At 38.4% G+C, this 71,071-nt stretch overlaps 5 protein-coding genes and 1 non-coding gene across 8 annotated transcripts; 3 read left to right on the forward strand and 3 right to left on the reverse strand.

Annotated features, from left to right (window-relative positions):
- Positions 1 to 6,537: 6,537 nt before the first annotated feature.
- On the forward strand, positions 6,538 to 8,934 carry LOC138874487 (DNA polymerase delta subunit 3-like). The gene is made up of 3 exons (XM_070152946.1): positions 6,538 to 6,706; positions 8,262 to 8,409; positions 8,460 to 8,934. The coding sequence occupies exons 1-3, from the start codon at positions 6,538 to 6,540 to the stop codon at positions 8,932 to 8,934; spliced, it is 792 nt and encodes a 263-aa protein (XP_070009047.1).
- A 2,131-nt stretch (positions 8,935 to 11,065) lies between these two features.
- On the reverse strand, positions 11,066 to 11,172 carry LOC138876608 (small nucleolar RNA R71). The gene has a single exon (XR_011401953.1). It is a non-coding gene; the product is annotated as a small nucleolar RNA R71 (small nucleolar RNA).
- A 13,209-nt stretch (positions 11,173 to 24,381) lies between these two features.
- LOC104249081 (multiple organellar RNA editing factor 8, chloroplastic/mitochondrial-like) lies at positions 24,382 to 27,822 on the forward strand. Its single transcript, XM_009805459.2, has 4 exons — positions 24,382 to 24,842; positions 25,833 to 25,930; positions 26,052 to 26,117; positions 26,992 to 27,822. Exons 1-4 carry the CDS (start codon positions 24,460 to 24,462, stop codon positions 27,636 to 27,638), a joined length of 1,194 nt encoding a protein of 397 aa, XP_009803761.1. The 5' UTR covers positions 24,382 to 24,459; the 3' UTR covers positions 27,639 to 27,822.
- A 1,942-nt stretch (positions 27,823 to 29,764) lies between these two features.
- Positions 29,765 to 34,063, forward strand: LOC104249082 (malate dehydrogenase, mitochondrial). 2 transcript variants are annotated; one of them, XM_009805460.2, is made up of 7 exons: positions 29,765 to 30,132; positions 31,242 to 31,415; positions 31,531 to 31,699; positions 31,809 to 31,870; positions 31,968 to 32,089; positions 32,626 to 32,743; positions 33,601 to 34,063. In XM_009805460.2, exons 1-7 carry the CDS (start codon positions 29,878 to 29,880, stop codon positions 33,739 to 33,741), a joined length of 1,041 nt encoding a protein of 346 aa, XP_009803762.1. In that variant the 5' UTR covers positions 29,765 to 29,877; the 3' UTR covers positions 33,742 to 34,063. The 2 variants fall into 2 exon arrangements, with proteins under 2 accessions (XP_009803762.1, XP_070009467.1); XM_070153366.1 differs by having other exon boundaries at positions 29,820 to 30,132; positions 30,808 to 31,415.
- A 656-nt stretch (positions 34,064 to 34,719) lies between these two features.
- Positions 34,720 to 40,411, reverse strand: LOC104249083 (transcription factor GTE4-like). 2 transcript variants are annotated; one of them, XM_009805462.2, is made up of 5 exons: positions 38,266 to 40,411; positions 38,109 to 38,154; positions 37,903 to 38,019; positions 37,675 to 37,749; positions 34,720 to 35,276 (listed from the first exon to the last, which is right to left on the reverse strand). In XM_009805462.2, exons 1-4 carry the CDS (start codon positions 40,108 to 40,110, stop codon positions 37,700 to 37,702), a joined length of 2,058 nt encoding a protein of 685 aa, XP_009803764.1. In that variant the 5' UTR covers positions 40,111 to 40,411; the 3' UTR covers positions 34,720 to 35,276; positions 37,675 to 37,699. The 2 variants fall into 2 exon arrangements, with proteins under 2 accessions (XP_009803764.1, XP_009803765.1); XM_009805463.2 differs by having other exon boundaries at positions 35,123 to 35,268.
- Positions 40,412 to 63,437: 23,026 nt separating this feature from the next.
- Positions 63,438 to 64,390, reverse strand: LOC104249084 (uncharacterized). The gene is made up of 2 exons (XM_009805464.2): positions 64,106 to 64,390; positions 63,438 to 63,908 (listed from the first exon to the last, which is right to left on the reverse strand). Exons 1-2 carry the CDS (start codon positions 64,388 to 64,390, stop codon positions 63,438 to 63,440), a joined length of 756 nt encoding a protein of 251 aa, XP_009803766.2.
- Between the last annotated feature and the right edge of the window lie 6,681 nt (positions 64,391 to 71,071).

A 71,071-nucleotide genomic window follows, 5' to 3' on the forward strand; every position in this document is an offset into this window, starting at 1 on the left:
CTAAACTGAACTTTTTCCATTCAGTCAGCATTAGGGTTTTAAACCCTAAACTGAACTTTTTCCATTTAGTTAGCATTAGGGTTTTGAACCCTAAACTGAAATCTTTTCCTTCAGTCAGCATTAGGGTTTTAAACCCTAAACTGAACTCTTTTCCCTTTAGTCAGCATTGGGGTTTTAAACCCTAAACTGAATTTTTCCCATTTAGTCAGCATTAGGGTTTTAAACCCTAAACTGAACTCTTTCCTTTAGTCAGCATTAGGGTTTTAAACCCTAAACTGAACTTTCCTTTAGTCAGCATTAGGGTTTTAAACCCTAAACTGAACTTTTTCCATATAGTCAGCATTAGGGTTTTAAACCCTAAACTGAACTCTTTCCATTTAGTCAGCATTAGGGTTTTAAACCCTAAACTGAACTCTTTCCATTTAGTCAGCATTAGGGTTTTAAACCCTAAACTGAACTCTTTCCATTTAGTCAGCATTAGGGTTTTAAACCCTAAACTGAGCTCTTTCCATTTAGTCAGCATTAGGGTTTTAAACCCTAAACTGAACTTTTTCCATTTAGTCAGCATTAGGGTTTTAAACCCTAAACTGAACTCTTCCATTTAGTCAGCATTAGGGTTTTAAACCCTAAACTGAACTCTTTCCTTTAGTCAGCATTAGGGTTTTAAACCCTAAACTGAATTTTGCCATTCAGTCAGCATTAGGGTTTTAAACCCTAAACTAAACTCTTTCCTTTAGTCAGCATTAGGGCCCCAACCCTAAACTGAACTTTTCCCCAGTTGGTCAGCATTAGAGTTTCAACTCTAAACTGAGCTTCTCCCCAGCTAGTCGTCATTAGGGCTCCAACCCTGAACTGAACTATTTCCATTCCGCCAGCCTTAGGGCTCCGACCGTAAACTGTGCATTCATATTTTGTGGCCGTATCGTTGATCTAATCCCGGAATTGGCATTTTGGAAACTGAAATTTTCCAATTCCTTCATCAATTCTATGAACCTCGTGGCAAATAACTCACGAAATTTTCCTAGTGAAACTGGGGCAGAAAATTTCGTTCGCTTGTTTTTCCCCGCAGGTCTAACCTCGAGGCGCATGGATTGAGACGACCCACGAGATGAGTTTCAACCCAGAATAAAAAGGGGGAAGAAGAAGAAGATGTCCCGAGATACCGGAGAAAATGGAAGGCGGATCGCTCCAAGACTTGATCAAGGTCCCGAACTCTACCAATCACGTCTCACTCAGTATCCCAGAGATAAACAAGCACCTACAACTCGCAAGCATCAAGATTCGGATCGATGTCTCCAAGCAAAATCAGCTAAGACCCAAGATCAAGTCGCAAAAGAATCATAGATAGGAATCTTGTAACTAGCAGTTGACATGCATATAAGTATTTAGTTCAGTTTCAATTTTTCTTTGGTTGTAATAAGGCAGTCAGTAAAGCAACAATGACAACAGCAACAGCAATAACAGCAAGCATTGCAATCCCATGGTAATCCCAGCAGCCAAAATTTCCCGAACTACATTGACCTGATTCCTGTTTAGCCCAGGATATGTAGGAAATCTTCGAAGCAAAGATTCGGTCAAATCTTTCAAAAAAAATGCTTCACACAGAGTAGTCCAATAGGCAAAAGTCGCTCATATCCGCTCACGTTATCTTTGCACGAAAACTCTTCGCGTTTCCGAACAAAGAGGGGCAGCTGTGAGCACGTGATTTTTGTTTTCGCGACAATCACTCCAAAAGAAACGAAAATAATAGCAATTGATCTTGCTGTACAATTTTTGGATTTTCACGTGGCATTTTGTTAATTATCTATGATTTTTGCCCATTTTTATTTTTTTTTATTAAAACAAAAAAAATATGTCGTGTGTAATTGAACCGTATTCCGGTTATTAAAAGGAAAAATCGCGAAAAATGCATCTTTCAATTTTGTCATTAAGTGGTGCTATTTTAATTGTGTGTTAATATTGTTTAATGTTTTTATAGCATTATTTGGCATTTTAAATAGGAGATTAAAAAGAAAAAAAGGGGAAAGGAAAAAGGATCCCCGGATTGGGCCAGTTTGAACCAAATAAAATAGGCCCAAAACCAAGATAACCCAATCCAGGATCCCTATTTTACCCTGTCCAATTGAGTTGGCCACATAACCGTCCAAACGATGTCGTTGAGCCACTATTGATCTGGGCCGTTAATCTCAAAATGATCAACGGCCAAGATCACATCCCCCGTACCCACGAACAAACCCGACCCGTTCAACCTTGGTCCACCCAGCCCCGTGTATTTGAAACGACGCCGTTTCCCTTTAGTACATAGATCACAGCCGTTGATCACTAGTAATCCAACGGCCAACATCCATTACTCACCCTCGAATATAAACCCTTCCCCTTTCACCCCGCGCCTAAACCAAACCCCTCCCCTGCCTTAGGTCGTCCCCTTCACAGACCCCAAACCACGGAACCCTAGCCACCCCCCTTTCCCCTCACCAAAAACCCGGCGGCATGGACGCCGGTGACACCCACCGTAACACCCTAGGACCACTTTATTGCCCTGAACATGGATCTGTTTTCCTTTTGCTTCGAATCAGTCCCTAGGTTCTCGAATCTTCATTTGAAGATTCGAGCCGAACTTTGACCTACACCAAACCACACCATATTCACACCAGACAGTCTTCTGACCTCCCTCGTGACCAAACCATGCTTGGTTTGGTCCAAATCTAACCAGGGAAGCATAAATTCCAAATCTGCCTCTAGAAACCCCGAGCCTGGTCTGGGTCCGTTTAAGCCAAGTGATTAGGGTCTAATGGACCTTAATCGAAGTGTTCTCAGTTGAGAACACTTCGATTAAAGTCCGTTCAACCCTAAGAAAGATCAATTCAAATCCGAGCTAGGGTTTGCTGATTTTTCAAGATTTCAGGTATTTGTGTTTTCCTTTTTATCAGTTCATGAGTTTTGCTGTAGTTAGACGTTTGTTTATTGCCCCAAAATGTTTAGTTGATTTTATTTTTTGAATTATTTGTCGACTGTGTCCTGTCCGCCTTGCCTGAACCTCTGTGTTTGATCGAGTCTTTCTTCTATTCACTGATAATGTGTATATGTGTATGTGTTGTGCAATCAATTGAACTTTAAATTTGACTGATTAATTGATTCCCCAGTACACTTTTTGCATAGTCAGTACAATTCGAATCATGTGTTTGATACTGTTAGATGTCTGATCATGGTTTTCGATTGTACATGTTATAATTAGTATAGTCGAGTCGATATATGTCGTCGATTAATTTCAGTTGTTCGAATGGTAACAATTTGATCTATTGCCTGCTGGAACTTTGTTTGAATCAAAGTAAGAATCAAGTATGGCTACTTATAGTTGCTGTATTTGAATCTGAAAATGAAAAAGATTGGATTGTTAGCTGCAATCTGAATTGGTGGCATGTGCATTTGTGCACAACATGTGCATAAAGGCCCTTTTGAGATGAAGAATAACTTGACAGCATGTGCTGTCAGGTTATATTCCTGCTGCCCATGTCTGCTTTTAGTTTAATAAGGTGATTAAAAGGGTTTGTCAGGGAATATCATGGGAGGGTTTATACTTAAATAGTTGAGTGGAAACTGAAAAGAGGACAGACCACATGGTGGGGAAGGTTTCTGATTACTTAACAGGCTGTGAATAGTTTGAGTTTAGGATATAAAAGGAAGCAGAACTTCCATTAAAGGGGGGATTTTTTTTCAGAGAATAGAGAGATAGAGAGATAAAAAGAAGGAAGGCATACACATTGAGGGGTTTTCTGGATTTTTAAATACGCATATAGAGAGAGATAGATACAGATAGAAAGGAAGCAAGAAATAAAAACAGATAGGAAATCAGAAACTGTTTTTTTCTGTTTGTTTGTTGGGATTTCATTTGTTGTCAATCTGATTAGGCAGTATTGCTTCTTCTAAGTTTAACTAAGATTACTGGTAGTGTTGTTGCATTGGTTTACCTCGGAATTGGATTGTCTGGAGTTCTGTTTCTACTGCACTGTTTGCTGTTATCATTTGGCTACTTTCCCGTCGGCTATAGTTCCATTCTTGCACTAGAACCTGTTCTGCTGTGTTGCTTTGATTGCTGTTGCTATGTTGTTCCTGCTGCTGATTTCCCTATCTTCTTCCTCTTCTCCTTTGCATTTTCAGTATTTCCAGGTACACATTTCGAGTCTCACATTGGTGTAGCTGATTGTAACAATGAAAAGCAAGAATTGAAAGATCTGAAGGAGTTATAATCATCTGCTGTTTTACTTACTGCCTTTTCATAAATGTTGTTAAGTTGTGTAAGTTTTAGTTTGTAGTTCAATAGAGAAGTACATCAGTAAGTTTTGTATTTGATTGAAGCTTATACTGATCTAAACCACAATATGCGATTCGTTTAATGGTATATAAGATGCAACTACAATTCATGGAATATGCAACCATTAGTATAGTTTTTAATTCAAACTCGTTCTTCAGCATGTTTTGAATATATAGTGCGGACGGTTCCTTTTAATCTCGCCAAAATACAATACAGTTTTTAGACTCTCGAGTTGCAATTTCATTAGGCATGTTTAAGATAAGTTTTTGAATACCATAGGTAGTATCCTTTAATAAGGAATTCTATTAATCCTGTTTAAATGAGTTAATTTAGATTTAGCTTAAGGAGTGTTCGGAGTAAGCGTAGCATTTCATTAAGCTCGTATGTAATTCCTTTTATTAAATTAAAAGCATGTTCTATGAGATACAGCATTCTTCACCTTGTAATCAGGTAATTAATAAGAGGCCAGGATTAGCTAAGCAAGCCATTTAATCAACATACATTTTTCATTCTTTTATTGTTAGAGACGAACATAATAGAAATGTAGTCACTTTAGGATATCCCTTCTAAAATAATGAGATGAGCCTCGCCAAATAAAAGTGCAATTGCGGGGCCCTCAATAATTAATCATAACAAATGCTTAGAATTTGGGATGGACCGTTCAGTAAATTTCACTGCCTTCCCCAAAGATAATAACGCGTTAGACTCTTTAGGCGCGACTTAATTAAATTACATTCTTAAATTCGGGTGCGCATTTATGTGACCCAAATTCAAATCTCAACGGAGTCGAAATGTGTTAACAACTACGGGTGCATTGATTGTGACGTGGTTCGAGATGCATTTTCACGACGTTGCAATTCTATAAAAATAAATGATAATAATAAAAGCGGTTTAAACTTAATAAAAGCACATAAGTCACAACATGTATTTAAATCAGATATTTAGCCATTATAACAATTTAAGCGACCGTGCTAGAACCACGGGATTCGAGGGTGCCTAACACCTTCCCTCGGGTCAACAGAATTCCTTACTTAGAATTTCTGGTTCGCAGACTTCATTTGGAAAAGTCGAAAATTTCCTCGATTTGGGATTCAAGATAAACCGGTGACTTGGGACACCAAAAACCAAACCTTTCCCAAGTGGCGACTCTGAATTAAATAAATAATCCCATTTCGAATATTGTCACTTAAATTGGAAAAACTCACATCGTGCATCTAACCCTTTGGGGGCGGGGGCGCAAAAAGGAGGTGTGACACCATTGAGAACATAATTATTGATCCAACCTCTGGAGTTGAAACTAGATCACAATTAAAGAATCTGTGTGCTTTTGATGCTTTCCTATCTCTTATGAACCTAAAAATGTTGTTGAGGCTTTGCAGGATGCAGATTGGGTAAATACAATACAAGATGAACTCAATCAGTTTGAGAGAAGTCAAGTTTGGCATCTAGTTCCAAGACCCAAGGACAGATCAGTAATTGGCACAAAATGGGTCTTTAGAAACAAACTTGATGAAGATGGAATAGTAACAAGAAACAAGGCAAGACTTGTGGTCCAAGGTTACAACCAAGAGGAGGGTATAGATTATGATGAGACTTTTGCTCTAGTTGCAAGACTGGAGGCAATAAGGCTCCTCATAGCCTTTGCAGCACATATGGAATTCACTCTTCATCAAATGGATGTCAAAAGTGCTTTTCTAAATGGCTACCTAAAAGAAGAAATGTTTGTTAAACAACCTCCAGGGTTTGAGAGCAAGGAATGTCCTGAACATGTGTACAAATTAGACAAGGCTCTCTATGGACTCAAGTAGGCTCCTAGAGCATGGTATGAACGATTGTCCAAATTCCTGCTTGAACATGGCTACAAAAGAGGTAAAATTGACAATACTCTATTCTTGAGGGAAAAAGGTAAGGATCTTCTTGTGGTACAAATATATGTTGATGACATAATTTTTGGGGCAACCACTGACAAACTAAGTAAGGACTTTGCCAAATTAATGGGAAGTGAGTTTGAAATGAGTATGATGGGTGAGCTTAACTTATTTTTAGGCTTACAGATCAAACAAAACCCAAATGGAACCATGATCCATTAGTAGAAATATGCAAAAGAGTTGATCAAAAAGTTTAAAATGAATGAATCAAAGGAAATAGACACCCCCATTGCAACTGCCACTAAATTAGACATAGATGAACCTGGTTCATCTGTTGATCAGAAGTTGTATAGGGGTATGATTGGTTCACTTTTGTATCTTACTGCCAGCAGACCTGACATAGTTTTCAGTATAGGGCTTTGTGCTAGTTTTCAGGCTAATCTAAAGGAATCTTACTTAACTGTTGTCAAGAGGATACTGAGATATTTGAAAGGCACTACTGATATGTGTCTTTGGTACCCTAAAGGTAGTAATTTCAATCTAGTAGGGTATGCTGATGCTGATTATGCAGGTTTCCTTATAGATAGGAAGAGCACCTCAGGTATGACTCATTTTCTTGGTTCATGTCTTGTATCATGGGCTACTAAAAAGCAAAATTCAGTGGCATTATCCACCGCTGAGGCTGAATATGTTGTTGCTGCCTCTTGTTGTGCTCAATTATTGTGGATCAAACAACAACCGATAGATTTTGGCATTGAAGTTGGTTGCATTCCTATCTTTTGTGATAACACTAGTGCTATAAGTATGAAAAAGAACCCTGTTCATCATAAGAGGACTAAGCACATAGATGTTAGACACCACTTCTTAAGAGATAACTATGAGAAAGGATTGATCTTCATAGAATTCTGTGCTACTGATAAACAAATTACTGACATCTTCACTAAAGCACTGAGTAGAGAAAACGTTGAGAGGAACAGGTTGGAATTAGGGATGATTAAGATTACCTAATAGGACCAGCTTAGAATGCACAATGAAAAAACTGGAAAAAAAATTGAAAAAATGAAAAAAAAAATTGGCTAGGAAATCTGAACTTGTATAAATATCTAGATTAATTTTTAATCAGCTTCATACTGTAATTAGTATACTCCTATGACATGTGTTAATATGACTCATTGATCTCTTACTAAATTTTCTCTATTATTGTAAATTGAGGCATGGTCAAGAGAATTCTAAATGAAGAACCTGGTTCATCAGTATGGGTTCATCTAAAAGCTAAGGTATGTTTTCTATACTCTGCACAATTAGAAATATAAATATTTAAACCATGAGCAGAAGTCCTACAATTGTTCAACTCCTTAAAAAATTCTATCCATTAGTTTTGAACCAGTTCCCTCGGCCTTAGAACTCTAAACCACAAAAATTGCATAAAATCTAGCGAAGCCTAACCGTTCATTCAAACCTGAAATTTCACATTGATTAGACCTCTAATTGACCACTGCTAAGGCTACCGTTATACATTAAATGTGTATTTATTTTTAAATACACATCATTACCTCCTGCCATCTCTATAATTCTAAACTGTCAAAAATCCCTCTTCACTTCCACTTGCTTTCTTCTCCAAAATTCTAACTCACCAATTCTCCCAAGAAACCAGCGATCGTGACAAACCCACAAGACAATCCTGGAACTCCTCCACCACCAACTCCCTCTAATTCATCTACCCCTTCTCCACCTAGTACATCTCCAAAACCCAGGCTGAGAAGGGTGAAAATGCTTTCTCGAAAAATAGTAGCGTCTGGGGTTCTCTCAAAGAATTTAAATGAGAAATTAAAGGCAAGTCAGGTCCAAGACTCTGACTCCAACTCTGATTCTGAGTCATACAAATCGGCTAGTGAGCGAGAAGGACCTAGGTCTTCTGACTCTGAAAAAACTCAAAAATCCCCTTCTAAGGTAAGTTCTTCTGAAAATGTAGAAACTAGGTTTGTTCTCGTTGGGCCTGTCAGGGATGTTGAATTACCTGAGTAACGAAGGAGTGGAGGTAAAAAGAAATCTGAAAAAAAAAAAGAGAAATGGTGAATAAGGTAAAGAGAGGGGAAATGGGAAAAGAGTGTTTGATCATTCACCCACTACTGATTTATCTGTGCCTACTATCTGTGGGGTTGAACAAGAAAATGTAGAAGAGAGTGGCAAGAAGTCAGGGGGAAGTGGTTCTGGTAAAGCTGCTGAAGGGTTAGTTAATCTAAGCACACAAGGAGATGAACCTGGTTCATCTACTGAAGAGAAGCAGACCTATTGAAAAAGATTGGGGCAAGTTATGATCCAAATAAACGAAGAACTCCCACACCAAAAGTCCCCAGTGCTCCTAAACCCTCCAAGAAAAGAAAGGCTTCATCCCCAACAACTACTGAAATTTCATTGCCAAAGGGAAGAACTACAAGAAGCAGGGTGAAACAGAGTGAGAGTGATCTCCAGAAGGCTCTAGCTGAGAGTAAGAAGAAAAAGATGGCTAAAGGAAAAGGGAAGGTCGTAGAGTCCTCAGAGGCTGTGGAAGTTGAGGAGATGGAACAGGTCCATCAGGAGGAAGTTCCAACAGTGGAGGTTCAGACCCCCAAGCCCAAAAAGCCCAAGACTTCTTCCAAGAAGTCTTCCTCTATGTCTGAGGTTGCTGAACCTTCATTAGCCAAGAGGACAAGGTCTGCAGTGAAAAGTAAACAAGTACGAATTTCTAAAGATGAGGAATGGAGTGGAGAATAAGAAGAAGATGAGTCTAATGGTGAATAAGACAAGCTTGCCATGTTTGGAAAAAGAAAGATTTTGAAGGGTAGATTGCTGAAAGACCTGGTAGAACCATGAATGACGAGACTGGTGGATGCCTTAGCTGCTCGGGGGTGGAAGGACATGGTCCTTCAGATGGATGGTAGGCTAGCCAGGAATGAGATCATTGAGTTCATGGCAAATGTAGAGGTTAAGGATGGCAAGGTTAGCAGCCTGGTGAAAGGAGTTCAAGTGTCCTTTGATGCAAAAAAAAACTAGGAAAGATCCTTGATACACCCTCTGAAGGGTTTGATGACTATACAAGGCAAAGGTGGCCTTGTCTGGACTCCCTTCCTACTGCCTTTGACATTACAAGGAGGTTCTGTGATTCTGAAGATGTGAATGAGGCCAGGGTTGTTCATAAGAGTGAAATGAGGCCACAGCACAAAGTCTTGTTTGAATTTGTCAACAAGTGCCTATTGCCCAGGCAGGAGAGAAGGCATATTGCAAACTATATGGACCTAGTTCATATGTCATCATCAAAAAGGGGGAATTTGTTGGCCCAAGAACAGGTGAAGTTTTGAAGATTGACAAAAGAACTCAGACATGGACCAGGTCCATCTTGTGAAGGACCATGTCCATCTTGTGAAGCACAATCATGATCAACCTATGTATGTGAGATGCACGTGAAAGAGATAAATCTAACTGATTGAGAAGCAATATCTCCTGATCTGATAGAAAAGGTTGCATATTGGATAAGGAGAGAAAGACTCCTTACATGAAGAGAACACAATATAGGAAGAAGATAGTGTTAGAGTTTGAAATCACCTTGAACTCTTCTACGATAGAAGAGTATCATTTGAATCCCAGTCAATCTCTAATTACTAACCCATTAAATATTAGTGTTGTTCTCTTTTACAAGCAATGCACATAAGCAGAGTTAAAATTAAATTGAGAGAAAAAAGCAAGGTGATTTTGTAAGCAATTTATGTGTGATTTGAGTGTGCAATCCTGAAGCTACTTGAACGAGATAGAAGAACCAGTTCCATGTGTCTATCTTTTATTCTAGTTCAATTGTAGTAGGTGATTTTACATTGTACCTTTCAACTTTCATAGAAGCAATTGTATTAGGTACCTAGAGTGTTCAAGTTAGAGTTAACTTGAAGTTGTCGCAACAGTTAAGGATGTGTGCCACAACGGGATTAGAATTAATCCTTAGGTTTACTAAGAGTTTTTGCAAATGTTATTTTGGCTCAGTGATTTTAGTGGAAGTTTGGGAAAATCCTATTGAGTAGTAGGTTGTGGATTTTTTACCTTTTGATCTAGGTGTTTTCCACGTAAAAATCATTGTGTTCTTTATTTTCTTTACTTATTATTCTGTAAACAGTAGTAGTTGGAACACATAGAAGAACCAGGTCCTTCTATAGTTCAGTTAAGCAAAAATTGGGTACCACACAAATCACCCCCCCCCCTCTTGTGTGGTATTGACGTTTAAAACATCAAAATTGATCATTGAAATTCTAATGTTTGTAGTCTTGGTTGTTATAAGTGCATGCTTAGAAACTCCTCAAGAACTGGTGAATTATTTAAAGCATTATCAGATCTTGAGAATGTTTTCAAGGTATTGAATCGTGCAAACAGGAAAAGCAAACAACAATAGAACTCATCCGAAAAAATCGAAACAGACATAGAAGACGATCATCTAAATAACAGAAACAACGTGGATGACCAAAACGATCAGGGTGTGGTACCTCTTATGCCAGAAGTAGCACTATATGATTGGGCACAACCTACCGCTGACAACTTAACAACTGCCATTGTAGTTTCTTAGATACAAGTAGATTCATTCCAGATCAGAAATAACATGCTACATTTGTTGCAGAACAAGGGATTGTTCTCTAGGTCATACGTTGAAGATCTTCAGCAGCATCTGAAGAATTTCCTGTCAATCTATGTCACGCAGAGGCAACATAACGTGACACCGGAAGCAATACGACTGTTGTTGTTTCCATTATCAATGACGGGAGAAGCTCAGACTTGGCTTAATTCACTCCCCATAAACTCTATCACTACTTGGGAGGAATTAGTCATGCAATTTGTGAACAAATTTCACCCACCCAACAAGACTGCTCAACAAATTGATGAGATATTGAGCTTCAGACAGAAACCAATAGAGACGTTACAAGAAACGTAGGAGAGATTCAAGGGTCTATTGGTTACATGTCCACATCATGGTATTCCGGAGCAAATATTGGGGCAGAGATTTTACATTGGTTTGGCAGATAGCTTGAAAGACAATGTTGATACTTCAATAGGTGGAGCATTTTTTAGCAAAACATTCAGAGAAAGCAAGATCCTACTTGACAAGATGGCACAAAACTCAAGATGGATGACAAGAAATGCTCCAATCACTCATGTGGTTCACTCAGTGGTGTTAGACCCGACTAACTCCATAGCTAAAAATATGGCCACTCTACTGACACAAATGAGCATCCTCACCAAAATGGTTGATGAGTCAGGCCAGAAGTAGCAGGTACACATAGTTGATGCAACTAATGGGGGTTTATGTACATCATGCATTAATAAACCATATGTCTGCTCGTGGAGTGCTGAAGGTGATAACCAACAATATCAGGAGAACATGAATTATGTGGCCAACTACAGGGGACAAAGACCAAGTGGTTAGAATTGGGGTCAGCAGAATCAACAATATAGACCAGCTTAGCAGCAGTACAATAACAACAATAACATTGGGGCTATGCGACTACAGGGTCAAGTGGTGCCTTACCGAAGGCAACAGGGTTACAACCAGCAAAATCAGCAGCATGCTTATCAACAACCTCAACAACAACAAACTATGAGACACGAAGATGGGTTTGCTAAACTTGAGGGAATGATGCAACAAGTGATTGGGTCCACTGGAAAACTAACTAACAGAGTAGACTCATATGAATCGGCGATAAAAAATATTGAGATCCAATTAGGACAGATTTCTATGGCCTAAATAATCATCCCCACGGGACGTTACCTATAGACATATAAATCAATCTAGGGCTCAAAGCAGCTTATGGCAGTGAGTCTCCGAAATGGTAGAGACCTAGATCTGGAGCAAGAAATTGCTCGCGAAAACAGACCGACTAAGACATTGGTTCTAGTACCCATTGAGATAGATGATTCAGTAGGGTTAACTGAGGCAATGGTATAAAATGCGCAAGAGAACGCTAACACAGAAAAAGAGGTTGTGAAAGAGACTGAGGTTGCACCGGAACCGATAGTAGAAGTAGTGCCCTAACAAGAAAAAAAATCAAATCACAGGGAAGAAATGACCTCTAGCACCATTCCCACAGAGATTGGCCAAGTATCAGAAAGATGAGCAGTACAAGAAATTCTTGAAGATGTTGAAGCAAATTCAGGTAAACATTCCATTGGTTGATGCTTTAAAGGAGATGCCTGGTTATGCAAAAATGATGAAGGACTTGATGTCCCGCAAGTTCGACTTTCAAGACTTTCCCACGGTTACACTGACTCAGACCTGCAATATTGTTGTGACGAGACCCATAGCTGAGAAGCTGTCTAACCCGGGGAGTTTCACAATCCCATGCACGATAGGAAACTATGCATTTGCTAAGTTACTATGTGATCTGGGGGAAAGAATAAACCTTATGCCTCTAGCTATCTACAAAAGGCTAGGCATTGGGAGAGCTAGACCCGCGTCCATATTACTACAGCTGGCTAACCAGACAGTGAAAAGGCCCTCTAGCATTCTTGATGATGTATTAGTATAGGTTGGGAAGTTTGTGTTCACAGCAGATTTTGTTATTCTAGACTGTCAGGTTGACGAGGAAATTCCCATAATTTTGGGAAGACCATTCTTAGACACTAGGAGAGCTTTAATGGATTGTGAAACTGGAGAGCTCAAAATGAGATTAAAAGATGAAGAGATAGCATTCAACGTGCAAAAATCTATGCGAAGACCAAGTGAATTTGCTTATTGCTCTCTAATAGATGCGGTGGATGTAGTTTTGGAGTAGGAAGATGAGACATTGAACACTAAAGACCCTCTAACAGCCTGTCTCATAAACTTAGATGAAGCTAATGGTGAAGACTTGGCAGAGTGGGTACTTGCTCTTGAAGGCCAAGGTTTTTGGAGAAGGGAGCTCGAATTTGAGCCTTTGCACTTAGAGGAAAGAAAAATTCCTCCAGCTAAGCCATCGGTAGAAAAGCTACCAAAGTTGGAACTGAAGCCACTGCCATCTCATCTCAGTATGCATTCTTAGAACCTAACTCAACTTTATCTGTTATTATTTCATCTAGTTTGTTAGATGTGCAGGCAGAACAGCTTTTGCAGGTACTGATAGAGTGCAAGACTGCAATTGGGTGGACCATTGCAGACATTAAGGGGATCATCCTGGCCTTCTGTATGCATAATATTTTACTAGAGGATGGGCACAAACCTTCCACAGAACATCAAAGAAGGTTGAACCCCAACATGAAAGAAGTGGTGAAGAAAAAAGTGATTAAGTGGTTAGATACGGGAAACATATTCCCCATCTCTAGCAGCAACTAGGTTAGCACAGTTCATTGTGTGCCAAAAGGGGGAGGTATGACGGTAGTGAATAATGAGAAGAACGAATTGATATTTACACGAACAGTCACAGGTTGGCGAATATGTATAGATTATAGGAAGTTGAACTTGGCTACCAGGAAAGACCATTTCCCACTGCCATTCATTGATCAGATGCTAGATAGATTGGCAAGGTGGTCCCATTTTTGCTTTCTGGATGGCTACTCGGGGTATAATCAGATATATATTGCCCTGGAGGACAGAGAGAAAACATCATTCACCTGCTCTTATGGAATCTATGCTTTTCGGAAAATGACGTTTGGGCTATGCAACGCACCTGCCATATTCCAAAGGTGCATGATGGCCATCTTCACGGATATGGTAGAGGAAATAATGGAGGTTTTCATGGATGACTTCTTAGGGGTGGGGAATTCATTCGATGACTGTCTTATAAACTTGAGAAGATTATTGAAGAGGTGTATCGAGATGAATCTAGTACTAAATTGGGAAAAGTGTCATTTCATGGTACAAGAAGGTATAGTCTTGGGGCACCTAGTGTCAAGTAAAGGCATTGAGGTATATCGTGCAAAAGTTGACGTGATAGAAAAGCTTCCACCACCCATTTCCGTTAAAGCAATTAGAAGTTTCCTTGGCCACGTAGGTTTCTATAGGAGATTTATAAAAGATTTTTCCAAAATTGCTAACCCCTTGTGCAAATTGCTTGAAAAAGATCACCCTTTTGTGTTTTCTGATGACTACAGGGTAGCATTTAAGGAACTGAAGAAGAGACTGGTAACAACACCTATCATAGTTGCCCCTCACTGGGAGCAAATATTTGAGCTGATATGTGATGCAAGTGACTATGTTGTGGGAGCAATTTTTGGGCAACGAAAAGATAAAATCATGCATCCAATATACTATGCAAGTAGAACGCTGAGTGGAGCCCAGCTGAATTACACTGTGACCGAGAAGGAGATGCTGGCAGTGGTGTTCGCATTTGACAAATTCTGGTCATACCTGATAGGCTCGAAGGTAATTGTTTATACTGACCATGCTGCCCTCAGGTACTTAATCGAGAAGAAAGAGTCAAAACCGTGTCTGATTTGATGGGTGCTACTGCTGCAAGAATTTGATTTGGAGATCTGTGACCGAAAAGGAATGGAGAACCAAGTAGTTGATCATTTGTCTAGACTGGAAGGAGCTGAGAAGAAGGTTGAGATAGAAGAGATTTTGGATACTTTCCTAGATGAACAACTATTAGCCACAAGTCTTGAGGAAACGCCATGGTATGCAGATGTTGCAAACTACCTGGCGAGCGGTATTATTCCTTATGACCTTTCCTCTGTCCAAAAGAAAAAGTTCTTTCGTGATTCCCGTATGTATTATTGCGATGAACCTTATCTGTTCAGGATTTGTATTGATAACATGATCCGGAAATGTATCCCCGAGATAGACGAGTCTTCTATTTTGCAGGCATGTCATGCGTCACCATATGGTGGGCACTTCGGGTGAGTAAGGACAATTGCGAAAGTCTTGGAGCCGTGCTTCTACGGACCAACATTGTTCAAAGATGCACATTTATGGATAAAGGGTTGTGATGAATGCCAACGAACCGGGAATATTTCCTGCATACATGATATGCCCATGAACCCAATTTAGGAGGTAGAAGTGTTTAATGTATGGGGCATAGATTTCATAGGGCCTTTCGTCAGCTCATATGGCAACAAATATATACTCGTCGTTGTGGACTACGTGTCCAAATGGGTGGAAGTTGCAGCACTCCCTACAAATGATGCAAAGGGGGTAATTAGTTTTTTGAAAAAGAACATATTCACCCGATTTGGCACTCCAAGGGCAATAATCAGTGACGGAGGCACTCACTTTTGTAATCGAGCCTTCGCGAAGTTGTTAGAGAGGTATGATGTATGCCACAAGGTGGCCACCCTATATCATCCACAAATAAGCGGGCAAGTGGAAGTCTCGAACAGAGAAATAAAGAGTGTGTTGACTAATACTGTGAATGCTACTAGAACAGATTGGGCGAGAAAGTTAGATGATGCACTCTAGGCTTATCGAACCGCTTTCAAAACTCCAATTGGAATGTCGCCATACAAGATGGTGTTTGGGAAGGCATGCCATTTACCAGTGGAGTTGGAGCATAGATCTTGGTGGGTGTTGAGAGAGTTGAATTTCGATATTGAAGTTGCGGGAACAAGTAGAGTCACAGAGTTGCACGAGCTTGATGAGTTTCACTATCACGCTTTTGAGAGCACAAGATTATACAATGAGAGAATGAAGATGATACATGATAAAAATATTATTGAGTGGAGTTTTAAACCCGGAGATACGGTATTGCTATACAACTCAATACTGAAGCTATTTCCGGGCAAATTAAACTCACAATGGTCAGGGCCTTTTCGTGTGGTTGAAATTCTCCCCACGGGTGCCGTAAATATTTCTGCGGAAAATGACTCTCGCATATTCTGAGTCAATGGGCACAGGTTGAAACATTATGTGGGCATGAATGATGCAAAGTGTTAGTAACCCATTTGATCGAGCCTCCGATGTTGAGCGTACCTTAGATGCGCTTACTTGTATCGTGCCGCGATGTTAAATCAGGCTCTGCATGGGAAGCAACCCATTTCGTAGTTGATTTGTAGTGTAGTTAGAATTTTTTTTTTCTTTTTGTTTTTAGATACTAACAAGTTTGCAGGTGAGTTTGGGCAGGTACAAGCATGAATTGGACATAAAATAAGTACATAATATAGTCGGGGTGCAACCCGTAATCTAAATACCAAAAATGAGTCGAACTCTATGAAAAATGGCTTAGCGCGTCGTATGGGGTGCCATGCCATGCGCTGCACCAGTCCAGATTGTTATGAGCACAAAATAAAAGCACAGGCTTTGATAAAATAAACTAACGCGCCGCGTTGGGCGCCGCACCCTACGACGCAGCAGTGCAAAATTAAAAAATAAATAAATAAAATAAAATATTTTTTCGTTTAGTTTCTTTTAACCAGCGACCCGTTCAGCACCCCCCCCCCCTCCTTCTCCTTTCTCCTTCATTCTGTCATGCCCCCGCCCTTCCCCCCAATTCCCCTACTCTTTTTTTTCTTCTCAAATTCCTTTCCCAAACACACCTCCCACCCCTTCCATTCATTTTCAAGGTAAGTGTTCCTCTCCTCTCATCTCTTTTCTTTGAGTAATTTATTGTAGTTAAGTAGTATTAGCCTATTTTGAACTAAACCCTAGGTAGTAGTAGTTGTGCTCATTTGTTTCAATTTCTTTGCTTATTTTGGCCTAAATTGGTGCTTAACTTGTGGGGTTTCCATTATGCTTATAATTGTGGAAGATTTTTAATATGTCTTGGTGCTTATAGAATAGTTTGATGGTAAAGTTGGGTGGAGGTGCCTTTATGGCCAAAAATAGGTGGAGTATTTGGAGCACTTTGTGCCCTTGTTACATTGTGGTGGTTGTAGGATGGTTGATTGGTATGTGTGTGAACTAATCTTAGAAGAATTAAAGTTGAAATCATGAGGTAATTTTGGTGAATATCATGTGCTTGATTAAATGCCTCAATGACATAGAACGTAATTGTAGCTTATTGGAGGATAGTTGTATGAGATAATGTGGTGCTAGATGCTAATTGGAATGTTTGATTCATGTTATGTGCTTGTGTAGTGTGGTATTGTAATTTCTGAAGTTTGTTAGTAGTGCATTAGTGTAGTTTTTTTTCTCTCTTCTTAGTTACTAGATTAGCTTCTTAATTTTGTATTTTAAGCTAGTATAGTCCGTGGTTTTTGTAGTTGTACTATTATGTTGGTGGTTGGGTGGGTTTTTGATTGCTTTTGGCGTACTTCCAATGGGGTAGTCTTAGTCCCTGATATACATTTTACTTGTGAACATGCCAATAACATAAGTGTGGGGTGGTTATCCCGTTTAGTCTTGTTTTGGTTTACGTGTTGTGGCTAATATTGTTCGTCTTGTGCAGGTACAATGTTTCGCCGCCCAAGTAAACGCTCTAACACGGGTTCTTTCGAGGTTGCTTCTAGTAGCCATCGTGGTAGGAGATAGGCACCTCCCCCCGCCCCAGAGGAAGAGGAGCGCATTGACCCTGATGCGGATGAGGTGCCAGCGTGCAAATATGGTATACGGGTTGTCCAGTCCATGTTCGACGCTGGTTCCAGACATTTATCCCGGCGGTGACCCTAGAGCCTGAGGTTGCTATTGACGATGGGACGTTGGCCCACAAATATAGTGAGATATACAATAATATTTGGGCTTTGGGTTTTGACAATCTATTCCACCCAGGTGATGCGGTGAATGTGACCCTAGCCAAAGAATTTTATGCTAACTGGCAACCTGAGGCCAGCTTGGATGTTGTGTACGAAGTGCAAGTATGGGGTAAAGTGATTCCATTCTCCTCCCAGGTGATCAATCGAATTATGGGCTTCACAGAGCATTCCCACAAGCTCTTTCAGAGGTTTCTCCGTCGGCCAGACTATCTGGCTATCCGCTGACTGCTATGTGGCGCTGACTCTTCTGCCGCATGGGCACGAGATGCGAATGAGTTCCACAAGGACATGAAGAAGGGAACATTCCAGCGGCCAGCCAGGGTTGTTTTGTGGTTGATTAATGCCAAAATCATGCCCACTCAAAGTGACACTGATGTCCCACGACTAAAAGTGTGCTTGATCTATGCCTTGTTGACACGGATGTGGTTCGATCTTGGAAAACTCATGCCGGAGCATATGGCTAGAGTACGGCCACTTGGGGCCTGCCGTCTATATTAACCGAGTATGATCACTCGATTGTTGCGAGCGCACCATATAGAAGAGGAGTTTCACTATGATTGGACTATTTTAGTGACTTATCCTATCAAGGCCTATGATGTTACGTTGGTGATAGACCCCCTGCTACTGTTGTTAATTCGGACCAGAGGTAGGTCAGCGTTGAGGAGACGCTACAGCTATTGTTTGCTGACTTGAGCCTTCGTGTTGCTCGGGGGGAGATCGACTTGGAGGAGTTACAACAAGATTACCCCCTTTCTGCTATTACTCAGCAGTGGTTGGGGTTGGCGAGAGGAGGACAGCTGCCACCAGATGAGGATGTGAACTCCATTCCCTCCGATGATGAGGAGTATTTGCGCACCTTCGAGGGTGCTGATGATTAAGCCTTGGACCTCAGGGAGTTACCTTTTCTCTCTTGATTTTACTGTTTTGCATTGGGGACAATGCAATCTCTTAAGTGTGGGTTGAGGTGCTCCTATTTGATTATATTTGTATTTTTTTTATTTGTCAGTTGGTTTTGTTTGATTTTTTTCTTGCTTTTGTAGATACTATGGTCTGTAAATGATAATTCTAAATTCTATCGACCTATAATAATTAGTAATTAAGTGTTCAGTTCGACTTTTCCCGATGGTGGATTTTGTCAACTGGTTTCTTGAGGGATATGAGTCGAAAGGAAAAAAAAAAGAAAAAAATTATATATATGTGAAAATCCAAAAATATGTCTTTTATTTTAGTATTTGTTTAGATAGTGTAACAATTCCTCCTTGAGAGTGGTAAGTGCCTTAGTTGTGACACCTAGACTCAATTGTTGACTCTTAAATAAGTGCCTTAAATTTTATGATTATAACTGTGCTTAACTGCTTTGACTAGAGTGTCTTGATGAGTCCAATCCTGAGTGAGTTATGTGCCATGTGTGTAAGATTTTGTGTTATTCTGTGTGTTGTATTTAATGCCTAGAACTTGCCTCGTATGTTTGCAAAGCGAAATAGTAGTTTTATTCAGTTTTGGAAGTGATATAGGTGTTTCCTTGTTGAGCCATATATATATATATATTACCCGCCTAACTGTTATGTATCATAGTTAACCCCTTTGAGCCTGCAATCTTGTTCTTTGGCAACCAAATTACAAGCCTTACCCAATTGTTTGAATTGACCATATATTTGAACCTTTTCACCTCTCATGGGCACTTGAATTGTAAAACCTTGAAAAGGTTAAAGTGTGGGGTGGTTGGTTTGGCTTTTGAGTGGAGCTAATGAAATAAGGAGAAAAGTGCACTGTTTTGGAAAAGTAAGAGCCACTAGAATTGAAAAAATATATATATAGTTATATTGCTGTGAAAAATATTCTTTGATAGTGATGACTCACGATATAATAAAGCTTAAAAAGAAGTATGGGGTAATATATATTGAGGTGAAGAAAGAGTTTTGGTTTGACATAAGGATGGGCTTGAGTGTTTAAGTATATGTATCAAAGTGCTTAAGGGAGGTGTAGTCACTCATATCCAAATATATCCTACTCGACCCGCAGCCTACATTACAACCAATTAAAGTCCTACTTGATCCCAGACTGAATGAGCTCGATTAGTAGAGTAATACACTACGGGCAAGCCTATGGTGCATCATTTGTGGCATATGAATATTATTTCTGAGAGTGAGTGAATTCTTTCTATCTTTAGTTCCTAAGCATCTTAAATTTTATTTTATGGACCTACTCTCTTTTGTTGTGTGAGGGCACTTGGTTCATGAAGGAAAGGTAATGTCATTGACCTCTATGTTAGAGTGAATGGGCGAGTTGTGAATAATGCAGGGTACTTTTGAGTCGAATCTTGAGGGTCGGATGTTATGATAAGGTGCTCAGTCTACTTTAATTATTCTTGGCATGGTGTATCAGGGAGGTTGTTTGATGAAAGGTTATCCATAGGTGAAGTGTAGCTTAAATGCTCGAGGACGAGCAATGGTTTAAGTGTGGGGTGTTGATGTTAGTCTAGAAACCCATGTTTTAGCCGTAGTATTACATTCCAATTATTACATTTTCACGTGTGCTTAAGCTCAAATAATAGTGAATTACACTTAGTACGTGTTTTATGCCTTGCAGGAAGTGATCCCGAATTCAAAAGTTAATTTGGAGCTAAATCAATCAATCTAGAGCTTTGAAGTCTGAGTAAAAGCCCAATACATTAAACTGGAATCGTGTTCGGAGGTCGTGTACCAAGTCTGGATGTCAAAAGAGAATGAAATAATTTCACTTTGAGAAAATTACACTGTCGCACCGCATGGGGTGCCACAGTATAAAATAAGTGGCCTGCCAATCCTGCTGATAAACTTCACAAGCGCGTCGTACAGTGCGGCGCAGAGTGCGCCGCGCCTTTGGAATTTTCCTGCAGTCTATCAGAATCAGCTCTCTGAAATTTCCCACAAGCACACCGCATGGCGCGTCACCCCATGCGGCGTGCCTGTACAAATTTTACAGAGCCAAGTCCTATTTCGCGCAGGAAAGGGTGTTTCGTCTGGGCCCGACCCTACTTGGTATAAATACATATAAAAACGCTATTTTGAGGACTTTTGACACAGCTGAGACCTAGGGAGACTATTTTTGGAAGGGAGAAGACGTTTTGGACAATTTCTGGAAGAGATTATCATCGAATTTTTCATTCCTTCATCTTTACTTTGTAAATTAATTATGCAAATTATTTGGGAAATTGTTACTATGAGTATGAGTAGCTAAAATCATAATCTAGGGTTTTGATGGAACCTGTTGAAGGATGATTTTCTCGTAATGTTAATATAGATTTGTCATAGTATTCTCTCTATTTGTTCAACTAAATGCTTATTGTTGTTAATTGAAGAGCCCTAAATTAACTGTTCCTATTTAGTGTGAATTATTCGGAAGAGAGTTCATATTTAGGTAGTTGTTGAACATCATCACTCCTAATATATATGAGGGATCAATACGAAGGGTTTAAAGGTGGGATTAGGGAACGAAACCTTGAGTGCGATCTAAGTGAGTTGTACTTAAGGCTAGCTAGCGTAATTCAAGAGAATATGTCTAGTATATTGTTGTAATTACTCGGGAGAGAGTTACGACAGTCAGAGTGTTCGTGATCGATAGAGAAGATTTAGGCAAATTTATAGAAAACATAACGGAAAAGATTCCAAGAATAGGGAAAATCAGAACCTTAGATCATTCTCATTCTTCCTTACAAACCGTTTATAGTTAGTTCTTAATTACTGTATTTTCATTACGTAATATTTAGTTAGTAAACATCCAACCTATTATGTAAATATCTCTGAAGATTGAATACGTGAATTTGTGTAAATTCAATAGCTGTGATTGATAAGTTAATTCCCTACGGGATTCGACTACGGACTTGTTAACCGGAATATATTTGCAGCGACCACTTTGTCCTTTTTATAAGGCATAGTTGGGTGTGATCATTTTAAATATATGGACTTTTTAAATATAAACATAGATTATTTTTAAATCAACTAATAAAAATTAATATCATATAAATTGAAATTGAATGAATAGTAATTATACGTGAGGGGGTTTGGGGGAGGCATGGTGGGTGGGTTGTGCAGATAAATAAAAGAACAGAAAATTAAAAATACAAAAAAAAAAAGTAAAATTGGGGAAACTAAGTAAATAAAAAGTAAAATTGGGGAAACTAAGTAAATTTCTACATAAGTTAGGTTGAGATACATTTTGTTTTGGGTGAGTTTTATGGGCTTAAATTGTACGGGGCCCCCTATTTGGTCGCCCCCATTTAACCTATACCTATTTTTTTAAAAAGTTTTAACTTGTACCCACTTTTTAAACAACTTCAGCCTCATTTCTCCTCCTCATTCTCCTCCTCCTCCTCCTCCTCCTCCTCCTTCTTCTTCTTCTTCTTCTTCTTCTTCTTCTTCTTCTTCTTCTTCTTCTTCTTCTTCTTCTTCTTCTTCTTCTTCTTCTTCTTCTTTCTTCTGTTGCTATTGGTGTTGTTATGAAACTTCAGTTCATGGAATGATTACCATAGGTATGTTTATCAGATTATTTAAAAATAAATTATAAATAATTACGTAAGTCAGTAGACAATAACTTACGAAAATTACGTCCTACTGTGCTGCTACTTTTCTTAATTTCTTTTGAAAAATAAACCAACATTGAGTCAAATATTCTCTTATAGTGACGGAACGACATTCATTTTGGGTAAAGATATATGTTCAGATCCCAAGATTGCTCGTAGACATGTATGGATCGTTCTTCCTATATAATGAACCCAGTTCCCTTTTCCTTATCAATGAATTTGCTTGCATGCCGTCTGTGTCTTCTTAATGCATATTGGATATTGTCCTCAGTTTGATGCTTTACTAGAAATTAAAAAACTTCAGCTTATATAGTGCTGAAGTTTTTACAAATGAACTAAATAATTTCAGTATCTCTGTTTGAAGTTTTTGAAAAAGCTTATCCAAGACAACTTCAGCTTATTTAGTGCTGAAGTTTTTATAAATGAACTAAATAACTTAAGCATCTTCTGCTGATGTTTTTGAAAAGGCTTATCAGGGACAAAAAAACTTCAGCTTATTTAGTGCAATTACAAATAAAAATTTCAGCAAATAGAGAATAAAACTTCAGCTACTATGCTTAAGTTCAGCAATTACAAATAAAAACTTTAGCAAATAGAGAATAAAACTTTAGCTACTATGCTTAAGTTCAGCAATTACAACCACTTGGTTCAGCACACTTGCTACTTCTGGCCCTTCTACTAGAATGCTGAAGTTTTGTGTGATTACTTACGCTAAAAAGCGGGTACGTTTGCAATTTTTTTTACAAAGCGGACACAAGTTAAAACGTGACCCTAAAAGCGGGTATAGATGCAAATCCCCCGTTTTATGGATTGTATTTGGGCTGCTTAATGGGTCAAAATGGGTTATAAAAAATAATGGTAAAAATTGCACGGGGCGCCCTATTTGGTCGCCCCCATTTAACCTATGCCTATTTTTTTAAAAACTTTTAACTTGTACCCACTTTTTAAATAACTCCAGCCCTCTTTCTCCTCCTCTTTCTCCTCCTTTGTTTTCTTCTTCAAGTTACAAAACAAATTGATATTTATCTCCAGAAGCAACGCTGTAGTTGAACAGTTCGACAGTTGTACTTCTACTCCAAATTTACAGCAAATTAGTCTTAGAAAAAAGTTTAAGTTACCAGTAGGGTTTGTTTTGGATTACTCACTGTTGGAAAGCGTCTTTGTAAGGCAATTACTTCTATTCAAACATTTCTGCACAAACTTTGTGAAACCCAAACCAGGTCGAGCAAAATGAGACAAGAGGGAGTGCTATATTCTCTAACTAATATATCACAAAATTCATTGTTGGAAGCTACAGTGAAAAGGCACAAAAAGATTAACAGGAGATGATTTTACATTTTTAGAGTTGGTATTTATACATATCTGTTCAAGAGAAAGCTTCATTTATCCTATTGATTTACAAGAAAAGAAAGAATTGCTTTCTTACATTCAATGTTTAATTTGAAAAGAAGGAAAGACTTTTTCCTTGCTTAGAACTTGGGAGAACATCAACAGAGGAACTGCAGTTATCTTTCCAGCGTCTTCATTTTCTTTTTTAAGTAACATGTACTATACAATGATTGGTAGAAAACCATCTCTGGATGTCAGTGGACGAAGATCTGTCACTTCATTTAGTAGGGAACAAGATCTCCTAATTACAACACAAAAACTTCAGCTCTAGAGCTGAAGTTTCCAGTTACAAGAGCTGAAGTTTCTCAGTTACAACACACAAACTTCAGCTCTAGAGTTCGCCAGTTCCAAAACAAAAACTCTAGAGCTGAACTTCAGGCCCGGCTACTAGAATGCTGAAGTTTTGCATGATTGCCTTTGCTACTTCAGCCCCGTGTGCTGAAGTTATGCGAAAAAGCGGGTACGCTTGTATTTTTTTTGCAAAGCGGACACAAGTTAAAATATGATATAAAAGCGGGTATATATACAAATACCTCAAAATAATATGTTAATTTGGGCTCAATCTAAATTGACTCATAAGATAAAATATTTGTTACTCAACTCATAAGGTATGGGGTGGATGCATTTGGGTTCAAATTGCCACCTGTAAATTATAAATGGAGGTCATAAACCCTCCCTTTCATCTCTCGTCTCTCTCACCTTAGGGTTTTACAGAAATGGCGACTCGTTATCTGACTCGTTCCTTATTCACTGCTCTCTCTCGCCCATACACTTCTCTTTCTCTCTCTACACCTCCTCCCTCTATCTTTTCTTTCTCTCTCCTCCGTCTTCGACCACTTATCGCCGTCGCCGCTGTCAACCTCCGCAGCGTCTCTCCGGCGGTAGCAACCTCCTTTCGAGGGTTTGCGACTCGGCAAACGTCGTCGTCGTTAAATGACCCGAACCCGAACTGGTCCAATCGTCCCCCGAAGGAGACGATCCTACTTGATGGATGTGATTTTGAGCACTGGCTTGTTGTGATGGAGAAACCTGAGGGCGATCCTACCAGAGATGAAATCATCGATAGCTACATCAAAACTCTGGCTAAAGTTGTTGGAAGGTTCGAATTGAAAATGCTCTACTTTTTTTATTAATAATTTCTTCTTTACATCAGTTTAATCATAAAAAACTAATCACTTTATATGTTGTACTCTATGCGGGCCCGTTAACTTAATTAATTGGTCAGAAATGGAAGTGATAAGAGAAGGAAAAGAATTTGTATGTATGTGGAAATGTAGAGAATTTTAGAATCTCTAGTTAGTTTTAGAAGACAAATTATGTAATTTAATAAAAAGAAACAAATTCATTCATAATGTTTTCCTTAAACTAATACACTTATTTGCCGAGTATATTTGTTGTTTAGTACCTCTACATTCAAGATAGAATGAGTGTGAACACCTTAGTGCGTTGCCTACGACTGAAACTAAACTTAACTGAGGCAAAGCGACCTCTACGAGCTTTTCTGAGTTTAAGGCCTTAAATGAGTCTTTGACAATACTGTTGCAAATGGAGGGAAATGGATATTGAGGGACCATATAGCTAATCCCTACTAGCTGAGATTGAGGGATAGTTGTTATAGTTGCTGTTGTTTACTTTTAATAGTTTGCCTGAAAAATAAAAGTGGGTACTTGTTGATGGGATACGCTCAAACTTTAGAAATGCTTGGGATAATGGCAGAGTCGGGAATTGGCACAAAGGGATTCAAAAAAACTTTATAATATCACACTTAGGATGTGAACCTGTGATCTAAATCAATTTTTTAACCCTTTGCCACTACGCTGGAATTTTTTAGTATCGCACTTAGGATGTGAACCTGTGATCTAAATCAATTTTTTAACCCTTTGCCACTACACTGGAATTTTTTCCTTATATGAAGGGGATTCAACAGTTTATCTTTTTCCTTATTTGCACAGTGCGATTTTCGACGAAGGGGGTTCAACTGAAACACCTTAATCTACCTAGCTCTGCCCCTGGCTTGGGCATGCGAAAAGCTTCCAAAGAAGTATAGTTAATTGTTCTAGATGACTTATGTGATTAATTTACCTTGCAGCGAGGAAGAAGCAAGAATGAAGATATACTCTGTCTCGACAAGGCATTACTATGCATTTGGAGCTCTTGTATCCGAAGAACTTTCTTACAAGCTAAAAGGTGACATATTTTTAGTGTTCCTTTTTTCTTTAATCTTTTTTGGTTATTTCTTGATCTTATAAACGTATTTCTTAAAATTAAAGAGGTGAAACTAAACCTTCATTTCTTCATCCATGTGCAGAAGTGCCGAAGGTTAGCTGGGTGCTTCCTGATTCCTACCTGGATGTTAAGAATAAAGATTATGGAGGTAGGTTGTGACTAGTGGTTTTTTATTGTCAGACTTCTGGTGAAATCATAATATGATTATATTTTATTTTAAATGAGTAATATGCTAAGCATTTGTTCCTGGCCTATAGACTTCGGAGCGATGTCTCTCTTCAATTCTGTTCTCTGCCTGAATTAGCTTCCAGTCTGTTATGGATTTGCTTTGCTATCCAGTCCCTTTACATATCTAATCTTTGGGTGATCCCATTTTGTTTAACATATTTTGATTTGCATGGAGATTTTAAAATATCAATTTGACTTGTATATGACATGATCTTAGTGAAGAGTTGAAGTGCTAGCTAAGGGAAATACTAAAACTGAAGCAAAGGTTTGATGGGGAAAATGAATTATTATTTGTCAAAATGAAGTTGAATCCCTGAAATTTGTGTAAGTTACATAAGGTAGTATTATGGTTGAAGTATGTCAGCAATGTACCGAGTCAGAAAATGTCATGTTAAATGAGACAAGGGGGGAGTATTAGAAAAAATGCGATTGAAATATTAAGTGCTTGATTCTGAAAAATAAATTCATTTATGATTTAATACATGGTCAATATAGTTTGACATAACGTTGGATGAGTCTGCAGTATTGTCTCGGGAATGAGAAGCAAAATCCTTTAGGATAATTTTTTTTTATGTAATTGCACAAAATCAATTTATGACGATATGACTCATTAATAGCTCTTTTCCTTGCTACAGCTTATGATGCACTCAGGCTTCTTTTTTTATGTTTTCTGTGTCTGCATATTGTTGATTGCATGAAAAGCTGTCATACATGTCTATCTTGCCCCTTGTGGATATAAAAAGGTTCTTTCTTGTACACCAAGTATTGTATGACAGTTGTGGTGCATGTTGCAGGGGAGCCTTTTATCAATGGGCAGGCTGTACCATACGACCCAAAGTACCATGAGGAGTGGGTAAGAAACAATGCCCGAGCTAATGAGAAGAACAGGCGCAATGACCGACCTCGTAACTTTGATAGGTCCAGAAATTTTGAGAGAAGAAGAGAGATGCAGAACACTGGACCCAACATGGGTGGTGGACCTCCCAACATGACGAATGCGCCACCCCCAAACATGGGTGGGATGCAGCAGCCTAACATGGGCGGGAGGCATCAGCCTAGCATGGGAGGACCACAGCAGCCCAACATGGGAGGTGCACCTCATAACTATGGTGGAGCGCCTCCCAATAACTATGGTGGGTCGCCTCCCAATAACTACGGTGGAGCACCTCCCAATAACTATGGTGGAGCGCCAAACAATCCAACCAATTTTCAATACAATGGTGGACCAACCAACGGAGGCATGCCTTACCAAACAAGTCCAGGGCCAAATCAGAATTATGCTTCAAATACATCTGGTGGAAACCCTTATCAGAATCAAAGCATGCCTGGAAGAGATGTGCCCCCTCCAAATCAGAACTATGCTCCGAATACGGCTGACAGAACCCCTTATCAGAACCAAAACATGCCTGGAAGAGATATGCCCCCTCAAAATTATCAATAGGCCATTGTATATGAGTATGAACTTTGTATTTCCAGAATTCTATTTCACGAAATGAGAACATATTTATGGCGTGCTTGATAGGATGTTGCTGCCCGACTGCCCGTAATAGTTGAATGTGCAAAACTTATATGCTTTGTGAGTATGCAATGCCAAATTGTTCTCATCCTATTGTATTTTCATTGCATCCTCTATGTTGACATGCTCTCTGTGAATTCTCCTGATGAGTTTACTGGCCTGACCAATAATTTGTTATGCTTTACCATGTCTGAAATTTCAGGGCCTCATTGCAGGTACCATTCGCATTTTTGGAAGACTTGCCCACTATTATGGCTACAGATGTTTTCAAAATGACAATGCAGATCTATTTTGCTAGAAAGCCTTGTGTACTCATGCTTATCCTTGTATCCATTTAAGCCTGAACAGATTATGCATGATATTCAACTACTTCGAGCATAATATACAACAGTGCTAGAAATGCAGAGATCGTATACCTTGAAGGCAATTCATTGGTGTGTCGTGTGGATGTCAAACTGCATCCAAGGGATTCTGTCTTTCAAGTTTTGCCCAGTGTTGTCAAATGTCCCATATATGCTCCCATTTTTGTGATGCTTGCCACTTCTTTTTTGTGTATTGAATTTAGAAACCTGTTCTATTGCGTGCAAAAAGATACTCGGCTAACAGTTTGTAGTAGCTGTTATCTTTCTCCTATGTAAGGGTGCATGAAGGAGAAAGTGTCTGGATTTCAATTGGATATGTTCTGTTTTGGGTACAGATCAAGTTGAATTTTCAAAAGATAATCCAGTGTTAGAAGTATTCAATTCTACAATAACATATCTAATATAATCCCATTAGTGGGGTCTGGGGAGAGTAGAGTATATGTAGATCTTACCCTTACCCCGAAAAGGTTAGAGAGGCTGTTTCCGCAAGACTCTCGGCTCAACAGAAGAGACAATAATATCAGAAAATAAACACAAGAAAAGGCCCGTAACAAAAAAGATGCCAGAAAGAAAATAACAGCAACAAATAAGTGAAAGGATAATAACACAAAACTTAGGCGGGTCATGTTGTTGACTGTAGCATTTTCTTTGTCACACTCGCATAACTAATTGCCAGGCTAGCCCTCCACGCCAAATTCTCCTCCACTTGTGAGTAAAAAAACATGATTCAGGGGATGACCAAACATAGGTGCGGATATGGTCTTTTTTTCTTCTTGTTTTTTTAAAGAAAGAATGTTCAAGTCAACTTGAACTCGCCTATGTTATTTCCTCGGTTATCTTCCACCGGCGCAAATATCGAGTAACTCTACATAAAAAAACTTAGTAATATTAAAAGAAATTACCTATTATCAATGCCATATACTTGTTATATTTCGCTTCTCAAGGGTCAATTTGACTAATTTTAAGCTAAATTGAATCAGATTAATTTATTCTTTTAAAATTAAAATTTAAATATTCAAAAATTATATGAAAGATACTACTAATTACAATTTTTCTCATATCAAAATAGCAAAAAGATACACGCTAAAATGTTGGTCAAAGTTCATATATCGTGACTCTCGTGAAGCAAAACATGATAAGTATTGAGGGATGAAAAGAGTATTTATATGTATAGCCAAACTAATTTGGCTCAAATTAAGTGTCGTTTTAAGAAACTAAGAAAGCATTAGTTTTTTTTTATATATATAAATATCTAATATCACACCAATAATGATTCAAAAGGTTCGAGAGGCATGACTGGAGTGATTAAGGGAAATTCTATCAACCAAAAAAAGTCTTTATGATTAATTTTTATTTAGATCACTCAAAATATTTCAAAAACAATCCAAAGTTATATTTATATCCAAATACAACTCTAATTTTCAAATATCATTTTCACTTGAATTTTTTTTCAATTATTTGGAAAATTTTACAATTCTTATGTCCAAACCTCACTAAATACATACTCCATATGTTCCAATTATATAGTGGCATTTCATTGAGCACGTACTTTTAAAAAATATTTATTTTATGTACTAAAATAAATCATACTATATATTTGTATGTTAATAAATTATTTTGTTAATAATAATAAAAGTTTTAAAACTAAATATTTTTAAAATATCATTCTTTTTAGTCAAATTATTTTCCTTCACACTTTTTTCATCATCCCCAATATAAATCTACTGTCAGCTTCACTTCTTTCGCTGCTCGACGTTGTGACCCCTCACACTTTCTCCATTTCAATTCATAAACTATTCCAAATGACTTTATCCATGTTGAGATCTGTAGTCCGGAGGACCTCAACTTCCGGCGCGTCTGGCCTCACGCGCCGCCAATTCTCATCGGAGGCCGCACCGGAGAGGAAAGTCGCAATTTTGGGAGCAGCGGGAGGAATCGGGCAGCCTCTTTCACTTCTGATGAAGCTGAACCCTTTGGTATCAACGCTTTCACTCTACGATATTGCCGGCACTCCTGGTGTTGCCGCTGATGTTAGCCACATCAATACCAGATCTCAGGTATACTTTCTATTTTTATCCTTTCCCGTTTCTATTTCGTAATTGTCATTTTTAATACTCCCTTTGTCCCAAATTTATGTGACACAGTAATAATTTAACTATTACAATTCTCAATTTACCTATAATGATGAGTTGTATCCACATACGCCTATGGTTTATTTTAGAGATTGAGTTTCAAAAGTTGTCTTATTTCTTCAGTTCCATACCTAGTCAATCACCATCACATAAATTATAACGGAGGCGGTATGAATATATGTGAACGAAATGAGATTGAGTGGAGTGGAATGGATATAGAAGATTCATATAATCAGTCAATTTCTAACTTGTTTAGGATTGAGATGTAATTGATTAATTGACGTATATGGAGTTTCAGATGGTTTGGTGTCATTCAATGTGACTCTGTTGTGTGTGTGTGTGTGCGCGTGTGCGGCTTCCACTATCTCAAGCTCTAGAATTTCAAGTGCTCTGATGCAGCAGTAACTTTTATTAGTCGTTGAATTGTATTGACCTGTTTCGGACACATCTATTATTTGCTTTAGGTCTGCAACACGCCTTCACATGCGCATTGTTGTTCTTTTTTTTCGTGAAATATTTTGTTGATGGATGCTAGGTCTCTTGTCTATGATGATACCGTATAGATTGTGCTTTTTGTCTAGTTCTTCTTTTTTTTTTTAGGTGAAAACATCTTGTTAATGGATGATGATGAGACCTGAGCACATATAGACATGGAGTACTGCAGTGCCAGAAGGTTCCTGGCCGGCCGGCTCAGGGAAGGCGATTTTAGTCTTACCTCATCATTGGAGATGCAGGTTTCAAGATTTGAACCTTGGTCACCTGTAAAAGCTCAGAGCTTCTCCGTTGCCGGAAGGCTGCCGTCTATCTATTTTGACATCATATTGAATGTTCTTATAGATGATGTGGTCATGCAATTCAACACTTATTTTTTGAGGACTTGATCTCATTTGCCTTTTTGAAAAATTTCTATGCATTTTATCACTTTTGTTAATAATCTGTTATTGTTATTTTTTACTTTAGGTTTGGTTATCCTCTCAGCTTCTGGTCCTCCTCTTCGGTTCCTTGACCCTAGACGTTTTTACTGGACTTTGCAGGTTGCTGGGTTTGCAGGAGAAGACCAGCTAGGGCAGGCTCTGGAAGGGTCTGACGTGGTCATCATTCCTGCTGGTGTGCCCCGCAAACCGGGTATGACCCGTGATGATCTGTTCAACATTAACGCTGGCATTGTTAAATCACTATGCACAGCTATCGCAAAGTATTGTCCTAATGTAAGTATCCTTGTGCACGACCTCTTGTTATTGGCTTAAAATATGAGTTAAGTCATTGGAGTAGCAGCTACTGATTCTCCTCTTTCTTCTACTGCCTCTCCTCAATCCATAAAAGGCCCTTGTCAATATGATCAGCAACCCTGTGAACTCCACTGTGCCAATTGCAGCTGAGGTGTTCAAGAAGGCCGGGACCTATGATGAAAAGAGGCTCTTTGGAGTCACCACACTTGATGTGGTTAGGGCAAAGACTTTCTATGCTGGAAAAGCTAAAGTCAATGTCTCCGGTGTGTCTCCTACTATACTTCATGCTTTGAAATTGCTTCTATTTCACCTTGTTAGATTTGTTCACATAATATAATCATCCCGACTTGTGTTTTGGTACTTTATTCCCAGATGTCATTGTCCCCGTGGTTGGCGGTCATGCTGGCATAACCATCCTCCCGCTGTTGTCCCAAGTAATTTTCATTTCTATGTTTCTTCAAGCTATTATAAGTGACTTCCACTTTGTAACTTAACTGAGTTTTTCCTTTTATCTCGAAATTTATGAAATAGGCCACTCCAAAGGCAAATTTGTCAGATGAAGAAATTGTTGCGCTCACCAAGCGAACCCAGGACGGTGGCACAGAAGTTGTTGAGGCCAAAGCTGGAAAGGGTTCAGCCACACTCTCAATGGCGTATGTTTCTATTCGTCCTCTTTTAATTATCTTACTTTTTGAGTGTTTTCTGAACTTCTTGGAGTTGGGCAATGGAAAGATTTTTCCCCCTGAGATTTTGGTAAAGAATACTTGCTATAGTGCCTGCTACTGGCTGGAATTAAATCGTCGGACATTGCACTACAGATGCTTAGCCTATGCTTCTACATGTTTTCGCAATTGTAGTATGTGTCATGACGATAACTTGAAAGTACAAACCTGCTTTTGCATGTTTCCTCATATGTCTACAAATGTAACATTATGCATGGTGGCCAGCATCAACACTCTTGAGTAGATTTTAGCTTGAATATGAAATTTTGGTGCATATAATGTTGCTGAGAACTTGCTTCACCTACAAAACTGTTAGAAGAGTTGGTGATGCAAAAGAAACAACAAGAAACCTTTTTCATTTTGTTACCTCTAAATCAACTTATTTGGGACTGAAGCGTAGTTGTTGTTTATCTGTGTAGCTTACGTCTTTGACAACTTCATCTGAACAATGAGTATTACTTTTGCAGCTATGCTGGGGCTATTTTTGCTGATGCTTGCTTGAAGGGCCTGAATGGGGTTCCAGATGTTGTTGAGTGTTCGTTTGTGCAGTCAAATGTCACAGAGCTACCTTTCTTTGCATCCAAGGTAATAATCCTCTACTGACCCTTCAGAGATGTGTGTGCATGTTTGTGGTAGACCTGTACTGAGTCTTGCAACTAGTGTTAGTTTTGTATTTTCGCTTCGGTTTTCGGATTGGTTTGCTTGTTATTGCCCCTTCCATTTATCTTTCCTGAGCCGAGGGTTTACCGGAAACGGCCCTTCTGCCTTCTTAAAGGTAGGGGTAAGGTCTGCGTACAACTACCCTCCCCAGACCCCACTTGTGGGACTACACTGGGTATGTTGTTGTTGTTGTTGTTGTTGTTGTGCTGAGTCTTGCCATAACTCTTCTGTTCCTGTCTCTAAGAAAATTTTCCCTTTTATGTCAGATGATGTCATTATATGAAGTATCTGTATAATTTGGTCATCCCTTTCTCATTGTGTGGATGTTTTAAGAGCAAATTAAGTTCGACTTTCTGTTCTTGGGCATGGTGTAGGTGTAGATCTGTCTATTTGATCTGCGATTTTGTTACGTCTAAACCTTTCAAACAGAGATCTCAATGCAAAATGTTTTGAATTAGTCTCTCATTTGTTGAGAGAGCAGTGGATCCTAGTTATGCTCGTACAAAATATAGATGCCTGTTGAGCTGGGCTGCTGTCATCAAAAGTTAATATTTCACTCTTATGAACTTAACAAATGTAGTTTTCATTATAGGAGTTTCTTTGGTCTTTGTCAAGTGAAACAATCTCCAAAAAAGCTTTGAACTTTGGTTTTCGCTCAGCATTTTCTTGTTAATCCTTACTTATGATCTTGTCATGCTATACAACAATATCTTCTTGCTCACGAACTGGTCTATTGCTGGTTTTTACAATTCTGAGTTGGTAATCGGTTCTACCTATTTCAGGTGAGACTTGGGAAGAACGGCGTGGAGGAAGTCCTAGGGTTGGGCCCACTTTCAGACTACGAGAAGAAAGGACTCGAAGCTCTTCTACCGGAGCTGAAATCCTCCATTGAGAAAGGAATCAAGTTTGCCAACTCAAATTAAAAGATATATTACCATCTAGTATTTTCCAGAGTTACAGTTTTGGGATTCTTTTAGGCAGTTTGTTGTATCTTATGTGAGTTTCTTGCTGCCGGAGGCATAAAATTTAGCTCTTTCTGAGCCAGATGGGCTTTAGATATACACAACATTTCTGGAGAATAATGATTGGCAGACCTTGCATTTGCCTCTACATCCCAAAATAATGGTCTACAACATGTCAACTATTATTATCACTTCCAACTCCAAATTAGTTGGGTTGGTTATATACTTATATAGGATCCTGTGCATTCATTCGACTCAATTCGAGTTTGTTTCATTAGTCAAATCAGGTCTCAGAAATTAGTTCCTTGTTATTTCGAAGCCAGCACTGCCTCGTGGAAAACCTCTGACCTTTAAATATACGCTATATGCATTTAAATTATTGTGTTGTCAGTTCACTTATGGGTGGATCCATATTTAGGGTATAGCGTTTTTTTTGGGCGTTATATGTATAGCGTATGAATAAAAGACGCTATACCTTAATGGTAGACGTTACCATTAATGTATAACATCTTGTTTTTGCACGCTATATATAGAAATGTATTTTTTTTAAACACCTATTAAGGTAATTTGAGTCCAAAAAAATAATATTTAGGTTCCGGACTCAACATAAGTGTGGGTATGACTGTGGGATCCATACCTGATCTGGTCAACCAATTTTAGATATTTGACCAAAATCGACGAAGAAATTCGGGACAAATACAAAAAATTTTAAAAACAAAACGAAAGCTAGAGTGATATGGAGGAAAATAAAATACCTCACATATAAGAATTTCTATGTCAGTCCTCTTCCTTTTATTTCCTAGGATTCTCCTCTTGTTTAATATTTCGAATATCTTATAAGTTTTCCACATAATGTCTCATAATTTAGACATATTTCTGTAACTCTATTTTTAAATATTTGAATTATTTTAGCCGAATCCCCTTACCAATATCCGTACCTGAATACATAATCCCGAATCTTATAATTTAGATCATGAAGGATCCAACATCTAAATTCGCACCTGTATCGGACACCCGAGTCCGAGCAACTTAGGCTTATACTATACAATAGATAATACATGTTATCCTACCATTAACTGCACATGTTTTTGTACACCCAGGCAGTTGCAGGAACTCACACAATCATGCCTAGTAGCTCTAGCAGCAGTGTAATCAAATGAATAAAATCCCAACACAAGATTTTTTCCACTCAAACTGGTCAAGCAATCTTGGCTATGTACAGGTGCTGCATTTCTCCCATCATCCCCGTACCCAATCTGATTTAGAATTCAGTTTCGACACAGAAACCACCTTGTATCGATATAGATATACAAGTTAAACGATGGTAAAAATGAATGATCCCTTTACGCCTTTCCAGTATCATCAAGGACCAGCACTTCATGACTCAAACTTGAAGTTCTTGGAAGAATCATCGATGAAGCACAAAGAAACACCCTTCAGACAAAGGGATTACCAAGATGTCTGTCCCAACACATTCCTGACGAACTCCTGCAAAACTAGAAAAGAACACTTCCTTGAATGATATGCAAGAGAGGGAAAGAAAAGAGAGAGGGGGGGGGGGGGGCTGTTGGAGAGAGCAACTGAATATCGAAGATATTAAAATCTTATAACCAAAACGTTTCTGCAAATGGTCCAAGTCCTCGGCAATTCTTATATATTAGAATCAAAAAAATACCAGAGTTCATAACCACCGCACGCTCAGGAAGTGTCTAGTAAAATAAAGAAGTTATCAGATGAAGAAATAGATCAGTATCAACTTTTAGATGATTAAAATAGTTGAATCTATTTATGCTAGTCGTCAAGGATGGAATCCCCCCCTTCAGTAGCGTGTATACTAGAGGGGGAATTTGGAAAGAGGTTTGCAAATTATGGGAGGAGTTCAAGCAGTTTACTAGCTTGGAGGTGGGGAATGGAAGAAAGATAAAATTTTGGAGTGACTTATGGAATGGTGAGGAATGTTTGAGAGATAAATTTCCTGTTTTATTTAACTGCTGTAACAATAAGGATGGAGTGGTGGCTGATTTCTTCTCAGATTCTGGTTGGCAGATGTATTTCAGAAGGAATTTAAATGATTGGGAGATAGAAAATTTCTGTCAGATGCTTTCTCAGTTGAGTTCTACCCACATTGATCATAGTAAGAAGGATTCATTATTGTGGAATGCTTGTAATGACAGAAAGTTCTGAGTCATAAGCTGTTATAATTTGTTAAGAAAAATGCAAGTTGGGAACCTAATTGGCCTTGGAAAGTGATTTGGAGGAACAAAGCTCCTGTAAAGGTTGCCTGTTTTGGTTGGACTGCAGCTTGGGAAGCTTGCCTTGCTCAAAATAATCTTCATAAGAGAGGCTTTGTTCTGTATAGCAGATGTTATTTATGTGAAGAACTGGAGACTACGAATCACCTTTTCTTGCATTGTAGATATGCTAGACAGTGCTGGGAGCTTTTTTTCAGTTTATGTGGGTCTTTTTGGACCATGCCTCAAGAATGTCAGAAACCTTTTGAATGGTTGGCAGCATCAGAAGACACATAAAGCACTTAAACAGATTTGGAGAACCATACCTCTGCATATTCTGGACTATTTGGCTAGAGAGGAATAGAGCTTGCTTTGATGGGCAGAAAGATCAATTTCTAGAATAAAAAATAAGTGTCTGCACAATCTATTTCTTTTGGTGTAATAGTAGTTTGGTAGATAATATTGATCATTACATGGATTTTATGGAGTTACGTAGAAAATGTTGTAATTAACTGCATGGATATTCCCAGCAATTTTGTCCTCTTTTCTGGTACCATCTTGCTATTCAGTTAATAAAACTTTACCTTTTAAAAAAAACAATAGCGATCAAATCTAGATTATAGATGTGACTACACATCTATTAGACTAACACGGTTTTATCAGAATATATCGAATATGCTCCACATGTCAAGAACTTAAGATTACTCCATTTGCTCTGCAAAATATGGAGAAGCTCATCATACTTCGCATTCTAAGATATTCTTCATTCATCTGCATATTCATGTGGGGACATACCACAGAATATGCGCACAGCAGGAAATCCTATAACCTCTGTTCTCAAGCAATGGTATGCTCCTGGACAAGAACTACAGACTTGGCTGCACAATTTTGGTTATGCCTTCCTAAACCATTCTAAATTCTAGAAAATCACTAGATCGAAAAAGCCATTTATATGACAAACTAACACAACAAATATATTGAACATTCATATAAATCCAAAGTGGACCCAACTACAGCACATCCATTCAATATTAAAGGTTATACTGGGAAAGATGTTGATGAAACATTTCAACGTTGTTTCCTCCTGTAACACATACTTTTGACATGCCTAAATATCAGAGAGTTATTTGAAGATGATATGCATGAAGCAACATTAAATAGTAAGAGGCTTCGGGCTCGTTTGGTATGAGGGATAAGGGATAATTAATACCGGAATGAAATTTGAGATGAGTTTATCCCATGTTTGGTTGGGATAAAATCATGGTATAACTAATCCCAAGATTTAGTTATCCCGGAATTGTAGTATTTTTTTTATTTCTATGGGAGGGTGGGATAACTAATCCCGGGATAATTAATCATGGGATAACTTATTTCCAACCAAACGACCCCCTAGCAGCTATTTCTTAATCCTTAACCATCTTTCTGAAAATAGTTAAAAACTGGAATCAGATGTAAAAAATATCGACGCCTAAGTGTGCATTCTCCCCGACCAAGCCAAATCACAGATTCAACCACAGGAAGAAATGGAGCAATCCCAGAACACAATGAACATACTCGAAAGCATATTTCATACCAAACATTAAGAAAGGTGCAAGTTCGCAGGGAAAAGATAATTGTCACCCAAAAGAAAAACTCAAATGTATTAGCTAATGTCTTTACTTACTTCCAACATCCCTTCACATCCTAAGTCAATGCCCTGCATCCGATCCATACGTAGATGAACTATCACTATCAGAATCTGCAAACATAGACAAATGAAGTTACAAACAAGCTTCATACTGGCTGCAAAATAAATACTTCAAATATCAAAGATCATGGTTCATGCGTAGATGGAGACTTGCAACAGAGTGAATCATAATTCCTTTTCATCAGTTGACTAAACAGCTATTACCACTGGAGGATGATCCTGAATCACTGCTAGAACTGCTTGAGCTGCTGGAACTGCTTGCATTATCCACTGGTCTCCCACCTTCTGCATTGGTAGAAGGAGCACTAGTATGCATTTCACCTACTCATAAGGAAAGAGACAAGAGTTATGATATATATTTTCCATGTAATGTCAATCTCAAACAATAATTCTCATAGAAAATAACTTACCAGGTCTGCTTTCTTTTAGTGCATCAGCAACCATTGGGCCGGAACTCTACAACAAAAAATGTGACAAACTAAGAATTCCTAATCCACACTAGATAACCATGTATTTAAAGCAAACAGAGAGACAAGAAGAGAGAGAGATATGTGACTCAAAACTCACTGCAGCGGGAGCACTTTGAGCAGCTCTTGCTCTGGCTTGAAGAGCAAGTTCAGCTTTCCTCTTATTCTTGCTCAGACTCTTTTTGTAATTTGTCACAAACCTATCCAGCTCCCATAGAGTTTCTGCATCAACACTGTCTATGTCTACTTCAATCTCATCGTTATTCTGATTAAGTGCTGTGCTCCTCTTCTTAATGATCTGAACAATTGCATCAAGCTTTTCTGAAGGTAAATTCTCAAGATTTGTACTAAGTTTCTGCTTTTCTTCATACGTCATGTCCCTCTTATTGGGATCCTTTGCTTTAGGTTTCTTGGGAACTGGTGTCCTACCAACATGAGAGAAAATGAAGGGCTTCTTATTCGCATCAGCTGCCCCAGTAATTGACCCAGACCTTTCTAAAGTCCTTGCTCGAGGAGAATGTGCAAGTGTATGATAAGGCACAGGTTCATGGACAAAAGGATGAGGAAGATGGGCCCTCCTAGAAGTGGGAGTGGGCAAGCCTGCATCATGATACATTTGATACCTCCACCCTGGATTATACTTGGCCTCTATAGCAGCCCACCTCTCTTCAAAAATCTGTGACAACTGTTCAGCCATTACATGAACATCCTGCCCTTTAGGGTTATAAGTCATGGCATTGCTAAAGACAAGTCTTATATCCTCTGCGAATTCCTTCGGAGACTTGTACCAATTCTGGGATAGCCTATTCTTAATAGTGCCCAAATCCATAGGATGCTTAATTATATCATGATAATCATGGAGCCCAAGAGCCTCTACATTTACCGGCTCATTGAACACCCAACCATGCTTATGTTTCATTAACCTCTGAAGCAGGTCACTACAACTTCGAAACAGTTGTTTTCTATGCTTATCAAATGTTCCAAACCCAAATGCAAATCCGTACTTTGATACACTCCCACTCCCGTTGGTCTTCAATTTTTTATTGCTTTCGGAAGGTAGTCTGTCCTTTCCGAGAAGGAACTCGGAATTCTTGTAATATGGATTAGCCTTCGGGGTCCTCTTCTCCTTCTCCACAAGTTCACCAACCGTGTGGTTGTTTACAACAACTGCAAGACGAGGTGGACGGAATGGTCTTGGTTGAATATGCCCCACCGAACCCACCTCTGAATGCACTCGCACTAAAGACCTACTATTGATTAAAGTGTCCCTACCCATATATTGCGGATAACTATGGGAGACAACAGCATCACCAGGAACAGCAACAACACTACCATTGTTACCAATGTTACGCGAAGTCAGCTGAAACTCCTTAGCTTCAAGTTTCTTTGCAAAACTCCTAACATGATCGAGCTCCCTCTCTAGCGTCCTTCTAAGATCTCTAATCTCAATTCCCGACCTTGCCCCAGTTAAACTAATCCTAACCCTATCTTCAAGTCTAGAAATTACCGGTTTAACCAACCTATTAGCCACCTCAAGATCCTCTCTAGGTTCTGATCCTTCTTCATGATTAGGCAGACCACCACAACTGCCTTCCGGGGCTACCTCCCGGTTAACCTCCATCGTATCGCCACCATCTCCTCCATCTGAAACCGCCGCTCCTCCACAGCTACCGTGCCCATCTGCCTCTAGGGTTTGTGAAATTGGCTGCGAAACATTATTATTTTCGTAAAGCTTGCTCTTTTCATGGAATACATTGGTGTCCGATACGGCTACGTCTACGGCTGTGGCTGCTTCTACGGCGGCGGCGGCGGTGGTCGCCGGAGAAACGTCGTTGTTACTATTATCCTTCTTTTGGATCCTACGCTTTTTTCGGGTATAAACTTTGGTACCGTCACCCCAACGAAGCCTCTCTCTAAAATTCAAACCTTTAGCATCTGAAGTCATACATACAAATTGGGAGCTAGGGTTTCCGAAAAGAGAAATTGTTTTGCTGAGTGAAAATTAGAAAACCTAGACCGATTGAGAACCAAAATTCCCAATTTCAGGGAAATCGGATGTCGTACGGATCTAGGGTTTTTTGGAAATAATGAAAGAGAAAAAAAAAGGGAAAATTAGGAAAAGTTGAAGGATCTATTGGGTAAATAAAGATAAGAGGGGGAAATCTGGGGGAAAATTAGGGTTTGGAAATTGAAAATTTAGCGAAGAGATCGAAAGATAAGAGAGCGCGATTGAGAGTAAGTTTTTGGGATCCGAAATGTACTCGCCTGATTCTTTTTCTTTTTTCTGATTTTTTTAGTATTGACTAATATATAGAGATTTTTTGGTCACGAAGTTATTATTATTCTCTTTTTTTAATAAGAAAATACCCTTAATATACAAATTGAGCCTTTACCTTTTATTTTCCGTATATGGTTATTCGGAATTCATTAACCTAAATAATTCAAGAGCCCGTTTGGCCATGAAAAGTTTTTTCACTTTTTTTCGAACTCAGTGTTTGGCAGTAAAAATTTTAATTTTTACTTGAAGATGGATTTTGAAAATTTTCAAAAATTTAAAAAACTCCAAAAAGTTATTTTTCGAAATTTTCACTTAGATCATTCATAAAAATTCAAAAACAACCCAAAATTATATTCATGTCCAAACACAATTCTAATTTTCAAATACCACTTTCACTAAAAAACAATTTTATTTTTTTCCGAAATTTTACGATTCTTATGTCCAAACAACTTCTAAATTCGCGTCGCATAAATTCATTTTAAAGAAAAATACTCTTTAGCTGAAATCTTTTTATTCCTAGGGCTTAAACCTCAATTTCTGGTAAAGGAAATGAAGTCACTCATCTCGCCTGTGGTAAAAAATAGACTACCTTATAACTTGTTTGATTTTGCAAGGCTAGTGGTAGTGCTAGTGCTCTTACTTAGATCTTTTTAACTAAATTCTTTTATTTATATTTACTTATATTAAAAGGAAATAGTAGTTTGCAATGTGATTTTGTCAATTGACAAGTTTTCACTTTTAAAAAGATAAATGATCATCTTTGAAAAATATTGGTTAGTATGCAATTTAATAATATTGAGTGTGAATTTTTTCTTTTGGTTAGTAACACCAAAGAAAAATTATTAGTCTTTACTATACTATAAGTCATAAAAATAATTGAAAACTTCCTCCAAGATTATTAATTGATATAGTTACTTTATTCTTAACTAATCATTCAACTTATAACTTCTGTTATAAAAGTCACTAAACTATTTAATGAAATCCATTTCATTTCGCTATAAAAAAAAATTAGATTATGAGTATGGTTTAACCTATGATAATTGGTTTGTTGACATACTTTCCAGATTATTAACTAGTAATATTTATGATAGAGATTTACTTGCAATTATCTTTCAAACACTGCAAGTTAAGAAACTATCATGTTGTTCTAGAACCCCACCCTTTATTGTGGTGCTTTGTGATTGTTTTGACGATCTAAAATGAACAAGTTTCAGTAATCAAATTGAGAGGTGTAGGAGATTTCTAGGCTATCAACATTGTACTTCTAATACCAATTTGCAAATTCGTCTCATGTAATCAGAAAACAATATGACCATTGTAGTGGATAACATCGATCAACAAATTACTATAAAATTGCATTATGGGGATGTCAACAACATTCTTTACCTTACATTAGTATATGTTAAGTGCACAACTGAAGAGAGGAGAGCATTATGAAGCAATATTGAAAATGTCCATATGCAAATAATGGGCCATGGTGTATTGGTGGTGATTTCAATGTCATCCTGGACCTTGACGAGAAGAAAGGAGGCAGAAATCATAGAGTGCACAACTGTCTTGAGTTTAATACTTATATAGATAAATGTAAAGTTACGAATTTAGGATTTATTTGTCATGTATTCACATGGTATAACAATTGAGAACCTAGAAGAAGAATCTGGAAGAAACTTGATAGACTGTTTATTAATGACCAATGATCCCAGCTTTTCCACAGTTTCATGGTTAGGCATTTGGCAAGAATAGGCTCTGATCATAGATCTCTACTCATCCAATGCCAAAACAATAACCAACAGTGAGTTCAAATACTTCAAGTTCCTCGACTTCTAGACTGAGCATCAATTTTTTTAAACGAAACTAGCAGAAGATGTATGAAGTAGTCAGAAACAGAAAAACGCTATGTGAAAATTACAACAAAAGCTTAAGATGCTTTGCAAAATATTGAATCAATAGTCAACGGAAAGTATTAGTGATATGTTTGATCATGTCCATATCTTGGAATCTGAAATGCAAAGCCTTGAGTAGATGGATCTCAACAACAGTAATCATTAGTCCAGAGCTGAGTTGAATTAAAGTCCATGCAGCATATATTAGATAGATGGGGATGCAAGATGCCATTATCAAACAGAAAGCTAAGATGAAGTGGTTTGAAGAAGGTGACTCGAATTCTAAATATTTTCATAGCACCATTAGAGATAGGAGAAAGAAGGCTGCATATTCGTAGAGTTAAGGACCAAAATGATCAGTGGATTGAAGGAGATGCAGACATTGGCAAAGCTATTGTGCACCAATTTTATATACTATTTCAGATATCAGGATATCATAAATTGTATCCCTCAATGTATTAACAATGACGATAATATTATCCTTACAGCCATTCCAGATAGTGAAAAGATTAAAGGAGCAGTATTCAGTATAAGTGCTGCAAGTTTAGCTGGACCAAACGACTATAATGGAACTTTTATTAATACTTGTTGGGACATCATCAAGAATGATATTAGAGATTTTGTGCAGGATTTCTACGATGAAGAAGACTAACTAAGTAATTTTCCCATATTTGTCTGGCCCTTATACCACAAGTGTACTCTCCTAGCAGTTTCTCATATTTGAGAACTATTTATTTGAGTAATTTCACTAGCAAAATTATCTTAAAAATCCTCTCTAGGAAACTAAACCCAATGCTAGGTAAGCTCATTTCTAAAAATCAGAGTGGTTTTGTCAAAGAAATGACGATCATAGAAAATATTCTACTAGCAAAAAAATAGCTCAAAGTGTGAACAAGAAAATCAGGGGAGGTGTTACACCCTATAGTTTCGTACGCGAGAGTACGTCGTAAATCAATTGATGTAAGCTCACAAATAAGATCATCTTTAAAATAATATAAAGTAATTTAATCATGTTACCTATGAAGTTACAAATATTGAGGATCATGAACAACAAGTACAAAGAGGATTCAAAAGCTAAGGAATTGAAGAACACAATGTTTCGTCGAAAGTCGACAAGTTAGGAATATTATAACATGTAATTTTGGGGTGAGACTAGGGTGCTTAATATGACAAGGATGTTATTCTATGAATTATTCTAGTCGTATGATCGTCGTGTGTTATTTTTTGAATTCAAGTGAATTGTGGAACAAAAGTCGATGAAAGTCATAACAAATTACGTTCATAAGTTTTACTGAAACTTTGGGTCAAATATAACTGCGATTTTCTCCTAATATACTTAGAGTTATGGGATGTTCCACCCATCAAATTCAATATATATGAGTCTACTTTCTAACGCATTAAACCATTTGTCAATACGACTTCGGAGTAGAGAGATATGGGCATTTTTGCAAGACTGCACATGCTGTTAGGTGACAAGTAGGTGTGTCACTTACTTGCTTAAATGAGAGCCCAAAAATGGGCCCTTTCGGGTCGTCCAAAGAGGCATTTTAAAGGCCTATTTTCTTCATATATTAGATTGAAAATAGGTCATAATAACCAGACGTAAGCTCTGCAAAAATTCCCCACAAACCCTAATTGATTTTCTCTCCCTTTCAAGTTTTAATTAAAGATAAAACCTAGAGTTTGAAGAACCAAGATAGGAGCTGAGTTATCCAATAAATAAAGTGAGTTTACTACTCTCTTTCATCCATTTTTTCTGCTGTAAATTCATGGTACGTCGTTCTATACTTGTAAGAACTCACGGGACAGTGATTGGAAGCTGTGAGTTCGAGTTATTCACTTGTAGCAGACTGTTTTGTGGACAATTTTGTGTTGTTGTTGGGCTACGTAGTTTACCAATTTTTATGGATTTTTGGAGGATGAAGGGTGTGGAGAAATACCATATATATGTAGGGTGGTGGTCTGGTCGTTCGGCGTAGTATTTTCGAGTCGTTTGACACTACTACGGTGGTTGTTTCATGTATTAAGAGATTGGGGTCTGTTGGGCTGTTTTGTAGTATTTGATGGTGTATATAAGGCTGGAAAATAATGTATATATGTTGTTATTATTGGGTTCTTATGTTGTAGGTGTTATCTTGAATTTGGAGGAAGTAAGGATTATAGGGGAGATACTGTCCGTTTTAATACAAAATAAGTTTGTCATTTGTTGTGCGATAGTTGTACCTTTCGTAACTTAATGATAGTATTATTATAATTGTTGTAGATTAAGGTGCAAGGAGGCGAGTTCAACTAGGTGAATGGAAAGATTGTGATAATGTATGTTAAGGCTAAATCTTTCCTTCATTTTGGCATGATCACATAACTACATGTGCTTAATAACGAAACATATAGAGAAGTTCGTATTCTTGAACTTATGTCATTATCATTGTCTCATAAGTTACAGTTTTCTCCCTTGTTGGGACTTCAAATTCAGTTTCTTTTTGTCTTTTTTCAGCTAAGAGAGTAGAGAGTCTATATATATACAGTATTACATTATTTTTACTACTATCGAGCTATAATCGATGGGCATGCCCCTATTGGGCAACCTTTGATCAGATGGTGAGTTATATACCGAGTAAACTGTGACCGAGAGCCTATGAGTGAGCCTAGAATGGCCGAGATATAGAGCCTAGTATGACCGAGGACCTATGAGCGAGCCTACTGCGGTATAGTAGTTTCACATACTGAGCCTTATAAGGCCGAACAACTATTTTACTTACTATATTGAGAGAGCTGAGTCAGTATCAGTAGGTAAGCATATCTTTAGATTATCTTTGACTCCCACTTACTTTCAGTTATTATATTATTAGTTCGGTTTCAGCTTTCGGTTATTCTTTTGCCTTACATACTCGGTACATTATTTCATACTGACGTTCCTTTGGCGGGGACGCTACATTTCATGCCTGCAGGTCCTCATTAACAATTGGACAGACCCTCCTAGCAGATAGAGTTAAACATCAGCTTGGATGGTAAGCTCCACTTCCTCGGGGCTACCAGGTCTAGACCTTGGAGCCCATTTTATATATATACAGGTTTGATGGATAGGTCGAGGGCTTGTCCCAACAATGATACAGTTCAGCTATCGCTAGAAGCTTGTTGACGAGTCTTGTATATTTTTTATATCAGTAGATGTTCATGGCGGCTTAATCGGCCAACACAGTTATATATATCCACTTTTAGGTATGTTTAGCCCACAAATATAAGAGACATTACTTTCAGACAATTTAGAATATGGCCTCATCGGCCTAAGTTGAGGGTTACTCCTTCAGAGTTCACAATTACAAAGTGGTACGCTCGGGCCGAGTACGGCACCAGGTGGCGGCCACGCCTCTTCAAGTTTGGGGTATGACAAACTTGATATCAGAGCAGTTCTATCCTAGGGAGTCTACAAGTCGTGTCTAGTAGATCCTTGTTTATAGATGTGTTATGCACCATATTATATAAACATGAAGTTACAAGGCATTTAGGAGTCTATTTCTCTTCTTTCAAATCCAAATCATGCTATAGAGCTGAGTTATAAGAGTTCGAGCCAAAGCTTATGTTTACTATTGATATAGAGATGTTTTCAATTAGAAAAATTATAGCTAGCCAGAGGGCTAATACAGCAGCAGGTAAGGTCATTAGTAGAGAGAGAATTCTTGACGACGTGGCCCTGTTCCACCCTATTAGATCGTGCATACCGGATGTGCAAATTTCCCACTTACCCTAAGACGAAAATATCTAACATACCCCGCGAATAGTAGGCCATGGAAGTATCAGAAGGTAAATGTATAAGTTTCAATAGGTAACAGAAGCAAGGTGAAGAAGGGCACGAGGTACCTAGTTAATAAAGATTATTCGAATTTCCACGTCAGGCAGAAAAATAAAAGGATTCTAAGTTACCTTAAAAAAAATAGTGGTATGTACAATTGGCCACACCCATCTCAGTTATGCTCTATGGGAGATAACATATATAGTTTAAGAGAAAGATGGAATATCAGGATCCATCTTGGGTCAGAGTAACCCAAAATGGTGGATAGAGCCAGCGAAGCCAAAGGTAAAACAATGTTTTGTTAAAGTTTTCAGAATAATGAGTAAATGAAGCATTATGATAAATGAGTGATAACAATAAATCAAATAATAGTAGGATGATAGAGTCTATGGTCAAGTGAAGGAAAAGACAAGAGATGAAAGACTTTGAGACTATAAAAGAGTATATGCCATAAAGTCGTATCCTTATTTCGATAAATGAGTTGGTGACTCCAACATGATTACTAGATAGCTAAGTTAGACCCCGAAGTAATAGAAATCAACATAGGCTAATAAATAAGAAAAAAATCGAACATGATTTAGGGACTAAAGGATTCGATAATAGTCGACATCGTGAGATCTTCAGAGACCATGTTCCGACAAAAATAGAATGGACAACGGAAGAATAACCTTTAAAGGTCATTCAGGAAGATGCTTCCCTAAAGTAAACAATGTGAGCAAAGTTATGTTTAAGGGACTAAGTGTGTCAGTTACATTAGGTGTCACCCTCACGCGTAAGGAATTCAGTTATCCCTAGTAGAGAAAGGTTACCTTAAGGCGAGTAAGAGTAAGTGAAGACGTGAAAAGAAGCCAAAGATGAAGAGGTAAACCATATATAGGTAAATCTTCATAGTATTAAATGCTAGTACTCCCCTAAAGGAAGAAGGTGTGATATGGTAGTAAGTCGAAGTTATGTAGTTCAAGTAACTATGGAATAATAAAGAAAGAATGCGGTAAAAAGGCAAAAGGAATGAGATTGTATTTATTTAGATCCTAACAATATATTACGACTCCAGAACATTATTCAAGCACAATGTCGGGGAGAGGCAGTAAGGGTTCCCGACCAGGATGGTATTGATACTAAGTGCGAATAAACACTTGATACATAAGGATCCAGTGCGAGAGGTAATTTAAGATAAAGGAAACAACCCAAGAAAGATTATGCAGAATATAAATATGAGAACGGACCAACGAGTATTTAGTAGTTGATTCAGGAAGAGCCTAGTTATGTCTAGACAAGAGGATACAGATAAATCAGCAGATCGTGTAAGATAAACCTAGTGAACCCCAGCATAGAGAATTCAGTCTCACAAATATGACATCGTAATCCTTGAGAAATATTCAGATAAGTGTTGAGGTAGTTATAATTGTCGTAAAAGTATTATGGAAATAAAAGAGAGTGCCACGGGGGAGACAAAAAAAAATTGAGTTCAGAAGTAACCCTACGAGAATAAGGGTACGGAGGTATATAACTATGGATATTTATAGGTGAGTAAGAACATCAAAAATTTCGCCAGGTATATGATGGGATAAGCTCACAGCTTTATAAGAGTTAGAGAGTCTTCCCTAAATGCTACAATGAAAGACTAGCTGAGGAAATAAGGAAGAAGGATTCAAACTATGCATAGTGACGTAAATAAATAATGGTATTGTAACAACAGTCTCACTATGCATTGTATGCTCTCCATAACAAAGTGGCACCTGTCGTAACTAAGGAACGGGAAGTAAATCCAAAGTAATATTAGAGATCATATGGGTTTCACAAAATTTTGATATATGGGGGCACTAAGATAAGCCAAGTATTCATGCAACAAGTGGCGGAACGACCAAGAAAGGTAATTGCTTACTTTTAACAAAAGTTGAGAAAGCACGAAAGAAATTATTTGATCTATGACCCAGAGTTAGTTATGTTATGAACATACTTAAGATTTAGGAGTGTTATCCATGTAGCATATATGTTGACAATGATACAGCTATATGAGACTTCAGTATAAGTTAAAAGAAAGAATTGACTCCACGTCATAGACAAAAGCTTGAATTGCTAGAAGGTTATATCATGGATGTTCTGTAGCATCGACGAGGGGCTAAAGTAATAAATAGTATCCTAAGCCGCAGATCAGAAGATAAAGTAAGCCTACTTAAAGGCTGAGATAGAGAAGGAAACTAAAGAGTTACATCAGCAAAGTGAATTAGGAGTCTGATTATTAGACCCCGATGAGTATAAAAATCGTAATTTAGAACATTGTAGAATTACTCTAAATATCGGAGGTACAAAAGAGATACTACACCAGACATATTCTATAACGACTCTAGAATAAATCTAGTTAGAACAGTGCCAATCTTATAAGAAGTCAGGATGAAGCTTTCGGCAAATTGTGTATGCACATGATATGCAAGTATTATAATAGAGCTTTAAGGTATGGATGTGAATTCCACCTATATGGAAGGGAGGTTATGAAATAGATAAAAGATACGATGCAAGATTTAAAGGTAAGTAAGGCACATGTGAAGAAGGTACGAGATGCCTAAGTACAGAAGGTTACAAATAATCCATATATCAGATAGAGGGTTGGAAGTGTCGTAATTCTGTATCAAGAAATGATAGTGGTGTCGTCAATGGCATATTATCCGGCCTGTGGTTTTCAAATACAGAGAGGTCTAGTTAAAGAGTAAATAAGAGTTAGAGACGCTATGATGTCTCGCTTGAAGTTCCAGAATAATATAAGGAAATCTATGGTTCTTGCAAGTTAAAGGAAGGTTACAAGTGGTATAAATAGATATATGTAGGTCGCAAGCTAAAGTATGGTAGAGCGACAAGAATTTAAGTAGACGGGAGTAAGGATAAGAATTGTGAGTAAGAAGGTAAGGAGGATAGGTAAGTCAACGGGATTAAACCCATCACAACAAGAGAGTTGATGGTTTCCATATGTTATAAAAAGCGCAGTATAGCATGAGTGAACTCAGAGGAGTTTAGGACTAGGAGAATTAATGCTGCCCTAGTGGTAGAATAAGGGTGTAATTGTGATACATAAGAGGATGACGGTTAGGCCTTTGATTAGGTAATGATTCAAAGAAAAGAGATTTCATGAATTGTACATGATTCAAATACCTACATAAGGTGAATCACGTTGGGATGCTATGAAATATAGTTATTGAAGTATAATATTGACCTTAACTGGATCAGGAAATAACTCCATATATTCCTCGATGAAACGTGAGCCCTAGTGACAATATATTACGTAAGAGGCTTCAAGTTATAAGTGGTAGATTAAGATCAACATTAAGGTGAATCAGCAATAGATGGATAAAATTTCCAAAGTATGCAATGATATTTGGTTGCCATTCTTAAGATTAATAGTAATGAGGAAGCATTAAAGGACATATATTTATACATATAGGATAAGCAGCGAGAGAGTAACTTGGAGTTTGGTAGCAGACCTCGATAATAATAAATCTAAGTAAGTGTCATGGTATAGTATGACCTTGATGCAGTAAAGCCATAAGGATAGATATCTGAGGTTGTGAAGCAAGATATAACAATAGTCGTAAGTTCGACAAAATAACAAGCGAAGGACTTCAGTACACCTATAGATGCCTAAAGGGACAGCTTGTCATAGTTCTGTATGTGTTCCCAAAGTGAGGCCTAGAGATTGGCTAAAAGTAGAGGAAAAAGGACAGAAGAGTTGCATAGGTGCACATACAAGGACAAAGTCATACAAGCTGCATGACATAATGTCGCAACAGTTATGAGACTGGAAGAATTCTGAAAACAAGTCATGGTGTGAGAAAGAGGCCTAAAAGGGGGAATGCCCTGGCTTTCAGATTTATTCACAAAACAGTTGCCTATATGTCAAGGACAATACTAGATTATTTGTAAGAGTTATAGGTTGTGAGACTGATAAGCGCATCAGCCAACATTCGAGGATGCATGTTCTAATGAGGGGAATGATGTTACACCCCATAGTTTCGTACGTGAGAGTACGTCGTAAGTTAATTGATATAAGCTCACAAATGATATCATATTTGAAAGAATATAAAGTAATTTAATCATGTTACCTTTGAGGTTACAAGTATTGATGATCATGAACAACAAGTACAAAGAAGGTTCAAAAGCTAAGAATTGAAGAAAATAATGTTTCGTTGAAAGTCGACAAGTTAGGAACTTTATAACATGTAATTTTGGGGTGAGACTAGGATTATTAACATTATAAGGAGGTTATATTATGAATTATGCTAGTCGTATGATATTCGTGTGTTATGTTTTGAATTCAAGCGAGTTGTGGAACAAAAGTCGATGAAAGTCATCACTAGTTACGTTCATAAGTTTTACTGAAACTTTGGATCAAATGTAACTGAAATTTTCTCCCAATATACTTAAAGTTATGGCTTTTTCCACCCATAAAATTCAAGATATATGAGAGTACTTTGTAAAACACTAAACCATTTGTCAATAAGACACCGTAGTTGAGAGATATGGGCATTTTTGTAAGACAGCGCAGGCTGCTAGGTGACAAGTAGGTGTGTCACATACTTGCTTAAATGAGAGCCCAAAAATGGGCTATTTCGGGTCTCCCAAAGAGGCCTTTTAAAGGCCTATTTTCTTCATATATTAGATTGAAAATAGGTCATAATAACCAGACGTAAGCTCTGCAAAAATTTCCCACAAACCCTAATTGATTTTCTCTCCCTTTCAAGTTTTAATTGAAGGTAAAACCTAGAGTTTGAAGAACCAAGATAGGAGCTGAGTTATCCAACAAATAAAGTGAGTTTACTACTCTCTTTAATCCATTTTTTCTGCTGTAAATTCATGGTAAGTCGTTCTATACTTGTAAGAACTCACAGGACGGTGATCAGAAGCTGTGAGTTCGAGTTATTCACTTGTAGCAGACTGTTTTGTGGACTATTTTGTGTTGCTGTTAGGCTATATTTTTACTACTTTTATTTAGAATTTTGGAGGAGGAAGGGTGTGGAGAAACACTATATATATGTATGGTGGTGGTCCGGTCGTTCGTCATAATATTTCCGAGTCGTTTGATACTACTACGGTGGTCATTTCGTGTATGAAGAGATTGGGTGTGTTGGACTATTTTGTAGTATTTGATGGTGTATATAAAGCTGGAAAATAATGTATATATGTTGTTATTGTTGTGTTATTGTGTTGCTGGTGTTATCTTGAATTTGGAGGATGTAAGTATTATAGGGGAGATGCTGCCCGTTTTAATACAAAATAAGCTTGTCGTTCATTGTATGATAGTTATACCTTTCATAACTTAATGTAGTATTATTATAATTGTTGTAGATTAAGGTGCGAGGAGGCAGAGTTCAACTAGGTGATTGGAAAGATTGTGATAAGTATATTAAGGCTAAACCTTTCCTTCATTTTGGCATGATCCCATAACTACATATGCTTAATAACGAGACATAAAGAGAAGTTCGTATTATTGAACCTATGTACATTATCCTAGTCTCATAAGTTACAGTGTTCTCCCTTATTGGGATTTCAAATTCAGTTTCTTTTTGTCTTCTTTCAGCCAAGAGTGCAGAGAGTCTATATATATAGTATTACATTATTTTCACTACCATCGAGCTATAATCTATGGGCAGACTCCTATTGGGCAACCTCTGATAAGATAGTGAGTTATATACCGAGCCTACTGTGGCCGAGCGCCTATGAGCAATCCCAGAATGGCTGAGATACGGAGCCCAGTATAGTCGAACACCTATGAGCGAGCCTACTACGTCAAATCAGTTGCACATACCGAGCCCTATAAGGCCAGACAACTATTTTAGTTACTATATTGAGAAAGTTGAGTCAATATTAGTAGGTAAACATATCTTCGGATTATCTTTGACTCCAGTTACTTTTAATTATTATATTATTAGTTCGATTTCAGCTTTCAATTATTCTGTTGCCTTAAATACTCGGTACATTATTTCGTGCTGACGTCCCTATTGGCGGGGACACTGCATTTCATGCCTGCAGGTCCTCATTGACAGTTGGACAGACCCTCCCAGCAGATAGCGTCAAACATCAACTCGGTTGGTAAGCTCCACTACCTCGGGGTTACCAGGTCTAGACCTTGGAGTCCATTTTATATATATACAGGTTTGATGGGTAGGTCGAGGCCATGTCCCGACCATGATACAGTTCAGCTCTCTCTAAAGGCTAGACGAGTCCTGTATATTTTTTATATCAGTAGATGTTCATGGCGGCTTAATCGGCCGACACAGTTATATATATCTGCTTTTGGGTATGTTTAGCCCACAAATATTAAAGACATTACTTTTAGACGATTTAGAATATGGCCTCATCGGCCTAAGTTGAGGGTTACCCCTCCAGAGTTCACAGTTACAGAGTGGTACGCTCGGGCCGAATACGGCACCAGGTGGCGGCCACTGCTCTGCAGGTTTGGGGTGTGACAAACTTGGTATCAAAGCAGTTCTATCTTAGGGAGTCTACAAGCCATATCTAGTAGAGCCTTGATTATACATGTGTTATACACCACATTATATAAATAGGAAGTTACAAGGCATTTAGAAGTCTGTTTCCCTTCTTTCCAATCCAAATCGTGCTATAGAGCTGAGTCATAAGAGTTTGAACCAAAGCTTATGTTTGCTATTAATATAGAGATGCTTTCAATTAGAAAAATTATAGCTAGCCAGAGGGCTAATACAACAGCAGGTAAGGTCATTAGTAGAGAGAGAATTCTTGATGACGTGGCCCTGTTTGACCCTATTAGATCGTGCATATCGGATGTTCGAATTTCCCACTTACCCTAAGACGGAAATATCTAACATACCCCACGAATAGCAAGCCATGGAAGTATCAGAAGGTAAAAGTATAAGTTTCAACAAGTAACAGAAGCAAGGTGAAGAAAGGTACCAGGTACCTAGTTAATAAAGATTATTTGAATTTCTACACTAGGTTGAAAAATAAAAGGATTCTAAGTTACCTTCAACAAAAATAGAGGTATGTACAATTGGCTACACCCATCTCAGTTATGACCTATGGGAGCTAACATATATAGTTTAAGAGAAAGATGGGATATCAGGATCTAGCTTGGGTTAGAGTAACCCAAAATGGTGGATTGAGCCAGGGGAGCCAAAGGTAAAACAATGTTTTGCTGAAGTTTTTAAAATAATGCGATAAACAGAAGTATTAGCATGAGAATAAGAAGATAGTAAATGAAGCATTATGAGTACTGTATGATAAATGGGTGATAACGGTAAATCAAATAATGGTAGGATGATAGAGTCTATGGTCAAGTGAAGGAAAAGACAAGAGATGAAAGGCTTTGAGACTATAAAAGAGTATATGCCATAAAGTCATATCCTTATTTCGATAAATTAGTTGGTGACTCCAACATGATTACTAGAAAGCTAAGTTAGACCCCCGAGGTAATAGAATCAACATAGGCTAGTAAACAAGAAAAAAAATTGAACATGATTTAGGGACCAGAGGATTCGATAATAGTCGACATCGTGATATCTTCAGAGACCATGTTCCGACAAAATAGAATGGACAACGGAAGAATAACCTTTAAAGGTCATTCAGGAAGACGCTTCTCTAAAGTAAGCAATATGATCAAAGTTATGTTTAAGGGGCTAAATGTTCCAGTTACATAAGGTGTCACCCTCACGCATAAGGAATTCAGTTATCCCTAGTAGAGAAGGGGTTAACTCTAGGAGACTAAGAGCTAATGAAGACGTGAAAAGAAGTCAAAGATGAAGAGGTAACCGTATATAGGTAAATCTTCATAGCATTAAATGCTAGTACTCCCCTAAAGGAAGACAGTGTGATATGGTAGTAAGTTAGAGTTATGTAGTTCAAGTACCTATAGAATAGTAAAGAAAGAATGCAGTAAAAATGCAAAAGGAATAAGATTACATTTATTCAGATCCTACAGATATGTTACGACTCCAGAACATTATTCAAGCACGATGTCGGGGAGAGGCAGTAAGAGTTCCTGACCAGAATGGTATTGTAAGTGCGAATAAACACTTGATGCATAAGGATCCAGTGCGAGAGGTAAGTTAAGATAAAGGAAACAACCCAAGAGAGATTATGCGAAATATAGATATGAGAATGGACCAACAAATATTTAGTAGTTGATTCAGGAAGAGCCTAGTTATTGCTAGACAAGAGGATACAGATAAATGAGCAGATTGTGTAAGATAAACCTAGTGAACCCCAACATAGGGAATTCAGTCTCACATATACGACATCGTAATCCTTGAAAAATATTCAAATAGGAGTTGAGGTAGTTATAGTTGTCGTAAAAGTGTTATGGAAATAAAAGAGAGTGCCACAGGGGAGACCAAAAAAATTGAGTATATAGGTAACCCTACGAGAACAAGGGCACGGAGGTATATAATTAAGGATATTTATAGGTGAGTAAGAACATCAAAAATTTCGTCAGGTATACGATGGGATAAGCTCACAACTTTGCAAGAGTCATAGAGTCTTCCCTAAATGCTACAATGAAAGGCTAGCTGAGGAAATAAGGAAGAAGGCTTCAAACTAAGCATAGTGACCTAAATAAATAATGGTCTTGTAACAATAGTCTCACTACGACATTGTATGCTCTCCATATCAAAGTGGCACATGTCGTAACTAAGAAACGAGAAGTAAAATCCAAAGTTATATTCGAGATCATATGAGTTTTACAAAATTTCGATATATGTGGGTACTAAGATAAGCCAAGTATTCATGCAATAAGTGACAGAATGACCAAGAAAGTTAATTGCTTACTTCTAACGAAAGTTGAGAAGGCACGAAATGAATTATTTGATCTATGACCCAGAGTTAGTTACGTTATAAACACACTTAAGATTTTGGAGTGTTACCCATGCAACATATATGTTGACAATGATACAGCTACAGGAGACTCCAGTATAAGTTAAAAGAAAGAATTGACTCCACGTCACAGACAAAAGCTTGGATTGCTAGAAGGTTATATCATGGATGTTCCATAGTGTCGACAAGGGGCTAAAGTAATAACTAGTACCCTGATCGGCAGATAAAAAGATAAAGTAAGCCTAATTAAAGGCTGAGATAGAGAAGGAAAATAAAGAGTTACATTAGCAAAGTGAATTAGGAGTCTGATTATTAGACCCCGATGAGTATAGAAATCGTGATTCAGAACATTGTAGAATCACTCTAAATATCAGAGGTACAAAAGAGATAGTACAATAGACATATTCTATAACGGCTCAACGATAAATCTAGTTAGAACAGTACCAACTTCATAAGAAGTTAGGATGAAGCTTTCGGCAGATTGTGTATGCACATGATATGCAAGTATTATAATAGAGCTTTAAGGTATGGATGTGAATTCCACCTATGTGGAAGGGAGGTTATGAAATAGATAGAAGATACGATGCAAGATTTAAAGGTAAGTAAGGCACATGTGAAGAAGGTACGAGATGCCTAAGTACAGAAGGTTACGAATAATCCAGCTATCAGATAGAGGATTGGAAGCGTCGTAATTCTGTATCAAGCAATGATAATGGTGTCGTCAATGGCATATTATCCGGCCTGTGGTTTTCAAATACAAATATGTCTAGTTAAAAGAGTAAATAAGAGTTAGAGACGCTATGATGTCTCGCTTGAAGTTCCAGAATAATATAAGGAAATCTATGGTTCTTGCAAGTTAAAGGAAGGTTGAAGTATAATATTGACCTTAAGTGGATCAGGCAAATAACTCCAGATGTTCCCCGATAAGACGTGAGCCCTTGTGACAATATATTACGTAAGAGGCTTCAAGTTATTGTCGCACCTCCTTTTTCCGCACCCGAGAGGGTACAAGGGAGTTTTTTCCAATTAAAGGATAGTCGAAACGGGATTGGTTTGTTTATTTCAGAGTCGCCACTTGGGAGTTTTAGGGTGTCCCAAGTCACCAATTTTAATCCCGAATCGAGGAAAAGAATGGATTTTTTTATATATATAAAAAAACAAAAAATAAAACTATTAATAGTGATAATTCACTTTTTATTTTTTATTTTTTTGGTTTTGTTTTGTGTTGGACAAAAATGAAGAAGGGGTGTTGGGTTAATGGAGCGGACCGGATCGACCCGGTTTGAAACGGACCGGGTCATGGGGAAAGTTGGGCAATTATTTGGGCCTGTGGTTTGAAATTGAAGAAGTGGCCCAATCCGATTTTTCTTTGTATTTTTGTTCTCTTTTCTTCTTTTATTTTTCTAAAACTAAATTATAAAAGTACTTAAATTATTATTAAGAACTAAATTAAGTTATAAAAGCGCAAATTAACTTCCAATAACAATTAACGCACAATTAAGTAATAATTAAGCATAAAATTGTTCATTTGGACATTAAATGCTAAAAATGCAAAAGATGCCTATTTTTGTATTTTTTATTAATTTAACAAATAAACATGCATAGACAAACATACAAATAGTTACACAAAATATCACAAAAATTGCACACCAAGAAAATTTATTTTATTTTTTTGAATTTTTTGGGAGTAATTCTCATATAGGGCAAAAATCACGTGCTTACAGTTATAAGTGGTAGATTAAGATCAACATTAAGGTGAATTAGTATTAGATGGATAAAAGTTCCAAAGTACTATATGAGATTTGGTTTCCATTATTAAGATGAACAGTAATGAGGAAGCATTAAAGGACATATATTTATATATATATATAGGATAAACAGTGAGAGAGTAACTTGGAGTTTGGTAGCAGACCTCGGTAATAATAAATCTAATTAAGTGTTATAGTATAGTATGACCTACCTAGATGCAGTAAAGCCATAAGGATAGATGTTCGAGGCCGTGAAGAAAGATATAGCAATAGTCGTAAGTTCGACTAAGTACCAAGCGAATGACTTCAGTACACCTATAGATGCCTAGAGGGACATCTTGCCATAGTTCTGTATATATTTCCGAAGTGAGGCCTAGAGATTGGCTAAAAGTTGGAGGAAAAAGGACAGAAGAGTTGCATAGGCGCACATACAAGGACAAAGTAGTACATGCTGCATGACAGAAGGTCTCAACAGTTATGAGATTGGAAGAATTTTGACAACAAGTCATGATGTGAGAAAAAGGCCTAAATGGGGGAATGCCTTGTCCTTCAGATTTATTCACAAAATAGTTGCCTATATGTAAAGGACAATACTAGATTGTATGTAAGATCTATAGGTTATGAGACTGACAAGCGCATCAGCCAATATTCGAGGACGCATGTTCCAAAGTGGCGAATGATGTTACGCCCCATAGTTTTGTACGTAAGAGTACGCCGTAAGTCAATTGATGTAAGCTCACAAATGAGATAATCTTTGAAAGAATATAAAGTAATTTAATCATGTTGCCTCTGAGGTTAAAAATATTGAGGATAATGAACAACAAGTACATAAAAGGTTCAGAAGCTAAGAAATTGAAGAAATCAATGTTTCGTCAAAAGTCAACAAGTTGGGAATATTATAACATGTAATTTTGGGGTGAGACTAGGGTGCTTAACATGATAAAGTGGTTATTTTATGAATTATGCTAGTCTTATGATAGTATTGTGTTATGTTTTGAATTCAAGCAAGTTGTGGAACAAAAGTCGATGAAAGTTATCACAAGTTACGTTCATAAGTTTTACTGAAACTTTGGGTCAAATGTAACTGCGATTTCCTTCCAATATACTTAGAGTTATGGGTGTTCCACCCATAAAATTGAAGATCTATGAGTATACTTTCTAACTCATTAAACAATTTGTCAATACAACATTGGAGGTGAGATATATGGGCATTTTTGCAAGACTGCACAAGTTGCTAGGTGACAAGTAGGTGTGTTAGATACTTGCTTAAATGAGAGCCCAAAAATGGGCCATTTCGGGTCGTCCAAAGAGGACTTTTAAAGGCCTTTTTTATTCACATATTAGACTGAAAATAGGGCATAATAACCATACATAAGCTCTGCAAAAATCCTCCCAAAAATTCCCCACAAACCCTAATTGATTTTCTCTCCCTTTCAAGTTTTAATTGAAGGTAAAACCTAGAGTTTGAAGAACCAAGATAGGAGCTGAATTATCCAACAAATAATGTGAGTTTACTACTATCTTTCATCCATTTTTTATATTGTAAATTCATGGTAAGTCGTTCTATACTTGTAAGAACTCATGGGACGGTGATCGGAAGCTGTGAGTTCGAATTATTCACTTGTAGCGGACTGTTTTGTGGATTGTTTGGTGTTGCTATTAGGATACGTGTTTTACTACTTTTTTGTGGAATTTTGGAGGAGGAAGGGTGTGGAGAAACACCATATATATGTAGGGTGTGGGCTGGTCGTTCGTCGTAACATTTTCGAGTCATTTGACACTACTACGGTGGTCATTTTATGTATGTAGAGATTGGGGTATGTTGGGATGTTTTGTAGTATTTGATGGTGTATATATGTTGTTATTGTTATGTTCTTGTGTTGTTGGTGTTATCTTGAATTTGGAGGATGTAAGGATTATAGGGGAGATGCTGCCCATTTTAATACAAAATAAGTTTGTCGTTCGTTGTGTAATAGTTGTACCTTTCGTAACTTCATGATAGTTTTATTATTATTGTTATAGATTAAAGTCCGAGGAGGCGAGTTCAACTAGGTGATTGGAAAGATTGTGATAAGGTATATTAAGGCTAAGTTTTCCTTCATTTTGGCATGATCCCATAACTACATGTGCTTAATAACGAGACATAAAGAGAAATTCGTATTCCTGAACTTATTTACATTATCCTAGTCTCATAAGTTACAATGTTCTCCCTTTTGGGACTTCAAATTTAGTTTCTTTTTGTCTTCTTTCAGCTAAGAGAGTAGAGAGTCTATATATATACAGTATTACATTATTTTTACTACCATCGAGCTATAATCGACGTGAAGGCCCCTATTGGGCAACCTCTGATCAGATGGTGAGTTATATACCAAGCCTACTATGGTCGAGCGCCTATGAGCAATCCTAGAATGGATGAGATACAGAGCCTAGTATGGCCGAGCGCCTATGAGCGAGCCTACTACGGCAGAGCAGTTATACATACCGAGCCTTATAAGGCTGGACAACTATTTTACTTACTATATTGAGAGACTTGAGTCAATATAAGTAGGTAAGTATATCTTCAGATTATCTTTGACTCCCAGTTACTTTCAGTTATTATATTATTAGTTCGATTTCAACTTTCGGTTATTCTGTTGCCTTATATACTCGGTACATTATTTCGTGCTGACGTCCCTTTTGGTGGGGATGCAACATTTCATGCCTGCAGGTCCTCATTAACAGTTGGACAGACCCTCCCAACAGATAGAGTCAAAGATCAGCTTGGTTGGTAAGCTCCACTTCCTCGGGGTTACCAGATCTAGACCTTGGAATCCATTATATATATATATATATATATATATATATATATATATATATATATATATATATATATATACAGGTTTGATGGGTAGCTCGAGGCCCTGTCCCAACTATGATACAGTTTAGCTATCGCTAGAGGCTTGTAGACGAGTCCTGTATATTTTTTATATCAGTAGATGTTTATGGCGGATTAATCGGCCGGCACAGTTATATATATCCGCTTTTGGGTATGTTTAGCCAACAAATATAAGAGACATTACTTTCAGACGATTCAGAATATGGCCTCATCGGCCTAAGTTGAGGGTTACCCCTCCAGAGTTTACAGTTACAAAGTAGTACACTTGGGCCGAGTATGGCACCGGGTACCAGCCACGCCTCTTCATGTTTGGGGTATGATAGGAGGCAATACGATCATTAAGCTAGATGGAGCTAAAGCCTATGACCGGATCTCTTGGAGCTTTTTGATGGCAGTTATGAGAAGGTTGGCTTCTCTAAAAGCTGGATTAATCTTATCTGGGGTCTATTGGAAGGAGTCTGGTACTCTATCATTATTAATGGTGTTAAGAAATGATTTCTTTACTTCTTATCTAGGGCCTCAAGAAAGGGGACCCTTTTTCCCATCTTTGTTTATTATTTGAGCTGGGGGTTTTCCTGGTGCCTCAATGAGCTTAATGATTATATTGGCTTCACTCCTTTTAGCATGAATCACAAAAGTCGTACTATTAATCACTTAGCTTATGCTGATAATATTGTGATCTTCTATGAAGGGAAACGATGACACTATCAGACTCATTAAGAAGTTGATTAACAGATATGATAAGGCATCAAATCAGATGGTTAATAATGACAAAAGTTTCCCTATTATTGCTCCTCATACCTGTGCTAATAGGATCAACAGAATTAGGGAAGCCTCAAGTTTTATGGATAAGAATTTTTCATTTAATTATTTGGGATGTCCTATTTACTATAGAAGGAATTCTAGTCGTCTTTTTGATGGTATGCTCTCTAAGATTGTTAGTAAACTCAATAGATGGCAGGGAAACATGATGTCTCCTTGAAGAACAAAAGTTATAGTTCTTCAGAATCACATATATAGAAGAATAAAATAAATATTAAAGTTAAAGGAGAACATAATATTAGATGTAAAGTTCAAAATGGTAACTGTCACACCCTTTTTTACCCCTAAAAGATATGTATATTCTGGATTGTGGGTTAAAGAGTTTTTCTAATTAAAGTGACAAACTTAAGTAGGGATTATTCTATTTTTATAGAGTCGCCAATTGGAATTGATTTTTGAGTGTTCTAATTCACCTTTTATTTGAATTCCTAGTCAAATGAAGGTTTGACTCTATTATTAACGGTCCGCGAAAATAAAGTTCGGGTAAGAAATTATGTTGACCGAGGAGAAGGTGTAAGGCATTCCCCTAGTCCTGTGGTTCTAGCATGGTTGCTTTATTGACTAATTATGGCTTGAATTAATTTCGGACAAAATGTATTTTATTGGATTTTTACATTTTACCTATCCGCTTTTAATTATTAAAGTTATTAAAAAAAGATTTGAATAATATTAATTGTCCTAACCGCACCATGCAAGCGAATGTGCGACCGAAACAAATTTTATTAATTTTGCCATAGCCACGCTATGCAAGCGAATCCGCAGTCATGACAAGGATTATTAGTACGTTATTACTTTTGGAAAAACTACTAAATTAGAAGAAAATAATTTTGAAATTTATTAAAAAGTTACTATCGCGCTACGCAAGCGAATCCATAGTTATGGAAAATAATTAATTAAGAAGTAACTAAAACTATTGGATATGTGATGAGATTATTGAATTAATTTAATAAAAAAATATCATGCTACACAAGCGAGTCCATGAAGTTAAAACACGCCTACTAATTGCCTAGCGTTTAAATTAATTATTAAGGAGACTAAGTTGTAAAGTTATTTTAATTAAAAAAACTAATTTTTATTGAGGTTATTTGACTAAATAAAAATAAAATGTTGGGCCAACTTGTTAGTTTAAAGAGTGGGCAGCCTTGTTATCAGAGGAAAATGGGCCTACTCTCATTGATATTGGCCAAATTAAAAAGAAATGGGCCAGCTATTTACAATTGAGCTGCTGGCCCATCTTGGTTATTTTGAACCAAGACTTTGTCACCCATTGGATATTAAATGGCCATTGGGCCAGTTAAATTAATTCTATTGGGCTGCTGAATTTGTTTTATTTTATCCCACATTTTATTGTTCAGCTTTAGCAGTCCATTGATTCATTTCCTACTTTAAATCTATTGTCTTCTTTATTTGCTTTTGTAATTACCAAATGCCAAAATGATCAAAACTAAGCTTAAAATAAAGAGTAATTAATGAAACCTGTTAACATCATGTAATGACTAAACAAAATTCTATGAACAACAATATGAATATGTAACTAAGAAGAGATGAAATAAAACGCATATTAGCCTGCTTTATTGAATCTGGACACTAATGAGCAACAACATATTGATTAAGGACCTAAATATACTTCAAACATAATTATTTAAACATTTTCCAAACTACAGTCAAATCAATATAAACTAATGATAATAAACTCATAAATTAGTATCCAAAGACTACGATGAAATATGCACACATTATCAAGCTTTCTATATAATCATAACATCTAAAAGTTTCATTCCTGCCCAGCAGAATCTGATCAAAGCATGCTCCACATTGAAACAACTTCAAAACCTTCCCATTATCTTCATGAATTTGTAATGTCACGACTCAGTTTCGCCCTCCGTGAACTGTCGTGACGGCACCTAGTCTCTACGACTAGGTAAGCCTAATATTGCGAAAATAAAATGAAAACACAAAGATAACAGCTAATAGATATTGTTAATAAGCAAAACAATGCAACTCGACATATATAATAATCATTTTTCCAAAACCCGGAATGTTGCAAATCACAAACTTCTAAGAGTTTCCAACTGCTCTATACATTAATGTTTGAAAAAAAACAAGTGGAAAATTAACACAAGGGGATAGAAGGGGACTCCGAGGTCTGCGGATGGGGGCAAATGTACCTTGAAGTTTTCTGAAGCAACAACCACGCAACTAGACCTGGTCCTTCCGGGTAGCTGCGTTCAATTTCCGATAGTCCATGCAAATTCGCCATCTTGTGACTGTACGAGTTGGGATTACCTCGTTCTTTTCATTCTGGATTACCGTCATTCCTCCATTATTCGATACACATTGGACATGACTGACCCAATTGCTGTTAGAGACGGGGAAGATGATACCCGCATCTAACCATTTGATCACTTCCTTCTTCACCACTTCTTTCATATTCAGGTTCTTCATTGATGTTCTCTGGAAGGTTTGTGTCTTTCTTCCAGGAGAATCTTGTGCATACAAAAAGCTGGGCTGATACCCTTTATGTCTGCCATGGTCCAACCAATGGTAGTTTTACATTCCTGTAACACATGTAAGAGTTGCTCTACCTGCACAGCTAGCAAACTAGATGATATAATAATAGGTAAAGTAGAATTAGGCCCTAAGAAAGCATACCTGAGGTGAGCTGGAAGCGATTTCAGGTCCAAATGTGGTGGCTCCTCTATCGATGGATTTTGTAGGTGGCGTTGTTCTTTCTTCTAAGTGTAAGGGCTTGAACTGGGGTTCCCTTGTCCAGAACCCTTGACCTTCGAGAGCCATGACCCACTATGCCAATTCTTTACCATCCACATGTTCCAAATTCATCAAGCAATCTTCTAACGGATCCCTGACATTAATAGTCTCATCCTCCTCTTGTAATATCACATCTACGGCCTCTACTAGTGAGCAATTTGCAAATTCGTTGGGTCTCCTCATAGATTGTTGAACATTGAATATGATTTCTTCATTGTTCAACCTCATTTTCTATTCCCCAGTCTCACAATCAATCAATGCTTTCCCAGTGGTTAAAAATGGCCTGCCAGAATGATTGGTATCTCTTCATCCACTTGACAGTCAAGAATGACGAAGTCCGTAGGGAATACAAATTTCCCCATTTGAAAAAGCACATCATCAAGAATTTTGGTCGGTCTTTTCATTATGTGATCAGCCAGTTGCAGCAACATTGAGGTCGGTATAGCTCTGCCAATGCCCAATTTTGTATAGATAGTCAAGGGCATTAAGTTTATGCTGGCTCGCAAATCACATAGTGCTTTAGCAAAAGCATAACTCCCAATGGTGCATGGGATAATAAAACTACCTAGATCAGACATCTTTTGAGCCATAGGTCTTGTCACAACCGCGTTGTAGGTCTGCGTTAGAGTTACAGTGGACAGGTCCTGGAAGTCAAATTTTCTCGATATCAGGTCCTTCATCATTTTTGCATACCCTGGCATTTCCCTCAAAGCATCCATCGTGGAATATTCAATTGAATTTGCCTGAGCATTTCCATGAATTTCCAGTATTGATCATCTTTCTTTTGCTTTGCCAAACTTTGAGGGAATGGTGCAGGAATCAACCTCTACCCATTGCTTTGCGCCTTTTCTTTGTTGGGAGCTTTTTCTACTACCTGTTTTGTGAGTTGTTCACCTTCCTTCTCCTTACCCTTGTCAACCTATGCTTGCTCGATTGCAACCTCGGTAAGCTCTGCCGACTCATCGGTCTCTAATGTAACCGGGGCAGCTGGAGTAGTTGGTGTTGTCTCTCTCTTGGATTGAGCAACTTCTTGCTCCCTGTCTAAATCTCTCCCATTTTTGAGACTCACTGCCATGAGCTGATTCGGGTTCTGCTTCATTGGATTAACGTTTGTATTTGTAGGCAATGTTCCTTGTGGACGATTGTTTAAGGCCATAGATAGCTGTCCCAATTGAGTTTCAATGCCTTTGATTACTGAATCATGCGTAGCTAACTTCTCTTGCATCTTTTCATTTGTCCCAATAAGTTATTGAAGCATACCCCTGATTTCAATTATGTTACTATCCTGCTGCTACTGAGGTGGTTGGTAGGTCAACTGTTGCTGATTATAGCCATGTTGCCTTTGATAAGGTATGATTTGGTCTTGTGGTCGTGCTCTTCCTGGATTGGGGTTGTGCTGTGGATGGTTCGGTATGTACTATTGGTTTACTGTTGGTCCCCATTGTTGTCCACCTTGCCTCTAACCTCCAAAATTATTGACATAGTCCATATCTTCTGTGAATCTCTGGTTGACATTCTCTCCACTCCACGAGCACACATATGTAACGACCCGGCCAGTCATTTTAAGAATTAACGCCTCGATCCCCTATTAACTGCTTTTCCCGTATTTGTTTCTACTATTGTGAGTTAACGGTAGGATTTATTTTGAGTTTCGGAGAGTTTTGAGACACTTAGTCCCTAAATGAGAGTTTAAATTTTAGAATTTGGACTGTAGTTAGAGCAGTGTGAAGACGACCTCAGAATAGAATTCCGTTGGTTCCATTAGCTCCGTTGGGTGATTTCGGGCTTAGGGCCGTGTTCGGATTGTGTTTTGGAGGTCCATAGCTTATTTATGCTTGAAATGTCGAAAGTTGAATTTTCTAAGTTTCCAATTCGATAGTGAGATTTTGATCTAAGGGTCGGAATGGAATTTTGGAAGTTGGAGTAGCTCCGTAGTGTTGAATATGACGTGTGTGCAAAATTTCAAGTCATTCAGACGAGGGTTGATAGACTTTTTGATCGAAAGCGTAATTTGAGAGTTTTTGGAGTTCTAAGGCTTGAATCCATGGTTAATTCGATGTTTCGATGTTGTTTTAGGTGTTTCGAGGATTGGTACAAGTTTGGATAGTGGTATATGACTTGGTTGTGCTTTTGGTTGAGGTCCCGAGAGCCTCGGGATGGTTTTGGATGGTTAACGGGAAATTTGGAGTTGGGGATTTGTAGCTGAAGCTGCCGAGTCTGTTGTCATAACCACACATGCGACTTGGGGACTATAGGTGCGAGCTCGCAAAAGCGAAAGGGAATCCGCAGATGCGGCCAAGAGGAAGAAAGGCTGGAACCGCAGATGCGGAAGTTTAGCCGCACCTGCGAGCCCACAAATGCGACGCCCTGGGTGCAGGTGCGGATAAGGAGGATTTATGGGAAACTGCAGAAGCAGTTGATTATGCGCAGGAGCGGTCTCGCAGGTGCGGAAATTTGGACCGCATATGCGGTATCGCTGGGCAGAATATATAAATAGATGCCTTTGCGAATTTGAGTTATTTTCACCTCTTTTCAAACGGGAAGAAGCTTTGGGGAGCATTTTCAAGGGATATTTTCAGAGGGATTCATTGAGGTAAAATCTTTGGTCCTTAAGCTCGTTATTGTGGTGATTTGTATCATTGTAAGCATGAAATTTGGTTAATTAGAGAGCTTTGAGTGGTGATTTGAGGGACCATTTGAGGTCCGATTTTGGTACTCTTGGTATGACTGATCTAGTGAGAGTGTGAGGTTTCCGAATTTTTAAATTTTACCCAATTCTGAGACGTGGGGTTCGAGGGATGTTTTGGTCATTTTTTTTCTAATTTCACGTATTAGCATAGAATTAATTAGTGGAATCAGTTACTTGAAGTTATATTTATATTATAAAATTGATTTGAATAGATTTGGGCCATTTGGAGTCAAGTACTCATGGCAAGAGCGTGGTTTCGGGTTGATTTTGAGCCAGTTCAAGGTAAGTGGCTTGCCTAACCTTGTGTGGGGGAAACTCCCCTTAGGATTTGGTATTATTTATATTTGAAATGCCTTGTACGTGAGGTGTCAAGTGCGTACTTGTGCTAATTATTGAAAATCCGGTTTTCATCAAGTAACTATAATCGCGTTTCCTTTCTTGTTTATACTACTTGTAATTTAAGCATGTTGTTAGCCTAGTGAAGCATGTCTAATTGACTTAATTGCTTTACTTGCTCAAACTGCCTTATTTGGATTATGTGCAGCATGCTAGGCTAGAAATACTTGTTTTACCTTGGTATGGAATTTGAATTGAATTGTGTATTCTTCGTGTTGTTGCTGTGTATTTACTTTGGGACTACGGGACGGTATCCCTGGAGATCCCCCTGCATGTTTACTTTGGGACTACGGATCGGTATTTCAGTAGATCTCCCTGCACTTTTATATTGGAACTACAAGACTGCACTCGGTAGATTCCCCCAGTACTAAGTATTTATATTTGGGACTACGGATCGGTATTCAGGGAGATCCCCAAGCATTATGAGTTGGACCGCGGGACGACACCCGGGAGATCCACTGGATATTTATATTTGGGACTACAAGATGGTATCCTGGGAGATCCTCGGTTGTTATATCTGTGTTGAACTATATTCCTTCTGTGATTATTTGTCTCTGTGGTAGCTGTTGTTGTTCTTTCTCTCCTATGTTACTTCTTACTATTGTACTTAATTATGTTGTCTTATTCTATACTGTTATACCTTGTATTTCATTTAACCTCAGTAGGGCCCTGACTTTCCTCGTCACTACCCGACCAAGGTTAGGCTTGGCACTTACTGAGTACCGCTGTGGTGTACTCATGCCCTTTTTGCACATGTTTTTATGTGCAGATCCAGGTACTTCGACTCAGCTCTACTACCCTTGAGGCGAGGCAATTTTCCAGAGACTTCGAGGTATATCTGCCGCGTCCGCAGACCGAGGAGTCCCTTTCTATTCTCTCTTAAAGTATTAGTCCTTCTGTACTTACTTTTGTTTAGACATTCTGGAGTTAGATACTTGTAGACAATCAAAAGCTTGTGATTTCATGAGATTTCGGGTTTTGGAAAATATAGTTCCAGTTTGAGAGTTGTATTGTATATGCCGAGCGGCATCTTAAACGCTTTATTTGATATTTTTGTACAGTTTTGGCTAGTTTTATTCTGTTGTTTTCTTTTCCGCAATTTGCTAGGCTTACCTAGTCGTAGAGACTAGGTGCCGTCACAATAGTTTATGGAGGGCGAACTTGGATCGTGACAAGTTGGTATCAGAGCTCTAGGTTCATAGGAGTCATGAATCACAAGCCATTTATTAGAGTCTCGCGGATCGGTACAGAGACATCTGTACTTATCTACGAGATGCTATGTAACTGTTAGAAAAATTCCACTTCATTTGATTTCCTTGTCGTGCGACATTTTTATATCGCAATTCTAAATTTTTGTCTTCTTTTCTCTCACAGATGGCGAGGACACGTGCTATCGGAGATGATTAGGCACCCGCGCCCCCTATTGGAGCCGTTAGAGGTCGGGGCCGGGGTAGAGGCCGAGGACGCACACGTGGTGCAGCTAGAGAACCCGTACGAGCTGCCATGAGGTGCCACCGGCAGTTCTAGCCGAAGTCCAAGCACCTGATACGAGTACTGCTACTACTACTCCAGCTCTCCAGGAGACTCCTGCGCAGTTCATGAGCATGTACACCACTATGGCTTAGGCAGGTTTGCTTCCCCTTGCTGCAACTACATCTCAGGCCGGGGGAGGAGCACAGACTCCCGCCGTCTGCACTCTTGAGCAGAGAGTGCATGTTGATCAGGTCTCAGAGATTATTCCTGTACAGCCTGTAGTCCCAGATTAGCCCGAGAACAGGGCAGCGATTTTCGAGGATGAGCAACTGAGGCTTAAGAGGTTCAAGAAGTATAAACCTCTTGTACTCAGTGGTCTAGCATCATATGATGCTCTGGGATTTTTAGATGAGCGCCACCGTATTCTCCGTACCATGGGTATAACTGAATCGAGCAGGGTTTTCTTCACTACCTTCCAGCTTCGAGGAGCCACCTATGAGTGGTGGCGTACCTATGAGTTAGACAGTCCGTATGAAGTAGCTTCCATGACTTGGACTCTTTTTTCAAATATGTTTCTGAGAGAGTATGTTCCTCAGAGCCTCAGGGACGCATGACGCACAAAGTTTGGGCATTTGCGCCAGGGTACTATGACTGTCTCGGAGTATGTTGTCCGTTACACTAGCTTGGCTAGACATGCCCCAGTCTTGGTTTCTACTATTCGCGAGAGGGTTCTCCAGTTTATTGAGGGGCTTATTCCCAGCATGAAGTCTATCATGGCTCGTGAGTTAGAGATGGATATTTCTTATCAGTAGGTGGTGAGCATTGCTAGGAGGATAGAGGGTATGCATGCTAGGGATAGAGAGGAGAGGGAGGCCAAGAGGTCTCGAGAGTCGGGCCATTATTCTGGTGATCGTGCTCCAGCTGTAGTTCGTCATGGTAGGGGTTATATGAGTCGCCCCGTTCATTAAACTCTTCCAGCAGCCAGTGGTATTCCAGCTCCTCCTAGGCCTTAGGAGCCTTATTATGCACCTCTAGTATCTAGTGCGCCTCCTGCGCGGGGTGCTTTCAGTGGTCAGTCCAATAGACCTGGCCCAAGACGGTCACATCCCCTACATCCTCCTAGAGCTTGTTTTGAGTGTAGTGACACACGCTATATGGTAAGGGATTGCCCCAGACTTAGGAGGGGTGCACCTCTACAGACTTCTCATTCACAGCGTGCCCTGCAAATTTCTCAGGCTATGGTTACAACTCCAGTTGCTACCCCACCTGCTCGGCCAACTAGAGGTGGAGGTCGGAGAGGTAGAGGTCTCCCTAGAGGGGGAGGCCAGGCCAGATATTATGCCCTTCCTGCTCGTACCGAGGTTGTCACCTCTAATTTTGTCATCACAGGTATTGTCCTAGTTTTTCATAGAGATGCATCAGTTTTATTCGATCCAGGCTCCACCTATTCTTATGTGTCTTCTTATTTTGCCATGCATTTGGGTGTATATCAGGATTCTTTGAGTTTCCCTATTTATGTTTCTACTCATGTGGCATATTCTCTTGTTGTGGACAACATTTATCGATCATGTGTGGTTGCTCTTAGTGGTTTTGAGACCAGAGGCGATTTATTATTGCTCAACATGGTAGATTTTGATGTTATCTTGGGCATGGACTGGTTGTCGCCCCATTATGCTATTCTTGATTTTCACACCAAAACTGTGACGCTGGCTATGCCAGGTATACCGCGAGTAGAGTGGAGGGGTACTTAGATCATACTTCTAGTAGAGTTATTTCATTCCTTAAGGCTCAGCGTATGGTTAAGAAGAGGTGTGACACGTATCTAGATTATGTGAGAGATGTCAGTATTGATACCCCTACAGTTGATTCAGTCCCAGTGGTACGGGATTTTCCTGATATGTTTCCAACTGATCTTCCGGGCATGCCACCCAATAGAGATATTGATTTTGGCATTGATCTGTTGCCGGGCACTCAGCCCATTTCTATTCCTCCGTATCATATGGCCCCTCCTAAGTTGAAGAAGTTGAAGGATCAATTATAGAAATTGCTTGATAAGGGTTTCATTTGGCCCAGTGTATCACCTTGGGTGCTCCTATCTTGTTTGTGAAGAAAAAGGATGGTTCTATGCATATGTGCATTGATTATTGCCAGTTGAACAAAGTTACAGTGAAGAACCGTTATCCTTTGCCTCGTATTGATGATTTGTTTGACCAGCTTCAGGGCGCACGAGTGTTTTCTAAGATTGACTTGCGCTCAGGTTACCACCAGTTGAAGATTCGGGAGCCAGATATCCCGAAGACTGCCTTCAGGATTCAGTATGGTCATTATAAGTTCCTTGTTATGTCATTTGGGCTGACCAATGCCCCAACAACCTTTATACATTTGATGCACAGTGTGTTCCGGCCTTATCTTGACTCGTTCATCATTGTCTTTATTGATGATACTCTAGTGTATTCCCGGAGTCGGGAAGATCATGAGCAGCACCTGAGGACAATGCTTCAGACTTTGAGAGAAAAGAAGTTATATGTAAATTTCTCGAAATGTGAGTTTTGGTTGGATTCCATGGTATTCTTGGGCCACGTGGTATCTACTGATAGTATTCAAGTGGATCCGAAGAAAGTGGAAGCAGTGCAGAGTTGGCCCAGACCATCCTCAGCTATAGAGATCCGCAATTTTCTTGGCTTGGTGGGTTATTATCGTCGATTTGTTGAGTGTTTTCATCTATTGCAGCCCCTATGACCAGGCTGACCTAGAAGGGTGCTCTGTTCCAGTGGACGGAAGAGTGTGAGACGAGCTTTCAGAAGCTCAAGACAGCTTTGACTACGACCCCAGTTTTGATATTGCTTACAGGTTTGGGGTTTTATTCTGTCTATTGTGATACCTCGAGGATTGGCCATGGAGCGGTATTGATGCAGAACAGTAGGGTGATTGCCTACGCGTCCAGACAATTAAAGGTACATGAGAAGAATTATCCTGTCCATGATCTCGAGTTAGCCGCTATTGTTCATGCCTTGAAGATATGGCATCATTATTTGTACAGTGTGCCTTGTGAGATTTATAGTGACCACCGGAGTTTGCAGCATCCTTTCAAGCAGAAGGATCTTGATTTGCGTCAGAGGATGTGGTTAGAGCTGTTGAAAGACTATGATATCACCATTTTGTATCACCCAGGCAAGGCCAATGTGGTGGCCGATGCTTTGAGTCATCGGGTGGAGTGTTTGGGGAGTTTGGCTTATTTACCAGTATCGGAGAGGCCTATGGCAATGGATGTTCAGGCTTTAGCAAGCCAGTTTGTGAGATTGGATCTTTCGGAGCCCAGTCAGGTCCTAGCTTGCGTGGTTTCCCGGT

Source organism: Nicotiana sylvestris, chromosome 8 (assembly GCF_000393655.2).
Source record: "Nicotiana sylvestris chromosome 8, ASM39365v2, whole genome shotgun sequence".
Classification (NCBI taxonomy): Eukaryota; Viridiplantae; Streptophyta; class Magnoliopsida; order Solanales; family Solanaceae; genus Nicotiana; species Nicotiana sylvestris.

Excerpts from the sequence above, each read along its gene's own strand:
- LOC138874487 (XM_070152946.1), top strand. The coding sequence starts at position 6,538 with ATGATTGGTTCACTTTTGTATCTTACTGCCAGCAGACCTGACATAGTT. Across the intron at positions 6,707-8,261 it reads GTGTCTTTGGTACCCTAAAG|GTAAAGAGAGGGGAAATGGG; the intron begins GTAGTAATTTCA and ends ATGGTGAATAAG. Across the intron at positions 8,410-8,459 it reads TCTGGTAAAGCTGCTGAAGG|AGAAGCAGACCTATTGAAAA; the intron begins GTTAGTTAATCT and ends CATCTACTGAAG.
- LOC104249081 (XM_009805459.2), top strand. The coding sequence starts at position 24,460 with ATGGCGACTCGTTATCTGACTCGTTCCTTATTCACTGCTCTCTCTCGC. Across the intron at positions 24,843-25,832 it reads CTGGCTAAAGTTGTTGGAAG|CGAGGAAGAAGCAAGAATGA; the intron begins GTTCGAATTGAA and ends TTTACCTTGCAG. Across the intron at positions 26,118-26,991 it reads TAAGAATAAAGATTATGGAG|GGGAGCCTTTTATCAATGGG; the intron begins GTAGGTTGTGAC and ends TGCATGTTGCAG.
- LOC104249082 (XM_009805460.2), top strand. The coding sequence starts at position 29,878 with ATGACTTTATCCATGTTGAGATCTGTAGTCCGGAGGACCTCAACTTCC. Across the intron at positions 30,133-31,241 it reads ACATCAATACCAGATCTCAG|GTTGCTGGGTTTGCAGGAGA; the intron begins GTATACTTTCTA and ends TGGACTTTGCAG. Across the intron at positions 31,700-31,808 it reads AGCTAAAGTCAATGTCTCCG|ATGTCATTGTCCCCGTGGTT; the intron begins GTGTGTCTCCTA and ends CTTTATTCCCAG.
- LOC104249083 (XM_009805462.2), bottom strand. The coding sequence starts at position 40,110 with ATGACTTCAGATGCTAAAGGTTTGAATTTTAGAGAGAGGCTTCGTTGG. Across the intron at positions 38,020-38,108 it reads ACTAAAAGAAAGCAGACCTG|GTGAAATGCATACTAGTGCT; the intron begins GTAAGTTATTTT and ends CCTTATGAGTAG. Across the intron at positions 37,750-37,902 it reads TTCAGGATCATCCTCCAGTG|ATTCTGATAGTGATAGTTCA; the intron begins GTAATAGCTGTT and ends CTATGTTTGCAG.
- LOC104249084 (XM_009805464.2), bottom strand. The coding sequence starts at position 64,390 with ATGCAAGAGAAGTTAGCTACGCATGATTCAGTAATCAAAGGCATTGAA. Across the intron at positions 63,909-64,105 it reads AGTCGGCAGAGCTTACCGAG|GCAAATTCAATTGAATATTC; the intron begins GTTGCAATCGAG and ends GGAAATGCTCAG.